The sequence below is a fragment of the Lissotriton vulgaris genome, chromosome 8 (genome assembly GCF_964263255.1).
Source record: "Lissotriton vulgaris chromosome 8, aLisVul1.2, whole genome shotgun sequence".
Classification (NCBI taxonomy): Eukaryota; Metazoa; Chordata; class Amphibia; order Caudata; family Salamandridae; genus Lissotriton; species Lissotriton vulgaris.
Window position 1 is genome coordinate 589,120,465 of NC_141696.1, and position 72,089 is coordinate 589,192,553.

Sequence of the window (72,089 nt, forward strand, 5' to 3'; positions counted from 1 at the left end):
AGTGAGCTAAAAAACGGTGATGGATAAAGCCCTGATCTTTGGACTGGGTAAGAGTGGTCTGCTTAATTCAGACACTCTGTTCATCACCACCCCCTTTTCTGAATCATTTTTGTCCCCCATAAGCGTGGAAGGGCATACTCAGATGTGAGTCCCTAGCTTATTCCACCATCAGGATTCAAGCAAGCCGGGCCGAAGACGGCTGAAATGCCAGAAACCGGTCCCCGGTAGCTTGTTTCCTTCCCAGTATAAGAATTGGCTTGGTAGTTTGGTCTGCCCTGTTCCCATGATGCATTGGGCCAGGGTCAGACTAATTTGCATATAGCCAAGTTCTGAGCTGGGATGGTGCAGTGAGCTAATAAACGGTGATGGATAAAGCCCTGATCTTTGGACTGGGTAAGAGTGGTCTGCTTAATTCAGACACTCTGTTCATCACCACCCCCTTTTCTGAATCATTTTTGTCCACCATAAGCGTGGAAGGGTATACTCAGATGTGAGTCCCTAGCTCATTGCACCGTCAGGATTCAAGCAAGCCGGGCCGAAGACGGCTGAAATGCCAGAAACCGGTCCCCGGTAGCTTGTTTCCTTCCCAGTATAAGAATTGGCTTGGTAGTTTGGTCTGCCCTGTTCCCATGATGCATTGGGCCAGGGTCAGACTAATTTGCATATAGCCAAGTTCTGAGCTGGGATGGTGCAGTGAGCTAAAAAACGGTGATGGATAAAGCCCTGATCTTTGGACTGGGTAAGAGTGGTCTGCTTAATTCAGACACTCTGTTCATCACCACCCCCTTTTCTGAATCATTTTTGTCCCCCATAAGCGTGGAAGGGCATACTCAGATGTGAGTCCCTAGCTTATTCCACCATCAGGATTCAAGCAAGCCGGGCCGAAGACGGCTGAAATGCCAGAAACCGGTCCCCGGTAGCTTGTTTCCTTCCCAGTATAAGAATTGGCTTGGTAGTTTGGTCTGCCCTGTTCCCATGATGCATTGGGCCAGGGTCAGACTAATTTGCATATAGCCAAGTTCTGAGCTGGGATGGTGCAGTGAGCTAAAAAACGGTGATGGATAAAGCCCTGATCTTTGGACTGGGTAAGAGTGGTCTGCTTAATTCAGACACTCTGTTCATCACCACCCCCTTTTCTGAATCATTTTTGTCCACCATAAGCGTGGAAGGGTATACTCAGATGTGAGTCCCTAGCTCATTGCACCATCAGGATTCAAGCAAGCCGGGCCGAAGACGGCTGAAATGCCAGAAACTGGTCCCCGGTAGCTTGTTTCCTTCCCAGTATAAGAATTGGCTTGGTAGTTTGGTCTGCCCTGTTCCCATGATGCATTGGGCCAGGGTCAGACTAATTTGCATATAGCCAAGTTCTGAGCTGGGATGGTGCAGTGAGCTAAAAAACGGTGATGGATAAAGCCCTGATCTTTGGACTGGGTAAGAGTGGTCTGCTTAATTCAGACACTCTGTTCATCACCACCCCCTTTTCTGAATCATTTTTGTCCACCATAAGCGTGGAAGGGTATACTCAGATGTGAGTCCCTAGCTCATTGCACCATCAGGATTCAAGCAAGCCGGGCCGAAGACGGCTGAAATGCCAGAAACCGGTCCCCGGTAGCTTGTTTCCTTCCCAGTATAAGAATTGGCTTGGTAGTTTGGTCTGCCCTGTTCCCATGTTGCATTGGGCCAGGGTCAGACTAATTTGCATATAGCCAAGTTCTGAGCTGGGATGGTGCAGTGAGCTAAAAAACGGTGATGGATAAAGCCCTGATCTTTGGACTGGGTAAGAGTGGTCTGCTTAATTCAGACACTCTGTTCATCACCACCCCCTTTTCTGAATCATTTTTGTCCACCATAAGCGTGGAAGGGTATACTCAGATGTGAGTCCCTAGCTCATTCCACCATCAGGATTCAAGCAAGCCGGGCCGAAGACGGCTGAAATGCCAGAAACCGGTCCCCGGTAGCTTGTTTCCTTCCCAGTATAAGAATTGGCTTGGTAGTTTGGTCTGCCCTGTTCCCATGATGCATTGGGCCAGGGTCAGACTAATTTGCATATAGCCAAGTTCTGAGCTGGGATGGTGCAGTGAGCTAAAAAACGGTGATGGATAAAGCCCTGATCTTTGGACTGGGTAAGAGTGGTCTGCTTAATTCAGACACTCTGTTCATCACCACCCCCTTTTCTGAATCATTTTTGTCCACCATAAGCGTGGAAGGGTATACTCAGATGTGAGTCCCTAGCTCATTCCACCATCAGGATTCAAGCAAGCCGGGCCGAAGACGGCTGAAATGCCAGAAACCGGTCCCCGGTAGCTTGTTTCCTTCCCAGTATAAGAATTGGCTTGGTAGTTTGGTTTGCCCTGTTCCCATGATGCATTGGGCCAGGGTCAGACTAATTTGCATATAGCCAAGTTCTGAGCTGGGATGGTGCAGTGAGCTAATAAACGGTGATGGATAAAGCCCTGATCTTTGGACTGGGTAAGAGTGGTCTGCTTAATTCAGACACTCTGTTCATCACCACCCCCTTTTCTGAATCATTTTTGTCCACCATAAGCGTGGAAGGGTATACTCAGATGTGAGTCCCTAGCTCATTGCACCATCAGGATTCAAGCAAGCCGGGCCGAAGACGGCTGAAATGCCAGAAACCGGTCCCCGGTAGCTTGTTTCCTTCCCAGTATAAGAATTGGCTTGGTAGTTTGGTCTGCCCTGTTCCCATGATGCATTGGGCCAGGGTCAGACTAATTTGCATATAGCCAAGTTCTGAGCTGGGATGGTGCAGTGAGCTAAAAAACGGTGATGGATAAAGCCCTGATCTTTGGACTGGGTAAGAGTGGTCTGCTTAATTCAGACACTCTGTTCATCACCACCCCCTTTTCTGAATCATTTTTGTCCACCATAAGCGTGGAAGGGTATACTCAGATGTGAGTCCCTAGCTCATTGCACCATCAGGATTCAAGCAAGCCGGGCCGAAGACGGCTGAAATGCCAGAAACCGGTCCCCGGTAGCTTGTTTCCTTCCCAGTATAAGAATTGGCTTGGTAGTTTGGTCTGCCCTGTTCCCATGATGCATTGGGCCAGGGTCAGACTAATTTGCATATAGCCAAGTTCTGAGCTGGGATGGTGCAGTGTACTAAAAAAGGTGATGGATAAAGCCCTGATCTTTGGACTGGGTAAGAGTGGTCTGCTTAATTCAGACACTCTGTTCATCACCACCCCCTTTTCTGAATCAAGATTAGATATGGCATTAATAAGTGACAATCTATTGAAGGTTAGCTCCATGGTTCTATGCCCCCGAATCTCTTCTGATCACAATGCAATAATGCTGATATTTACAACAGCACACACCAGGGCTTCTCCCAGACCATTCTCCTTTCCCAGACACTTAGTTTCAGATACACTTTATATGACGAAGCTAAAATCACATCTTACAGAATTTATAGATATTAATATAAACTCAGCTACACTTTGTATGGTATGGAATGCTTGCAAAGCAAGCATTTGGGGCTTCACTCAGGCTTACGTGATTAGACAAAACTCGGATCGCAAAAAACACAACGACCTGCTGATCTCAAAAATAACCACCCAAGAAGAGTTACTGTCCTCAGCACTCCGATTAAATTTATCAACGACCACAGAAATTGGCCTTAAACTTGGTTTATTAAAAAGCGAAGTCAAGACTAAGTTTACACAGAAAAGTATCACCAATATACATAAGTTTAAAATAACACAATATGAGGGGGGGACAAAATTGGAAAAATCTTGGCCTACAAAGTTGCTGAGGATAGAGCAAACTCCACAATTACAAATATTCGGGGGGCTGGCAACAAGATCTATAATCAGCCACAAGATATATTAGAACAATTTGCTGATTTTTATAGAACCCTATATACTCCAGAAACTGAGCCTAATTTAGACGATATACAGGAATATGTCGAAGAGCATTCAATAAACACTCAGAACATTCGAGAGATGGACTCACTATCTGACGATATAACTATGGCAGAATTACACCAAGCCATGGCTCTATTACCTGTAGGAAAAGCGGCAGGGGAAGACACAATACCTTTAGAGATATACAAATCATGCTCAGAGGAGTTAGAACATCTACTGCTGAAAGTTATTCAATCTGTAGGTCCAAATGGAAAAGCTCCCAAATCCTGGAATAGGGCGAAAATAATATTCTTCTTGAAGAAAGACAAGCCGAAGGAAGAGAGAGGGTCATATCGCCCTATCTCTTTGATAAATACGGACGCAAAAATATTTGCAAAAATTTTAGCATTAAGATTAGCCCCTATTATGCCTCAAATTATTAATCCACAGCAACATGGGTTCAAAACTGGGAGAGATACCACAATACACGTTAATATGGCCATCACGGCATTTGACGTAGCAGAGACTGAATCCACCCCACTCGGCATGATTCTATGAGATGCTGAGAAGGCTTTTGACCGACTTGGGTGGTACTTTCTCTGGTGCGTACTGTTCAAAATGGGGTTCGGGGGACAATTTTTGCGGAGCATACAGGCACTGTATGATAATCCAATGGCCGGCACTAGCTATGGGGGGGTTGACTTCTCCAGACTTTTCAATCCAACGTGGAACTCGCCAGGGATGTCCCCTATCACCTCTTTTATTTGCCCTCTCATTGGAACCTTTTTTGTTTGCTCTTCAGTCCCAAATCCAGATTGTACCCTTTAGATCAGGCTCACAGAAGCTAAAAATAACAGCATATGCCGATGACATCGCGGTCTATTCAGAAGATATTGTCGAGGCACTAAAGGGAATTGCCCTAGAGGCCGAAAAATTCGGGAAGGTGTCTGGTTACAAACTTAACTTACAAAAGACACAAGTTATAGCTAACTACACTCCAGCCGTGATAGTACCTGAGATCTGCAAAATCGCTACCTACCTAGGGGTCAAAATAACGGCTAAACTACAGGAAATTTTCAATATAAACTATAATGAACTAACCAAATCCACTATTCTATTATTAAAAAAATGGCACAAACTACCCCTGAATTTAATCGGCAGAATTAATCTAATCAAGATGAAGGTATTGCTAAATATGTGTATTTATTTCGATCCATCCCATTGGCGCTAAATAACCAATTCTTCAAGAAACTTGATGGAGCACTCAGTAGCTTTATCTGGGGCTATAAAAAAGCGAGAAGGTCGCTGAATCTTATGAAAAATAACACGAATGAGGGAGGGCTTAATTTTCCTGATCTCAAACTATATTTTTGGTCTGCTTTTGTTATCCGCCTTCGCTCTCTACTTAATGAAGGAGGGGCATTATTCTTCCACTCTTTTATGTTAAAATCCGATTCAAATATGTTTTTGTTTAGAACTAACGACCCCGATTACTACAAAAGGGTTAGATTCAAGACCGCAAGGGATATAACAAAGATTTGGGGCAATATACTAACCTTTTGTTAAACTAGCTTTTTCCAAGTCTTCCAAGTATCTTTAATGACAACATAGCACATGGCTGGTTCAGGTCAGGAATTACCGTTTTAGGGGATCTATATGGCACACAAGGATTCTTAGACTTCAACACTCTTAAATTGTTATATGACCTACCTGAAAACATGAGGTACAAACACTTACAGCTACATGATTACCTGATTAACAAAAAACAAGTTCTGGAGGTTTATGATTGTGATATCTGGACCTGCTTATACTCCTTAAAAAATAAGTCAGTAATAAGCGAAGCATATAGACTCCTAATCGATCTCAAACCAAATGATTGTATTAAATTGGTTGACAAATGGAGTAGACTGTTGGGCTCAAATATTACATCAAAACAGATAGAGTGCTCCTTGATAAATATCAATAAACGAGTACGGTCATCTAGTCTAAGACTCCAACAATTTAGAACAACCTGTATGTTATACTACACCCCTGAAAGAATATCCAAATGGTCTCCTAATAATTCCTACAGCGATCGCACAAAATGCCCCAAATGCCTCGCCGACGCAGCCGATTTGGCACACATGCTGTTTTCCTGTCCTAATCTTAAGGCCTTTTGGTGCGATATTCAGAAGGTTTTGAAAATGAAGCAGATCCAGCTGCCGACACTTAAGGCTGCTTCTGTTTTGTTAGAAACCTATCCCGTCTTTATCCCACATGCAGCCTTGGTTACAATACTTACGTCTTGTGCCAAGTTAACTTTGGCTAGAGCTTGGACCTGCTCCGAATCACCCACGGTCTGGGACTGGTGGGCACTTGTAACTGAGATTCAATCAATGGAACTAGCCTTAGCAAACATTAGGGGAACACGCACACTGAGTAAACATGAAAAAAATTGGGGAACTTTTGTGGAACGATGATGCTCTATTTCTTTATTGGGTATAGACAAATATTATGCTTTAATGAATTGATATTCAGTGCCTCTTGGACAACATACTTTGTACGATTATCGAAAGAAACTGTTATAATTCTTTTAAACTTGTATTAGTGAATTAATTTATTATTTTTTTCTCTTTTGTATTTTTTTCTTACTTATCTCATGTCCTATTTGCTTTACTGTATTATATATTCATGTCCGTTAACATATGTATTAATGATTTAATGTATTTCTTCCTTGTCAGCCTGTTAACAATATAAAGTTAAAAAAATATATATATAAAACAGTATATCGTTTTATTTTTATTTTAAATGACATAAACTTTTTGTTTTGTTTAGAAATTGACTTTTAAATATCATGTATATATTTAATAATGTACTTCCTAATTAGTTTTAATTAGTAATTTTTAAAACTAAACATATATTTTATTATTATTTCATAGTAATATTGGAGCACTATTTTTTATGTAAATATTTGTACACTTCTGTTATTGATCCTATATTTTTTGAGTTGATATTTTGGTCATTTAATTATATGTATAGAAACTCAATATTTTACTTATTGATATTTTGACCTTGATATTTATGTAGATCAATGTGTTTGTTTTCAAAGTTTGTGACTCCAATAATTTGGATGTATTTTCTGAGGAGTGCATCATTAAGCTGTAATAACTGGGGCTGTATTGTCCTTTTGACTTTTTCATGTTTATTGTGGTGACGTAATATCACGATTTTTCTATTTGCATTTAAAATGACATGCTTATGCTTAACACACATAACTATATTCATATCAACTTGACAGGAGTCTGTGTAGGCTTTGCATGTTTAACAGCATTTGTAATGAAATATTGTGTATGTCTGCTTGCTGGGCATAACTATTTCTGTTCCCACCACCAAGATCCATCTTAAACATTGATTTGGGATTGGCTCCCACCACTTTGGGAACTATGGGAGTTGTATCTTTCCTCTGAATTTCATGTTTTAATTGTGTAATGTAGACCTTAGTTAGTTAGGATTTGCGATTGTCCACACTTCCCGGCTGATGTCCCCTTTCCCCCTCTCAATCCTTACATTTCTTCTCATTGAATTCCTTTCTACAGCATGTACATTTCTTCTTTTCTAGATCGGAACCTTCATTTAGTTATATTTGAGACACTGAGGGCCTCATTACGATGTCTATCGGAAAGGCTTGAATGGCTTTCGGATTTTCCTAACCTGTGTCGAAACCCATATTTCCGACAGACTGGGAAACATTTCCGACCGATTACGATATAAGGAAACCGTTCGATCATTCCTAACTCGGTTCTGACTGGCATTAGGAAACTTCGAGTCAGCCGGAGCCGATTTGTACAGCTCAATGGACAGCGTTTCTGACTGACAGATTACGTTGTCAGATTCCCACAGCCTTTCAGACTCGGTCTGTCTGGCACGAAAAGGCTGTCGGAAATCGACTCTGGGGGCCCCAGCAGGCCCACCTTCATCCTGTGGCATCCGGTTGGGGCCGTAGTGGTACCCAAGGTACCCCCCTGTAGAACAATGTACAGTGTGACAGGCACCACGGGGTGTCCGCCACAGGGTGCAAGGTTTTCCGCAACCATCTCTTTCTTCAATGGGAGCCTGTGTTGTAGGTCGGAACACAGGGTCACATTGAAGTCAAAGGGTGACTTTCCAAACGATGTTCGGAAGAATCATAATCGGTTTATCAGAACCTCCGACTGGGAGTTGGTCAGAACAAGGAGTCACGAGGTTTAGTTTCTGATCGACATCGTAATCAGGCCCTATATTTCTTGACACCTGCTGCTTATGAAATCCCTGATTCAGAAAAGGGGGTGGTGATGAACAGAGTGTCTGAATTAAGCAGACCACTCTTACCCAGTCCAAAGATCAGGGCTTGATCCATCACCGTTTTTTAGCTCACTGCACCATCCCAGCTCAGAACTTGGCTATATGCAAATTAGTCTGACCCTGGCCCAGTGCATCATGGGAACAGGGCAGACCAAACTACCAAGCCAATTCTTATACTGGGAAGGAAACAAGCTACCGGGGACCGGTTTCTGGCATTTCAGCCGTCTTCGGCCCGGCTTGCTTGAATCCTGATGGTGCAATGAGCTAGGGACTCACATCTGAGTATACCCTTCCACGCTTATGGTGGACAAAAATGATTCAGAAAAGGGGGTGGTGATGAACAGAGTGTCTGAATTAAGCAGACCACTCTTACCCAGTCCAAAGATCAGGGCTTGATCCATCACCGTTTTTTAGCTCACTGCACCATCCCAGCTCAGAACTTGGCTATATGCAAATTAGTCTGACCCTGGCCCAGTGCATCATGGGAACAGGGCAGACCAAACTACCAAGCCAATTCTTATACTGGGAAGGAAACAAGCTACCGGGGACCGGTTTCTGGCATTTCAGCCGTCTTCGGCCCGGCTTGCTTGAATCCTGATGGTGCAATGAGCTAGGGACTCACATCTGAGTATACCCTTCCACGCTTATGGTGGACAAAAATGATTCAGAAAAGGGGGTGGTGATGAACAGAGTGTCTGAATTAAGCAGACCACTCTTACCCAGTCCAAAGATCAGGGCTTGATCCATCACCGTTTTTTAGCTCACTGCACCATCCCAGCTCAGAACTTGGCTATATGCAAATTAGTCTGACCCTGGCCCAGTGCATCATGGGAACAGGGCAAACCAAACTACCAAGCCAATTCTTATACTGGGAAGGAAACAAGCTACCGGGGACCGGTTTCTGGCATTTCAGCCGTCTTCGGCCCGGCTTGCTTGAATCCTGATGGTGCAATGAGCTAGGGACTCACATCTGAGTATACCCTTCCACGCTTATGGTGGACAAAAATGATTCAGAAAAGGGGGTGGTGATGAACAGAGTGTCTGAATTAAGCAGACCACTCTTACCCAGTCCAAAGATCAGGGCTTGATCCATCACCGTTTTTTAGCTCACTGCACCATCCCAGCTCAGAACTTGGCTATATGCAAATTAGTCTGACCCTGGCCCAGTGCATCATGGGAACAGGGCAGACCAAACTACCAAGCCAATTCTTATACTGGGAAGGAAACAAGCTACCGGGGACCGGTTTCTGGCATTTCAGCCGTCTTCGGCCCGGCTTGCTTGAATCCTGATGGTGCAATGAGCTAGGGACTCACATCTGAGTATACCCTTCCACGCTTATGGTGGACAAAAATGATTCAGAAAAGGGGGTGGTGATGAACAGAGTGTCTGAATTAAGCAGACCACTCTTACCCAGTCCAAAGATCAGGGCTTGATCCATCACCGTTTTTTAGCTCACTGCACCATCCCAGCTCAGAACTTGGCTATATGCAAATTAGTCTGACCCTGGCCCAGTGCATCATGGGAACAGGGCAGACCAAACTACCAAGCCAATTCTTATACTGGGAAGGAAACAAGCTACCGGGGACCGGTTTCTGGCATTTCAGCCGTCTTCGGCCCGGCTTGCTTGAATCCTGATGGTGCAATGAGCTAGGGACTCACATCTGAGTATACCCTTCCACGCTTATGGTGGACAAAAATGATTCAGAAAAGGGGGTGGTGATGAACAGAGTGTCTGAATTAAGCAGACCACTCTTACCCAGTCCAAAGATCAGGGCTTGATCCATCACCGTTTTTTAGCTCACTGCAACATCCCAGCTCAGAACTTGGCTATATGCAAATTAGTCTGACCCTGGCCCAGTGCATCATGGGAACAGGGCAGACCAAACTACCAAGCCAATTCTTATACTGGGAAGGAAACAAGCTACCGGGGACCGGTTTCTGGCATTTCAGCCGTCTTCGGCCCGGCTTGCTTGAATCCTGATGGTGCAATGAGCTAGGGACTCACATCTGAGTATACCCTTCCACGCTTATGGTGGACAAAAATGATTCAGAAAAGGGGGTGGTGATGAACAGAGTGTCTGAATTAAGCAGACCACTCTTACCCAGTCCAAAGATCAGGGCTTGATCCATCACCGTTTTTTAGCTCACTGCACCATCCCAGCTCAGAACTTGGCTATATGCAAATTAGTCTGACCCTGGCCCAGTGCATCATGGGAACAGGGCAGACCAAACTACCAAGCCAATTCTTATACTGGGAAGGAAACAAGCTACCGGGGACCGGTTTCTGGCATTTCAGCCGTCTTCGGCCCGGCTTGCTTGAATCCTGATGGTGCAATGAGCTAGGGACTCACATCTGAGTATACCCTTCCACGCTTATGGTGGACAAAAATGATTCAGAAAAGGGGGTGGTGATGAACAGAGTGTCTGAATTAAGCAGACCACTCTTACCCAGTCCAAAGATCAGGGCTTGATCCATCACCGTTTTTTAGCTCACTGCAACATCCCAGCTCAGAACTTGGCTATATGCAAATTAGTCTGACCCTGGCCCAGTGCATCATGGGAACAGGGCAGACCAAACTACCAAGGCAATTCTTATACTGGGAAGGAAACAAGCTACCGGGGACCGGTTTCTGGCATTTCAGCCGTCTTCGGCCCGGCTTGCTTGAATCCTGATGGTGCAATGAGCTAGGGACTCACATCTGAGTATACCCTTCCACGCTTATGGTGGACAAAAATGATTCAGAAAAGGGGGTGGTGATGAACAGAGTGTCTGAATTAAGCAGACCACTCTTACCCAGTCCAAAGATCAGGGCTTGATCCATCACCGTTTTTTAGCTCACTGCACCATCCCAGCTCAGAACTTGGCTATATGCAAATTAGTCTGACCCTGGCCCAGTGCATCATGGGAACAGGGCAGACCAAACTACCAAGCCAATTCTTATACTGGGAAGGAAACAAGCTACCGGGGACCGGTTTCTGGCATTTCAGCCGTCTTCGGCCCGGCTTGCTTGAATCCTGATGGTGCAATGAGCTAGGGACTCACATCTGAGTATACCCTTCCACGCTTATGGTGGACAAAAATGATTCAGAAAAGGGGGTGGTGATGAACAGAGTGTCTGAATTAAGCAGACCACTCTTACCCAGTCCAAAGATCAGGGCTTGATCCATCACCGTTTTTTAGCTCACTGCACCATCCCAGCTCAGAACTTGGCTATATGCAAATTAGTCTGACCCTGGCCCAGTGCATCATGGGAACAGGGCAGACCAAACTACCAAGCCAATTCTTATACTGGGAAGGAAACAAGCTACCGGGGACCGGTTTCTGGCATTTCAGCCGTCTTCGGCCCGGCTTGCTTGAATCCTGATGGTGCAATGAGCTAGGGACTCACATCTGAGTATACCCTTCCACGCTTATGGTGGACAAAAATGATTCAGAAAAGGGGGTGGTGATGAACAGAGTGTCTGAATTAAGCAGACCACTCTTACCCAGTCCAAAGATCAGGGCTTGATCCATCACCGTTTTTTAGCTCACTGCACCATCCCAGCTCAGAACTTGGCTATATGCAAATTAGTCTGACCCTGGCCCAGTGCATCATGGGAACAGGGCAGACCAAACTACCAAGCCAATTCTTATACTGGGAAGGAAATCCCGACTGTGCCCACAGCATTCAATAGTATTAGAGAGTTCCCCTCTATGGGAACAAAATATGGCTAAACATTTCCATTTCTCTATCTTCAAAAACTTGATTTACATTTGCTAGTTGATTTGCCTGGATGCTATTCACATATAATGTATTTAGATGATTATTGATTTATGACTAATCGATTTGATTAGGAATCATAACTTTATTAATGTGCTAATAAACCTTCATGGTTTGCAAATTGACTCCTTTCTGTGGGGCAAATTCTGCTTCACTGTCATAGATATGTTGTTAATGTTATGATTTGAAACTTCAGTTCGAGATCAAGTGTAGCAGAGTTTCAAATTTGCACAATGCAAAGTGCCATCCGTGTTGCCAGCTATCAACTGTGCATGTACTTTATTTTCTGGCTCCTTGAAGGATTATTTCATGCCAGGTTTTGAACTATGGGATTTGCAATTATCCGACATTTAATTAGTCACAGAGAATCAAAAAGGCATTTTGTTCAAATTTTGACATTCTGGAAGTCCCAAAAGTTTGGTACTTGAATATGCTTTGTGTAAAATCCTTTGTTTTCTTTTTGTTACCAGGGCAATTCTACTCTTATATGATTAATACATATTTAGCAGTAGTTTAGAGAGCCATAAAATACTTTTGAAGTGACTTGTTCTCACATTTTTTGTTAGTTTATATACCTAATTAGAACTAATAGCTTGTTTTATTTATTTTTTAACAGGCCTTCAACCAACAATCTCGATTAGTACTGCACAAAGAACAAACAATAGAATACTAAAATAAAGGTGCATGACTTGCTCGATTTAGGTTAAGACTTTCTTTGTGGCCTCTGTTATGTGTAATGACTTTGCAAAACACATTTTATATTTTTGAGACTAGAATGTAAGTAAAACCACAGCGTATGCCGTGATGAGCGAAAGCACAAGGCTCAACTCACTCGGTAACACAGACAAACAAGACACAGACAAACAAGACCTATCAACATCCATCTGTTGTTTCTTGACCTACGTAAAAGCCCACGCAATTGCTTAGCATTGCATTTTAATGACTGAGAGAGCTGACTAAAATCATGCTTGCCACAATATTATGCATGGGTGAAAACGGTCTTTCTCGATTTACACTTTCGCTTTCTATCTCATCCTGTAAATTACGGATGGCTCGAGATAAGTCTTAATTTACATTAACCCGTTGCAGACATTAATGCATTTTAGACACATTCCTGATTTACATGAGAGAGGAGCAGGCGATGCATTATATGTATATTTAACAAATTCAGCAACAGTGGTCTTAATGCTGTGATTGAATACACACAGAAGAGAAATATTCTGGCTTGCACCAGATATCTTTCTCAGGTTAATTACCTCAATAAATTATTAATGTTTTCCATCAATGTCAGGAGGGCACAAAGGGTGCTTGTTTGCTAAGCTGCGGTCCTGCAGCATAAGCGCATAGATGTCAATTGGAATAATGACCCTGCCAGAGGGTCATCTGTATGCTTATTGATAAGCTGCACCCTCCCCCGCCTCCTCCAAAGAATACCATTATCTTGCTGCTGATTATCATTGCCCCGGTCCTGCAGTAAATGTGGACAAGACAGCTATCCTAGCACAAAGGGACAGCACCAATGAAAGGTTCAGGGATGAATATATCACAATGATTTACAGACACAAACCATTGCATCTAAATTCTTTTAGAATAAAAGCAGTGTTTGTAATGCTTTTACTCGTACAGCTCATTCCTTTTGGATTATTATAAATTGCCCCTAAATAAAATAAAATCTAATATTTCTCTTATCAAGGATTGATTCTGGGCTTAAAAGATGAAACAGTGCAATTATTAGGAATATTGAAACTATTTTGGTATTTTAGGCTTCTGAACTTCGAGAAGAGATAAGATGAAGGGCCTCATAATGATGGCGGTCGGAAGAGTGTCCGACCGCCATTGTTTTTGGCACGGGACCGTCTGATAAGAAGTCGGCGGTCCAGACAGCCCATTTAGGATATGACCTCAATGGAGGCAGTCGTAAACATGCCTGTTTCTATTGCAGCCTGTGCTGTGGCCCTATTACAGGCTGCAGCACAAGCCACAATAGAAAAAGGGATGTTTTCAAACATCCATGCAACTTGTTCCAGGCATCATGGGGTGCCTGGCACACGATGCAAAGATGTTTGGGGGGCACCACATGTGACCCCAAGGTTCCATTGCTGAGTCCCAAGAGGGGCGGGGGGCCAGCTAGTGACCCCCCAAGACTCTTTCCTTCTACCTCTACAATGCGGTCTGACCGCCATGTAAAGCCAGAGGGAAATGGGACATTCTAATACCTATGGTGGTGTCTCCGCAGGCACCTCCCCATTGCAGGGATTAGGCTCCTACCACTACCCGACGGGCTCCTTGAGCCTGTTGGTGGAGGCGGTCTTTTCCTCTGGCCAATAGGTTCCAAATGCCAGTATCCTAATCTGGCGGTTGGACTGCAGCCTCATATGTCGGACACACCGCCACTGATGGCCTGTCGGTGGCAATCTGTTTGACATCATAATTAGGTCCAATATATGTTACTTTTCTTCAAAAGTCTCTGTGAATATTGAAAATGTCATTGACAGTCTAAAACAAATAAATACCGTCTTTCTATACATTTTTATATATTTTTAATGAAACACAGTATTGAGGCTGTGTCACTAATAAAATCAGCTTAGGTGTCACCTAAGTTTCAGCTTAATGCTTAGACTTAGGTCAGACTAACTTGGCGACATGTCATAAATTAGTCAATCATTTATGAAAAGAGGAAAAAGTGAATCAACAACTCAGTAATTGTCAAACTTTTCTAGGTGAGAGTGAAAAATTATCAAATAAAAGAAAGAAAATTCAATAAAAAAGCATGTCCCGATTAAAAACATATTGAACTGCATTATAAGTCTTAAACATAATGTACAATGATTAGACAAAATGTCAAAGATGCACATAGTTCAAGAATGCGGACGCTAGTAAATATGGTACACTGTCACGACAGACTGATGGAGTTTGGAAAAGTCTCTAACACCATCACCAACCACCTCATTGTGCGAATTTAGCTATTGCTTAAATTTGTGAGGATCTAGCAGAAAATGGCAAAATGAGTCCTGATTCAGGATAATATTTTCACCTACATCATTGCAAAACCAGCACAGAAGCATCCTACAATAAAACAGTCGCTAGTATTGAGCTACAAATCATTTTTAAAAATAGAGAGCAGTAATGGCTGATAAGGAACAGTAGTGGTGGGACAGGGGGCTTAAAAAAAAGGAAAGGGAAAAAAAAGAAAATGTCACTTACCTGCTGTCCGCTGCCTCTCCTCTGTCCTCTTCGGTCAACCCAGGAAGCACATAACCATTCCCTTAAATGAATCATTACACTGCTGTTGTCAGCATGACAGCAGCGTCGTGATTGGCCTGGTTTGGTGCTCAGTCCGATAGTGGGAGCCTGTGCATGTTCTCCACCCGACTATGCAATACAGCCGGGTGAAGAACATGCTAAGTGTGCATGTTTGTTTGGCAGGGCCAAAACCATCATGCGCCCCTAGAAAGTGCCCACCACTCAACCCGCTGCTCCGTGGGCAGCCCAGCCCCGCCCAACCCTGCCCCACACCTACAGAGCATGTCCAGAAAAATAAAATGATAATAAGATTATGTTATTATCATTTTATTTTTCCTGTGGGGTGATGCTCCTAGCCTTAGCGGAGGAGGTGCCACTGTTAGAGAGCACTCTAGAGGCAGTTCCATCAAAATCAAAACACTGACTTTGGGTAACCATTGGTCAAAGAAAGGAGCAGTAACGTCTTTCAACTGTTTAGTAATAATTAGTCTGGGCATACCATTGGTTAGACAAAAGAAGTGTTGTCTGAGCCCATTGACTGATCCCTGTAAGGTCTATGTTTGCTTCTATGGGCCTTATTACAACCTTGGCAGACCTAAAGTTAGTAGTGCAATGCTCCATCCGCTGCAGGACCGCCAAATCCATGGTGCGGCCACGTGCCAGATTAGGAGTGCAATTCTGGTATGGTGGGCGGTCCTGCGGCGGTCTGACAGCGGCAGTCTGTTAGGCACATAAAAGTGCCTAAGATGGCGAGTGCCACTGTCAGAGCGCCGACTGCACCTTCCTGCAAGGTGTGGTGTATTTATTTATTTATTTATTTATTGACATTTGTTAAGCGCGGCGAATACCCGTAGGCGTCTCGGCGCATACATGCCACACCATGCAGGAAGTGGGGATGCAGATCCAGGGGGGCACTACATGTGCACCCCATGCATGCACCCCAGGCCCAGAGGTGTAGGGCCCTCTTAGTTGCCTAACCACCACCCTTTTTATGGGGGGAGAACCGCCATGGAAAGGGTGGTGGTTTATCAACTAATAATATGCTTGGTTGTGCCGCAGCAGAACCGCCAGCATATTACTGTGCCTGACTGCCACCATCACGCTACAGGATCCTGGATCCCAGCAGAATCGGCGGTCCTGGGGAGGTCTGACTGCCACACCCCTAATGCGGTGCTTGGTGCTGCAGTGTGGTGGTGGTCAGACCGTCACCGCAAGTACAGTGATCCTATGGACCACTGTACCGGTAATATGGGCCTTAGTCTCATTCCCTATTCATATATTTAGCAATTTACTTTCAGAAAGTTTACAATGCACGATACAAAACAAGTGAATATGATCTATATCTTGTACCTGAGATAAAGGTGCCTATCATTAGGATTCTTTTTTAACAGCTTTTGTGGGCTGAAATTGATATGACGGATTGTCATTAGAAGCTGATGACTGTATCTTTCATTAGCGAAGGGAATGTGGACGAAAACTTGTGAGTAGGTTGCAGTGACTACTACTGTAAGCAACCTTGATTTATATTCCTTGCAGGGCTAGCATCCATTGGTCTGTGTCTGATCAAAATATATGGACTTGCTTAAACAAACCTAGAATATTAATCACACACAGAAAATAAAGCAAGACCCTAGACAATGATAGTTTTTCTGAAATATTATGTGTAGGAAATTCAATAATACTTGACAAGAAAATTATATTTTTTTAAGCTGTATATTGCCTCACCAGTCTCATGTTTTCCAAAACAAATCTAAATGAAATACATAGATATATACTTACATATACAGGGATTTTAGTCAGCTGTCTTCTGTTCAAGTGTAATTCACATTTTACTCCTGGTCCAGCACAAAAGAATAGCTTGTAGCAATGATGCACCCTGTTCCATCTTTTGACTTTCTTCACTGTGATTGGCAGCACTTTGTCTCATCACATGGGCAGAGCTGCTTGAAAAGAAGTATACTTTAGTGCCAGGGCTGATCTCCTGGACTTTCGGGTGACTCCTTTAATTTTTTACATTGTTCATATTTTAGACATTTTTGTATACTGCATAGGTCTGCATGAAACAAAAAATGACTGAACGAGTTCCAATTCAAGCCTAATTGGCTTTGCCAATGCTTTTTTTAAACATATACATATATTTGGCTGTCGTACCAAATAAGAGCAATGTATTGTTGAGTTTTCATGAAGTTTGTGAAAGATGTGTCAAACGACAGAATGATAGACTTTCTAAACAGTGGCTTCTTTAGAGGGGGCCAGATGTACCAGTGCCCCAGCTCTATTTGTACTGCACCCTATGGACCCTAGATGGTAGCAGTTGAATGTGCCACGGGACATGAGACAAAAATATACCCTGCACCTTGGCACACACAATTATCTGTTCATTTATCTTCCATTCCAAAGCAGTGCTCGTTTGAGGCAATACTCTAACCTACATGTTTGTTTAAAATCCACAAATCTGACTTTCTATCAAGATGTGTATATATGTGTACCTATATTTATATATATTCACTGTAAAAACAAAGGTTAAAGTGACATTGTAGTTGGGTGACAAAGTCATACACAAAGTACTGTTTAAAAAATGAAAAACACAGAAATTCGCCAGTGATAGTTCAGAGAACTATCTATAACCTGCGCGCCACCATGCACTGCTTATGACCTCACATATTACATTGCTCCTGATATGTTAAATGATATAATTCGTGACATCATTGATGACATCTCAAATGTAATCATTGATGACGTCACTTATGACATCAATGATGATATCATCCAAGCTATCGGTCTTTACATTCCTACAGAAATTGCTAGATCATTTTAGAAAAAAGGTAGATAGTAAAGATCCCAACATATTCAGCATAGATTGACTATGTGTACAAGTGTGTGTATGTGAACTCAGCCTGTCTGATCTTCAAAGGGCAGCCTCAGGGCCCTGTCCACCCCCTTCCTGATTTCTAAGGGCTGCTTGGCCAGCCACTGAAAAATAGGCTGGCACTAGGTATAAACATGGCACCTTCAGAACGTCTCATCAGAACACTCCCAGACCTGTGAAAGATTCAGAAGAAGGACTGAACTGCTGTCTGAAGAAGGAAAACTAGACCACTTGTCTTGATCTCAGGCTCCCTAGAAGTGATTCCAAGGGTCAGTTGTTTGCTCTCCTTTTTGAACTACAGGTACATAACAATCTTCCAGGGGCTTCTCCAGCAACTGCCCAGCTAGTCAGCACCAACTGGACCTGCCTCAGCCCTGCTGCTGACATCTGCTTGAGTGAGACCTCACCCCAATGAGGTGCCCCTCCAGGTCCAGGAACCGTGGATGTCATCAGATAGTACTCTTCCTGTCCCTAAACTACAAGTCCTGAGCTCCAGGTAAAAATCCAAAGGCTCTTGTGCTCTTCACCACCGCAAAAGGACTCTATATGTCATCTGATGACCATCTGTGAGCCCCACCGACACAAATCTTCATTGACAAAATGCTCTTCATGTCAGCTCCGAGAATCAGAACTAGTTGCAACAGTTCACATCATCAGTCAATGCAAGCTGCAGTGACGATCGACTCTTCGTGCAAAACAGTGACCGTCTGTGACATTCAAGCTGCTCTCTGCTACGACAATAGTTTACGTGCTCGACCACTAACAGAAAGCTGTGCTGAAGCTTATGGTGTGGACAGAAAGTGTAAAACCCTACACAGGGACACACCTGGTCCCTGTATCCAACCTGGTCCAGTGAGACCAGATAACTGTGCGCTTTGTGCTTTTTTTCACTATTTCCCCTAGGGACTTTATAAACTCATTACTCTAGTTCTTCTGATTTGATATTTGCTGTTTTGGTCTTCTATTTTAAACAAAAAATAATTCTTTTTTTCTAAATTGATGTTGGCCTGTACGTTAAGCCTGACTGCTTCATGCCAAGCTACTAGAGGGTTATGAACAGGTTTATTTTGTAACTTTTGTGGTTCACCCCTACAAGGATTGTGTCTAAAATTATGAGTGGGACTTTCACCGCCCCCACTGAATTAACAACTCAATTTCTTACACTATGGTAAAAGGTACCTGGTGCACATTTTAACTACAGTAACGTGGAAACAGTAATTTATTTAACAAGATAGAGACTGGGGAGCAACTAATGTGAGTTTCAGAAGTAAGTTGCAAATAAGTTGAGGCCTAAATCAAAGTCCTCTTGCTAGAATATATGAACAGAACTACAGCTTATCCTGAAAATACATTATTTTCCTGATGGAGTTCTGTACACATATTTATGCTAAAGAGCTGTAATGTAGTACTAGCAACAATTTCTGTGTAAACTGGAGATTTATAAAATGTAGATACAGATTTTCAAATATTCTGTGAATATCATGAAACATTATACATTCATGAAGTATATAAGATGTATGAATGACTCATAAATGGTTAAAATTACAATATGATTGTAAACATTGTTCAAATTGTGTACTGTATGCCATTCTTCTCAATTCAGGAATATGTAAAAGGTATTTTTACAAACTATGATGGATTGTGCCTAGACCTGGATGTTCATGCCTTATTATAAGCTAATGCATAGATGTACATCCTTTGACTTCAGATTCAATGTCAGATATATTTAACGTGTACATCTTATTAAGGAAGATAATGACCAAACTTTGTTTTGAATGGTACTCAAGATTTAATAAAATGCTGATCACATTAACATCTAAATAGACACTTCCAGGGTTAGTCACAAAGATAACTTACACTTGTGAGTAATTTGCATGTGTACATTTATTCTTCCATAAATAGCAGATCAAATTCATGTCTACAGAGACATTATGTTTCTTGCTAACCTGAATACCACTAAAAAGAGAATACTATCTACAAAATGATAGGATTCAGGTCCTGCATGTTGTGAAAGGTTCAACTCATTAGCACTTCAGAGGTGATACAAAATTGGGTCTAAGTGGAGCAAGCACTCCCCCGAACCATGGTTCGGCCCCAGAGTTCCCATTCCCCGGGACCAACCATACTTTATTTTGGGGAGAACTCTTCTCCCTGTGCTTTTAAATTACCCTGATAACCCATCACCCCATTATCAGTTCAAAGTTGGTGTCCCAGGGACCTCATGCCCCAGGAGACTGTTACCAGCCAGTGAGAGCTCAGACAAGGAAGACTTCAAGGCTCCCAGCCAGCAGGAGTAAAAACTGTTCCACCAGGTGGGGGCTGAAATGTTTCTCTGTGCTTGTGCTCTAACAGGCAAGCACCCTAGGATTTCTCCTGCCTGGCAGGAGAAAAGAGAAAAGCTGCTCTGAGCGAGGCAGGAGCAAAGCCATATCCCGCAGCACTCAGGATGGGTACTGGCAGGGGAGCTGGCAAGGCCAATATATATTTACCTATCAAACTGTTGCTACTCTAAAATTAGGTAACCCTCAAGCAACTGAGAAGATAGGTAAACAGATGTGGAAATGGGATGAAATAGTTATGCACACTTCTTTCTCTTTAACCTTTTTTAATCTTTAAGAATACACTGTGCTTCAAATTACTAAAAACCCAAAAGTCCTCCCTTCCCATTTTTAACCCTCTGTTTCATACATGCATTAATAACTCAATGTTCATTTATAACAGCCTGCTCTTCAGGAAAGGCTTTAAATTCAACAGCTCATGTGTTCAGGAGTGCCTCAAATTTGACTTGAATACAAAATGTTAGCACTCTAGTTGTTCATTTGACTACTATAGGAAAATGCAGTTGTTACTAGGGAGTTAACTGACTGACTATTGGTGGTACTGGAAGAAAAATGCTAAGAAAAACCTGTACTGGATTAGCTATTAAAACATGAAACAGGGAAATGTAAGGGTTCTTAGGGTGCAATTATCAGACAGAAGCAAAGAACTGACAACATGGTGTTGACAAGGAGTAAGGTGGAGGACCTAAGGGCTTTCTGAGTAATTCTGCACCACTGTGGTGGAACAGGAGGGTATAAGAGCTCAAACGTAATTGCAAGATGTAAATGCTGCCTCCTCTGTTAGGCTAGTAACTCCTGCATTTTTGCAGTCAGATACTAAATGGACCGAATAAAATAACATGACACTACAATAATGAGACCAAGAAGAAATCAATGGTTGCTAATGGATCTTGAAAAGGAAACTCTTCAGAGAGCAAGTGCGATTAACTTGGGAGATGATGAGAATAAAAAAGTCGAAGACACCATAAATAGCCAATATTGGCTTAGGGAAAGAATATGTAAACTAAAATACGCCCCAAGTATGCTCAGTCATGGAGAATTACACATTTATTAAGCCTTAATAGCTTCGAAGGTGACATAGGATCCAAAAACATAGCAGATGTATAATCTGGCCCATTAGCAGTGACGCTAAATTATGATAATGTTATTGTCCATGGTGGAGGAGGCTCCGAAGATGCATTCACTCAAAATCAACACTCAAATTAGATATTCTGCTGACAACAGCAGCACAACTTTGATAATTAGGCAGGGGCATAAAAAAGGCCCCCGCAGACCCCGCTTGCAGGGGGCCCCTGAGCTCCAGGGGCCCCCTAGCGCACTGTACACTTACACTCTAAGGCAGGGTCCGTCTGAACTCTGGGACCTAGTGTTAAAATAACTTGTCGCTCAATGCTCTGAAAAAGCATGTTTTTTCTAGAATAACAAAAACAACACCCCAGCCTCCGCCGCCCCCTTCTCTCCATTTACCAACCTGAAGAAAATAATATTTTTAAAATGAGTGCGGATAGACTAAGAGCAGATTTTGTGATGCAGCGGCGCAAGTGTGGGGACTTCCGCAACTGTAATCAAAAGTATGTTTCGGTTTATGTCTGCCGCTGTAGTGCCAAAAGAAGATATTCCATCACTCCATCTACTGACAAGGAAATACTGTGTATAATTGGACTCGCCGACAAACTGCACGTCCAGGAGATGGGGTGACCTTAGAGTTTGAAATATAATTGTGCCTTGTTGAATTCCATTACATTTTAACGTGATGATTCAAACCATCAACGTTTTATTTAATAAGAGCGAAGTCCTCATTTTGAGAGGAAAAAGCCTGACACATTAAGATACGGCACCCTCCCTATAAAAAAAGTATGGAAGGGTGGAAGGGCAGGAGGGTTCATGATCTAAAATGTCCAGGTTACCCGTGTCCGGTAGAATCCCTTGGCCATTTTCTGTTTGCTTGTAATACCTATAAAAATGTCAGGGCAAAATGGCTGAAACCTGTGTGTAGGGAGATGGGAGTTGCCTTGGTGTCATGGGCGTTGGAGACCACAGATCAGCTCTGCGTATTATTCTAATCAACACTACCTCAATGTACATAGTTTGCGGGATAGCTAAGTATTTGGCCAGTGCTTGGTTTATACGATCTAGGCTGCTTTTATTCAGTAAGAATTTATTAAGTTTTAAGACAAAATGAAAAAGAATAAATACAGTACAAAAAAGAGGAAGGAATTAACAAGTGTAAGTGATCAAATAATCAACATGAAATGCATTAAACTAAAATACACAATATTAACATATCATAATAAAAGAGAATCGCAATTAAAGAGGAAGGGTAAGGAGGAAGGGGCGGGAGAGGGGAAGGAAAAAACATGTCATAGGATCATAAATTCATAAACTACAGAGTTACAATTAAAATGTAATGTAAAAATAGAACATAAGAGAATATATAACAATATCATTGCAAAACATATGAATCAATAGGAGACCAAAACGACTGAAATGATTGTGGATTATGAGTAACACCTTTAAGAGATAGCTGCGCACCTCTTCTCGTAAAGGTAATCCATGACCACCAAGCATGGACTGAAAGAGAAGAGGCATCTTTCCAACAGAAAGTAATGGATTTTAAAGCAGCTGTGATTAGAAAATTAAACAATTTTGCCTCTGACTCAGAAAGGGGATAAGGTAGGGCAATCGATTTGCAAATCAATAAATTAAAGGAAATATCACCTTGTAAAGGTACAATTTTCAAAATTACATTCCATACTTCCAACCAAAATTTCATAATAACTGGACACTCAAATAACATATGGCGAAGTGAACCAGGGCTAGCATTGCAGTGCCAACAAACATCAGAAAGTAACAGTTTTGCACGAAATAAACGTGATGGAGTCCACAAAGTGTTAAATAAAATATAAGCATTGGTTTGATAAAGGGACACTGGGAGCCAGCCAGAGATACTGTCAAGCCATATAGAGGACAATGAGTCATCTGACAGGGAGATGGAAAGCTCATTGTTCCAGAACGATGAAATAATCTGAACATTGGAGCCGTGTGAGGTGGAAAGTTTTTTATAAAAAACAGAGACAGCTTTAGGGGACGATGTTACAGCTGTGAGGTAAATTAATAGGTCATTTGTGGTGGAAGAGGGAACACCATTGGGGAAGGAATCCAAAATAGAGTTACACAAAAATTGATATTTTAAAAGGTCAGTAGCTGGGATACCAAACTTTAACTGTAGTTGTTCAAAAGGAATAAAAGCAGTACCATTAAAGACATCTTTAAGATATAAAATTCCTTTTGAAATCCAAGAGGACCAGAAGGTAATGTTTCTATTCAATTTAGGTAGTGCACTGTGCCATAAAGACAAGTGGACTGTGGAGAGTAGGGGTAATTCAAAATTAGAATCTAAATCATTAATTATCAATCTGGAGGATTTAATAATAGAAGAAAGATGAACAACCTTCGCTGTGGATGACATTGACATCAATGAAGGTAAAGAAAAGGGCCGCACAATGGATGCTTCAATATCCAACCAAATTGGAGGTTTTACCATATGTGAAGTATTAAACCAAAGGGCACTCTGTTTTAAGATAAAAGCTTTATGGTAAAGGTGAAAGTCTGGCAGGGAAAAACCAGCTTGGGTCTTAGGAATTTTTAACTTTTTGTAAGCAATACGAGGGACTTTGTTAGACCAAAGGAATTTAGATAAGAGTGTGTCAACAGTTTTATAAAAACTGAGAGGAAATTGGGTGGGGATCATAGCTAAAGAGTAAAAAACTTTAGGCGCTATATTCATTTTTATAGACTCCATTCTCCCCCACCAAGTGAGATGAAGGGCAGACCACTTGGACGTTTTGTTTTTAATGTAGTCAATTATGAAATCAGAGTTAAGTTTTAATGTAGCTGGCAGCGATGAAGCAAATAGAATACCCAAATATTTAACTTTGGTTGGTTGGATCTAGGCTGCTTTTAACGCCTTAAGAATGTATCCTTTTTATATAAATCTCTGTAGACTTTTCCCCACATTTTTAACTGTCTGTAACAATGATTTTTTCTTTTAATGGATTTGTAGTAATACTTGGTAATTGTTTAATGTGATTTAACGTCTGTACTTTTATGATATATTTTATCGAATAAAGTATTACAACAGAATTTCATTACATTTTATCGTGATGATTCAAACCATCACCGTTTTATTTAATAAGAGCGAGGTCCTCATTTTGAGAGGAAAAAGCCTGACAACACCTCCCTGATTTCTACTACCGGCCCCTAAGCCCAAGACCAACTGATGTTTTGGAGAATGTGTGACTCTCACACCAGCGTGTGTGAAATGATGACAACCACCCTTCCGCCAGTGCCACCAAGAAATTAAGTGTACTTTAAGTGGGTGGGGCAGCGTGACAGCGGAAAAAGGAGTTTAACTAAACAATGTTTTGGATAATGTTGGGCAAGCGCAGCATTCCTGAAGGGACTGAAATACCTAGTTAATGTGTAGAGTGGAAAACGTTTAATGTGTTCATTATCTGCTGTTTTCCTCATTTTAGTTTATCTGCGTCCAGGGATGTGGTCTTTATAAACCAAACTGCTTACGTTTTTTAGGGATATAAGCAATGGACATTGAAACGGTTCACTTCTAGGCCCTATAGTCATTTCCTTAACTTTTCAAGCAAAAACACTCAGTGATTTCTAAAAAATTAGTGTAAAAGCATTAAGGTAACCACGTTGTTCCTGCTTACATTTCACATGCTTTACTTAATCTTGCATTTCCTATGAGTGTTTGCTTATTCCAGGATGCTGTTACTTTTTTTTTAGGCAGCATATTACACTTGCCTAGTGCATTATTTAAATTGAGTCACATCCAGGTGTTTATAGCATGGCATGATTTGGTTGTAAGCTGAAGGCAGTGCGAGTTTCTCTCAGTGGGGCAGTATGGTGCTCAGTGGGGGAGAGGATGTGGCACTATGGCCACAGCTGTCTATTTTGGCACTGGGGAACCAGGTTCAGCCTTCATGACCAGTCCACCAGATCACTCTCTTGAAGGAGCACATTCCCATGCTAGACCACGTCAAGACCGTAGATGCCTTGGTGTCATAGCACTAGCAGGTTGAACCTAGTCCAGACAAGTGTGCGTTAACTTTGAAGGCCTGTCCACCACAATCCATACTGAAGTTCACCTCCAGTCTTGCGGGCAGGCCTACGAAGCAGCACACCCTAGAGCAACAGTGACTCTGTCACTGAGGTCACAGGACCCCTGAAATCAGTCTGCCTTACCTATTGGTACCTCCAATGGCCTTGTTACGGCAGTGGAAGTGCAACTAATCAGGGATCGGCAATGCAGGATTTGCACACACACCAAACTATGTTTGCAAACTTTACTGCCTCTCTGCTTTATGCACAAGCACTTTTAACATGTACTGACTGCTTTGGGGCCACTGGAATTATACAGCTATGGGGGACGAAATTATGCCGCAGTGTTTACTGAATTATGCAGCAAAATGGCTGCAGCGTAATGCAGTATATTTTCTGATACTTTATTATTTTGACTTTTTACACATACTAACTGTCTTTGCAAAGATTTTGCCTAATAAGTACCAGTGTAGCATACAAATGAAGCAGTGAGAAAGGTGACCAGTCAACCTTTGCAAAGGGCCCCGCACTTCGCAGCAACACAAGTCACATTTTTTAGTAACCTTTCATCCATTTGAGCTACAAACAATTTATTAGTTATCATTGGCAAATTATGCAGCAGATGATGTATTATGTGACAAATATGGCAGAGCCATAATTATGTGGAATACATTTCAAACTAGGATAATTTCTCGTAAAGGTAATCCATGACCACCAAGCATGGACTGAAAGAGAAGAGGCATCTTTCCAACAAAAAGTAATGGATTTTAAAGCAGCTGTGATTAGAAAATTAAACAATTTTGCCTCTGACTCAGAAAGGGGATAAGGTAGGGCAATCGATTTGCAAATCAATAAATTAAAGGAAATATCACCTTGTAAAGGTAAAATTTTCAAAATTACATTCCATACTTCCAACCAAAATTTCATAATAACTGAACACTCAAATAACATATGGCAAAGTGAACCAGGGATAGCATTGCAGTGCCAACAAACATCAGAAAGTAACAGTTTTGCACGAAATAAACGTGATGGAGTCCACAAAGTGTTAAATAAAATATAAGCATTGGTTTGATAAAGGGACACTGGGAGCCAGCCAGAGATACTGTCAAGCCATATAGAGGACCATGAGTCATCTGACAGGGAGATGGAAAGCTCATTGTTCCAGAACGACGAAATAATCTGAACATTGGAGCCGTGTGAGGTGGAAAGTTTTTTATAAAAAACAGAGACAGCTTTAGGGGACGATGTTACAGCTGTGACGTAAATTAATAGGTCATTTGTGGTGGAAGAGGGAACACCATTGGGGAAGGAATCCAAAATAGAGTTACACAAAAATTGATATTTTAAAAGGTCAGTAGCTGGGATACCAAACTTTAACTGTAGTTGTTCAAAAGGAATAAAAGCAGTACCATTAAAGACATCTTTAAGATATAAAATTCCTTTTGAAATCCAAGAGGACCAGAAGGTAATGTTTCTATTCAATTTAAGTAGTGCACTGTGCCATAAACACAAGTGGACTGTGGAGAGTAGGGGTAATTCAAAATTAGAATCTAAATCATTAATTATCAATCTGGAGGATTTAATAATAGAAGAAAGATGAACAACCTTCGCTGTGGATGACATTGACATCAATGAAGGTAAAGAAAAGGGCCGCACAATGGATGCTTCAATATCCAACCAAATTGGAGGTTTTACCATATGTGAAGTATTAAACCAAAGGGCACTCTGCTTTAAGATAAAAGCTTTATGGTAAAGGTGAAAGTCTGGCAGGGAAAAACCAGCTTGGGTCTTAGGAATTTTTAACTTTTTGTAAGAAATACGAGGGACTTTGTTAGACCAAAGGAGTTTAGATAAGAAAGTGTCAACAATTTTATAAAAACTGAGAGGAAATTGGGTAGGGATCATAGCTAAAGAGTAAAAAACTTTAGGCGCTATATTCATTTTTATAGACTCCATTCTCCCCCACCAAGTGAGATGAAGGGCAGACCACTTGGACGTTTTGTTTTTAATGTAGTCAATTATGAAATCAGAGTTAAGTTTTAATGTAGCTGGCAGCGATGAAGCAAATAGAACACCCAAATATTTAACTTTGGTTGGTTGGATCTAGGCTGCTTTTAACGCCTTAAGAATGTATCCTTTTTATATAAATCTCTGTAGACTTTTCCCCACATTTTTAACTGTCTGTAACAATGATTTTTTCTTTTAATGGATTTGTAGTAATACTTGGTAATTGTTTAATGTGATTTAACGTCTGTACTTTTATGATATATTTTATCGAATAAAGTATTACAACAGAATTTCATTACATTTTAACGTGATGATTCAAACCATCAACGTTTTATTTAATAAGAGCGAGGTCCTCATTTTGAGAGGAAAAAACCTGACAACACCTCCCTGATTTTTACTACCGGCCCCCTAAGCCCAAGACCAACTGATGTTTTGGAGAATGTGTGACTCTCACACCAGCGTGTGTGAAATGATGACAACCACCCTTCCGCCAGTGCCACCTAGAAATTAAGTGTACTTTAAGTGGGTGGGGCAGCGTGACAGCGGAAAAAGGAGTTTAACTAAACAATGTTTTGGATAATGTTGGGCAAGCGTAGCATTCCTGAAGGGACTGAAATACCTAGTTAATGTGTAGAGTGGAAAACGTTTTATGTGTTCATTATCTGCTGTTTTCCTCATTTTAGTTTATCTGCGTCCAGGGATGTGGTCTTTATAAACCAAACTGCTTACGTTTTTTAGGGATATAAGCAATGGACATTGAAACGGTTCACTTCTAGGCCCTATAGTCATTTCCTTAACTTTTCAAGCAAAAACACTCATTGATTTCTGAAAAATTAGTGTAAAAGCATTAAGGTAACCACGTTGTTCCTGCTTACATTTCACATGCTTTACTTAATCTTGCATTTCCTATGAGTGTTTGCTTATTCCAGGATGCTGTTACTTTTTTTTAGGCAGCATATTACACTTGCCTAGTGCATTATTTAAATTGAGTCACATCCAGGTGTTTATAGCATGGCATGATTTGGTTGTAAGCTGAAGGCAGTGCGAGTTTCTCTCAGTGGGGCAGTATGGTGTTCAGTGGGGGAGAGGATGTGGCACTATAGCCACAGCTGTCTATTTTGGCACTGGGGAACCAGGTTCAGCCTTCATGACCAGTCCACCAGATCACTCTCCTGAAGGAGCACATTCCCATGCTAGACCACGTCAAGACCGTAGATGCCTTGGTGTCATAGCACTAGCAGGTTGAACCTAGTCCAGACAAGTGTGCGTTAACTTTGAAGGCCTGTCCACCACAATCCATACTGAAGTTCACCTCCAGTCTTGTGGGCAGGCCTACGAAGCAGCACACCCTAGAGCAACAGTGACTCTGTCACTGAGGTCACAGGACCCCTGAAATCAGTCTGCCTTACCCATTGGTACCTCCAATGGCCTTGTTACGGCAGTGGAAGTGCAACTAATCAGGGATCGGCAATGCAGGATTTGCACACACACCAAACTATGTTTGCAAACTTTACTGCCTCTCTGCTTTATGCACAAGCACTTTTAACATGTACTGACTGCTTTGGGGCCACTGGAATTATACAGCTATGGGGGACGAAATAATGCCGCAGTGTTTACTAAATTATGCAGCAAAATGGCTGCAGCATAATGCAGTATGTTTTCTGATACTTTATTATTTTGACTTTTTACACATACTAACTGTCTTTGCAAAGATTTTGCCTCATTAGTACCAGTGTAACATACAAATGAAGCAGTGAGAAAGGTGACCAGTCAACCTTTGCAAAGGGCCCCGCACTTCGCAGCAACACAAGTCACATTTTTTAGTAACCTTTCATCCATTTGAGCTACAAACAATTTATTAGTTATCATTGGCAAATTATGCAGCAGATGATGTATTAAGTGACAAATATGGCAGAGCCATAATTATGTGGAATACATTTCAAACTAGGATATTTTGTCATTCATGTTTGAACTGCTCTTGTGGAAAAGGGCAAGAGTAGTTCTGATGACAGAACCTGCATGGCTCGGAGACAGATAGTTTGTGTTTCTACTTTTGAGCATATATGGCACATTCTGTGATTGGAAATGTATCCCACTTTATGAATGTATTTTAATGTCAATAACTCAAATGAAACCTTTAATAAGCATGTGAATCCATTGGTTGAATTAAATAATGTAATAAGCTGTAACTGGTCATTGAAATGCTAAACAAATACTAGCAATAGGGATGTCCTTCTCCTTCTAACCACACCTCTGACTCCGCCCACTGACCCAATCCTCAGGTTATTCCCACCCTCTGATTCTCTGCTCACAGTTCCCCTACTTTTTTCCCCCCACTTCGATCACTGGTTGGGTTCAGTTATGTTCTCTCTTCAATTCTCTGCAGTGGGGGCTGCTTTTATTCAGGGACCTGGGCCCCGGATTTGCTTGCATGCCATTTGCGAGACTTTAGCCACCACAAACAGTACACCCATCATAAAATAAGCCTTACTTTTGTGGATGTCAGCCTGGGGCCCTGCAAGAGTATTTGATTTATTGATGCTTCTTTATTGGAGGGTCCGGTTTCTCCAGATGGGGTGAAACATTTGACAAATGTTTTTTTCAACAGCCATTCTCCGTTATAGCCTGCTGGGAACTATGAAAGTGAACGAACAGCATGACCCAAATGTCTTCAATCCCATGCTTCCTCTGGAGGAGCAGTGTTCTGTTAATATATATGGCTATGTTAACTTTTCATTGTGCTGAAAATACCCAATTGTGTTGCGCATTCACGCATTCAGAGTAAATCGCGCATGCCCTTAGTTCTTTTTTCTGCAACATTTGTATATATATTAGGCAATACTTCAGTGATTATTTTTCTTCAGCAGTGATGTAACATAAGTACCCGCAGTGTGGGGTTGCAGAACTCCAGGGGGCACACTCAGCAAAATTGGTAGGTGTTAGGGAGGGGGCCCCTTCCAAGTACTTTTCAGGGGGGCCCCCTTACGTTTTGTTACGCCAGAATAATTAGGCAATAAGCTACTGTGGAGACACCCATGGGATCAGAAATCAAAGAGAAAAATGAGTCAGAAAACCATTGTTTTTGTGGTGATATCGTGAAAAATTGTGGACATTACCCAGCATTTTATGCACCATGATCTCGGCTTGGATGAAGATTGAAAGGGGCATTAGGAAGCACATGATGGATAAAAAAAAACATCAAACATGAAGGAAGAAGCAATCAGTTACAATCTGTGAGAAGCCAATCTGGAAAAAAAGAGATATCTGGTTTCCAAATAATCAACCATTTGGCTCACCACAAGCGCACAAATATACTGTCCCATAAGCAAAGAAGAAAGCAACATGTACGAATTTTCCGACTAGACAGTCAGGAATAAATTACCAACCTGACAGTTTGCCTCTAGGGAAGTAGGAAAAAAGCTTACCTCCAGAGCAAAAGATAATGAAGAAACATGACGCTATATTGGAAGGGAACACTTTGGTTAGAGTCAATACAATACAGCCATTCCTTTCCAAGAAAAACAAAAAGAGACTTAAGAAATGCTGCAAAAAGAAAAAGAGTAATGTTAATAACAGCTTCAAAGAAAAAGTAAGAATGCATCAGAAACTAGGCCTTGATATACAAACAAGCAATCCTGAAAAAACAAGTGCACAGCTGTCAACGATAATAATTGTAATATCTGCTGCGGTGGACAGCTCAGGGACTGAGAGGAGTAATAGACATTCCCTGATACAACCTGAAAGTATTGAGACAGAGGCATGGCATGGAGTGTATAAACATGTCAGGCTAGATGAGGCAATGAGGGATTTTAAGCAGGCAGTTGGCCCAATTCATACCCGTTATACTGTGGAGGTGGCTTAAAATGAAGATCTTTAACCCATATTCAATAAGTCCCACTTATTCACGGAGCAAAGTGCTGGAATTCAGAGCGACCTCAAACAGGAAGCTTAGGCGGTGCAGTTCATTCTTAGCAGCAAGAAACCTAATGTTGGAGAATATATCAATAACACAACAAATTTATTGGAAGGTTCCCCTGGTAATTTACACATGGAGGGGAGTAAACAATGCCAAAAAAGAGACCCTGTGGTTTGTTTTTGCAAAAGGGGTCAGAAATACTGACTAAGAAAAGACGTGTGAGGGGGTATTGGTCTTAGGGGAGTCCTAACTCTCAATTAAATTTTAATGGCAAAGAAATATAGAACACTTTTCATACTGTATACCCAGACATTGTTCAATAAACAGGTCCACCAAAGATATAAGCACAATTAACATAATTTATTATGGTACCTCCCTTAAGGGTTACATTCTAAATTATTAAAAAACATTATTAAAATAATTTTCCACGTAATAAAAGATTTGTGATAAAAGACAGTCAAAAGAAAGAGTTGACGCGGCGTTTTGGTCTTTGTTTACAATAGTCACACCTTCATCAGGACATTTGACAATTGACTTGTAATCTTGATTTGAAGCTTTTTTTTTAATTAAAAGACTTCAAATCGACTGGAAACTTGTATCAATCTGTTTCTTCTGATAATGTGGTACCTGCGTTAAGGCAACTGTCCTTCTAGTTCAACACGGAGGAGCCACCGTAATTTACTATGTGGCCATTTTCAATAGGAGTATCGGATGCCTTCTTCAATTCGGAATCAAGAGTTATATGCTTGTTTTTACGCGAAAAGTGAGATTAGTTAATCACTCATCCTGCCTCCCCTCTAAGCCGATTACTTGGTCGGATCATTTCATTGTAGAGTTTCACATCAAGACAACGGTTGCACCTGGCCCCCTTGGCAGCCCACATTCCCTTGGAACAAGAAGGAACTGGCAAAAACTGAATCTGGAGCAACTTAATCATTCCTTAAAAGAAACCCTCCCCCCTTCTGCTAATATTACCACGGATGACGTGGGCAAGATCAGCACCTGGCTTACTTCTGCTATTGAGTCCTGCCTTCCGGCACGTAAATGTAAACAAAAGTTCCTGCACCCTCCTGCCCCTTGGTTCAATGAAGAACTCAAAATGGAAAAGTCACGCTGCAAAAGACTGGAGCGCATTTGGAGATCCAACTACCTGTCGGCAGATAAAGAGAACTACAAACTTGCATTACATAAATACCACACTCTATGTAACACCGCCAGGGCTAATCATGTTAACGACACGATACTGAAAGCCCAGAATCGTCCTAAAGCCCTCTTTAAGGCAGTTCAGGAACTATCGGGTATGTCATGCGCCCCCAAATCCCCCTGCCTGGATAGCAATCAATGTAATTCCTTGGCAGAGTTCTTTACATCAAAAATTGATAGCATCTACGCGGGCTTTGGCGCTTCACCTTCTGTCTTACCCAGGTCACCATTCCAGCAACACGACCAACTCTCCATACAGGATGATCCTGAACGACTCTCTCCTCCTCGATTAGATAAATGGGAATGTATCTCCATGCCCGTCTTCCAGAAATTGTTGGCAGAGATTAAATCCGGCTCTCCCTTGGATCCCATGCCTCCCCAGATTCTTTGTACTTTAGACACTGTCCCTCTGGACTGTATCTTGGCTCTTTTGAATGCATCTCTCACTGAGGCAGTGGTTCCTAACATCTGGAAGCATGCGATGGTGGTTCCACTGCTGAAGAAAGCTAATGCGGATGTCAGCAACCCAGCCAACTTCCGGCCCATTTCCCTGCTTCCCTGCCTCTCAAAGGTGTTGGAGAAACATGTTAATCGTCACCTCACCACCTACATTGAATCAGCGAACGTCCTCCACCCTTCTCAGTCTGGTTTCCGGGCGGGCTTCTCTACGGAGTCCACCCTTTTGGGAGTCTCAGAGACAGTCAGGCGCCAGGTAGACAAAGGGGAGACAGTGGCACTCATCCTTTTGGATTTGAGTGCCGCTTTTGACACCGTCTCCCATAGCATCCTTCTGTCTGCCTTGAAGTCTGTTGGTATCTGCGGCCCCGCCCTTGCCTGGATCTCTGATTTTCTTTCTTATCGCACTTTCCAGGTTTTCTCCCCCTCTTCTGTGTCCACTGTTCACAACTCTCTGTATGGCGTTCCCCAAGGTTCTATTCTTAGTCCTTTATTTTTTAACCTTTATGTCAGACCTCTTGCTTTTCTTGCTGAACAGACTGGACTTTCTGTTTTTTCTTATGCTGATGATACCCAAATTATTTTCTCCCTCTCCTCTAATCAACACTCCCCTTCCTCTTCTCTCTGTTCTGGACTCACTGACATCGCCAACTGGATGCTGACTAACAAGTTAAAGCTGAACGGCGATAAAACAGAGCTTCTCCTGTTTGGGCCGGATTCCGCTCTCTGGGGCCCGCAACATTGACCTCAGCAAATGGGACCTTTACCGATCCCAGCAACTTCAGCACATAATCTGGGGTCCTCTTTGATAATCAGTTATCCATGAGACAACATGTGGTCAAGGTCTCGGCCACCTGTACCACCATCATCAGGTGGCTGAGGAAGATCACATGGATGTTGCCTCCAGATACCCAGAAGTCAGTGGTCCAGGCCCTAGTGACATCACGGCTGGACTACGGTAACGTACTCCTTCTGGGTGCCTGTAAGGAGGTCACCCGGAAGCTCCAAGTAGTTCAGAAAATGGCTGCCCATCTACTTTGTAACCTACGGAGAACAACCTCAGTCTCTTCTTCCCTGCGTAGCCTTCACTGGCTGTGCATAGAATCTAGGACCAAATTTAAAGCACTTTGCTTTATGCACCGTATCAAAACTGGAAAAGCCCCCCACTATCTTTCCACCTTAGTCCAGCAATACTGTCCCTCCCGCACCCTCAGGTCTTCCACTCACTGCAGATTCTCTGTTCCCCGCTTCAAGCGTGCCAGAGTCGGCGGAAGCTCGTTCTCCCATCTGGCACCTACGCTCTGGAACTCGCTTCCCATCCCTCTGCGGTCTGAAACATCCTATATCAAATTCCGCAAAGGTGTGAAAACCTGGCTGTTTTCTCTGTAACCGATTCCTTAACTTCCGTTGCCCTCTTTTACTTCTGTTCTCTTAGCGCCGGGAAACCCACGGGTAGCTGAGCGCTCTACAAAATCAGATATAATAATAATAATAATAATGCTTGATTAGCTTCCTGTTTTTCATCAGCCTTAATAAGTGGATTTGGCCTCCTTGCTCCCCCGTGTTCGAGTCCTCCAGGGAAATGGATGAATGATTAGCTAATCTCACTTATTGCGTAAAAACGAGCATATAAGTCGTGATTCCGAATTGAAGAAGGGATCCAATACTCCCATTGAAAACGGCCACATAGTAAATTACGGTGGCTCCTCTGTGTTGAACTATAAGCACAGTTGCCTTAACGCAGGTACCACATTATCAGAAGAAACAGATTGATACAAGTTTCCAGTCTATTTGGAAGTCTTTTAATAAAAAAAAAGCTTCAAATCAAGATTACAAGTCAATTGTCAAATGTCCTGATGAAGGTGTGACTATTGTAAACAAACACCTAAACGCCGTGTCGACTCTTTCTTTTGACTGTCTTTTATCACAAATCTTTTATGACGTGGAAAATTATTTTAATAATGTTTTTTAATAATTTAGAATGTAACCCTTAAGGGAGGTACCATAATAAATTGTGTTAATTGTTCTTATATCTTTGGTGGATTTGTTTATTGAACAATGTCTGGGTATACAGTATGAAAAGTGTTCCATATTTCTTTGCCATTATAATTTATTTGAGAGTTAGGACTCCCCTAAGACCAATACCCCCTCACACGTTTTTTCTTAGTCAGTATTTCTGACCCCTTTTGCAAAAACAAACCACAGGGTCTCTTTTTTGGCAGAATATATCAATAATGCAGCAGCTAGGACAGGCACTTGCATTCATATGAATAGTGACAAGGAGCAAGCAGTTTTAAATGGTCTTCAATCTAACAAAAACAACAACTTCCTTGGGCGTGGCCTAGCAAGATGGCCATGTAGACTTATGTGCCGGTGCTTCCCTTATGGGCAAATTAATCCAGCATAATCCTTAATAATCCTGCCCGTTTATTCACTCAATACAATGCGTAACTATATCCACTCCCCGCTGGAAGCCGGCGAAACTGTAAAAGTTCTCTACCTGGAGGAAATTCAGAAGTGTAAGGAGGACCGAGTCAGCTGGTCTGATTGTGCAAATCAGTGAAGCAGCAGGGAGGAGCCCGAGGAAATACAGGGATCTCTGTGACACAGGAAGAAAGCGTTACAACAAGGTGAGCGGGCAAGTCCGAGGAATCGAAGGGACCTCGCTGCAGAATACCAGCTGAAGAACCCCTCGTGCCCCAGAAAAAGCAGGAGCAGGGAAGCCATAGGAGGCCTAAGTGGCCAAGATAGAGTGAAGCCCTGTCGAGTAGTGTAGCTGAGGCACCGAAATCCGTGCCCTGTTGTGACTGAAGGGATTTATTCCGCATTGGAGTAGACAGAGGGGGCTCCCAGCAACCCATAATAAGTATTCAGGTAGGGATCCCTTTTGTGTCCTGTGGGGGCAGAAGTGGAAGAGGCGGTGGACCAAATGGGCATACCCCGCTGAGCAGAGCATAGAAGATAGAATCAGCCCATGGGCAGCAAAGGAAAAGAAGCAGCGAGTGGGTAGTAAGGCCAAAGGGAATCAGACTGACTGCATAAACTGGGAGTTTCATGGTTATGAATAGTGTCCCTTGAAAGGGACTCAGGGGAGGCCCAAAATAACACAGTGGGAGGTTTGAGTTGTGAGAACCATACCAGACCGGTAAGGTACTCCAACAAGCAGTGGAAGAGCCACTCATGGCTGCAGTGCTACACAGAACAGGCAGCAGAATAGACTGTAGCCCATGCAGGATTTAAGTGGTGCACAGAAGTAGTGAGCTCCCTGGCAGGGGTTTGGGAGGAGGCCCCCGAAAGGGCCACACACTCAGGCTGCAGTCTGACAGCTTAAGGGAGACCACAGGGGAAGCAGCAAATGGGAGGGGCAGCCAGCAGATAACGTACGTTCTGCATTGATTGTAGGCAGTAAGCAAGGACGCTGATCTAAGTAACCAGGGAAGGGCTGGGGCGCAAGGAAAAAGGATCTGCAACAGGGTGGACAGTAAAAGCAGACATATTTGCCAGGAGATAAAGTAGACAAAACAGTCAGGGTTGTAGAAGACCCGTATGAGGCACTGATGATACTAGGTAAAGGCGACCACACCCCAAACTGCTGAATAGACCCGAACCAGAGGCACCCTGAGTTTGGGAGTCAGACCTAAAGTGAAATAAAGTTTGGGGTTTAGAGGTGGACCCAGGGACTGAAATAACTTAGGAGGCTAGTAGAGTGCGCTGACCTTGTAAGACTGAAGACATATAGTGAAACAAGACAGAGATATACTCCGGAAAAGCGGCGAACATGAAAACAGATCAGGTAATCCAGAGATGCATAACCACGACAAGTAACAGATAACACTGAATTCAACATGGAAAAGATAAGGGGGCAAAACCACAATCCAATAGGATAATAAACTATGTATTACCCCTTCTCAAGTGCCCTGAGGTCTGAGTGGAGAGCACGACAGGGGTGAAAATGATCTGCCACGAAAATGATTCACTGACATTAGAAGATGCACTACAGGCACTACAATCTACGCACGAAGATATGGTATACAGAATGAATGCAGTGGCCATAGATGTAAATCTGCTACAATGTTACCTAGTAGTTTAAAGTAACCAAAAGTAGAAAAAAAACAAAAAATATAGATGTAGAAAAAGTGAGGGATAGATAATCAGTAAATAAGATCAAAAAAAGTTCAAAGAAGGGGGCGTGGCTTCGAGGGCGAAGATGGCGGACGCGGATCTGTAGAGCTCCTGCCGGCCCGATCCTTATCCGCTATTTTATCCTTGCCCTGAACCCTCTTCCTTCATCTACTGCTGTGGAGGTGCTTGCTGGTGTCCGGCGGAGCACGGTGGTGTGGTTGTTGGAGCTCCGGACCTCCGCTGGCGCGTCCGTTGGAGAGTGTGCCTGCTGGGCCTACTTGCCGCGCGGCGAGCCGTGACCTCAATTTCTGTCCCGCCCGCCGGCTAGCCCTAGACGCCGGCCGGACGTCGTGCATCTGGGCCCGCGAGGTTGGGGCGGAGTCACCGGAGGTTGAGTGACGATGCGCCCTGCTGCTGCATCCTGCGGAGTGGTGTCCCGACGAGGCGGCGGTGCAGGTCCAACAATCGCCCGCTCAGGCTACCCTAACGGACTCGAGGGGCCTGCCGAGCCGACTGGAGCGGATAGACTAGCGGCGCCATTTCGGCGGCCCCGCTTTGGGCCTGTGACTGGTGACTACTGCGCCTTGGTGGAGTGACTTTGCCTGGGTCCCGGCCTGTGTTTTGGCGGACTGGTGGCGTGTGGATACCGAGTGGCTTGGTGTGCTCCGGACGCCCCGGCCAGGGCCTGATTGATAGCCGTTCGCACGGGGCGACCCTGCTGCGGGTGCGTGTTGCCTGGCCGTCTCTGCCGCCATGACTAGGGGCGGGGGCGGCACTGCCGCCGCTAAGACGGGACCTATTGATAAATTCACCGGCTCTGGAGGAGGTGCCGGGGCAGCCGGTGGGGGCCAGAATGCTGGACCGGACAATGCAGTGCTGCTGACGGCCATTACACAGTCCCGTGACATGCTGGACGCAAAGATCGGCGCGGTGGGTGCCGATGTGATGCTACTGCGCCAGGACCTTCGCAATGCGGTCGCCCGCATCACTGAAACAGAAACCAGGGTAACGACGGTAGAAGGCAACGTTGGCGCCCTGAAGAAGAGGGTTGCCGACCTGGAGCAGACGCAGCGGAGCCTAGCACTTCGTGTGGAGGACGCTGAAGGGCGGGCGCGGCGGAACAACCTGCGCTTTGTCGGCTTTCCGGAAGACTGCGAGAAGGGGCCTATGGCTGCTTTCCTATCCCGGTGGCAGGAGAGCTGGCTACCTCCGGACACCCTGTCGCGCTGCTTCGTGGTGGAGCGCGCCCATCGCGCCTTGACACAGAAGCCGCCGGCTGGGGAGCGGCCTCGCCCGATCATCGCCCGGATCCTCAACTTCCATGATAGGGACGTCATTCTCTGTGAGGCACGGCTCAAAGACACTCTGCTCTATGATAACTATAAGATCATGATTTTCCCGGACTATACCAGGCTGGTCCAGCAGCAGAGGCATTCCTTCCTGGCAGCCAAGGCCAAGCTGCGAGGCCTGAAGATTCAATACTCGCTGCTCTACCCGGCCCGCCTCCGGGTGATCTTCAACTCTAAGACCCACTTTTTCGATACTCCGGAGGCCGTCTTCAGATGGACCGACGAGGCGGTCAGGCTTCGACCACACGTCCAGCCGGGGTTGCACTCCGGATCCTCGCGCAGCTCCTCTCAGGAACGGAGCGATCAGCCGAACAAAGGGAAGCGGCATCGAAAGTCTCGCTCAAGACGGAGGTCCTTGTCCCGAGACCCCCTTCTGGGGGACACGCAGCCTGATACCGATCACTCTGGCAAGGGCCCCTGATCATTGTCCGCTGACTATCTACTCCTTGCCTTTCATCTATGGCCGTGCACTGTGGCGGCTGCATACTGGTCGGCGGTACTGACATGGGTTGGTGCAGTATTACCTTGTTCTTTGGCGAATGCTTGGTACTCTTGCGGACTGATGTTCTTTGTAATGCATTGCTTTTGATCGTGATATATGCTGGGGGGGGTTTGGGGCACGTTCCATGGGCTGCCTCCTCCTGTTGGGACTGGGGGTGGTTTTGGGAGTGTGTCTGGTTGGTGGTAGGGGGGCTGTTTGGGATCCTTTGGCATGACTGGCTTTCGGCGCTATGTTTTGGGCCTGAAGAACCGTATGCCGCGACAGATACTTCATTGTTTCTTGAGGTGTAGGGGTGGGGGAGGGGGGAATTGGGATGTTGGGTTGCTTGTGGGGTGGGTCTGGTTACCGGGGGTTGTGGGTTTCGGGGTTCTGTTTTGTGGGGTACACGTGGTCTTCGTGATCTTTGCAACTGGGGTGTTGGAGGCCTGGGTCGGGAGCTGGGGATTGTGGGGTTTGGCACATTGTGATAATGGCTGATGTTCCACGGATAGCGTCTTCTGGCGCTTCCATGCGTATTCTAAGCTGGAATGTTCAGGGGCTCCTGGACAAGATTAAGCGGGGGGCAGTGCTTCGCTGGGCGAAGAGGGACCTGGCGGATGTGCTCCTTCTCCAGGAAACACACATGCTGGGCACTAAGGCATTGAGTTTGCAGCGGTTTGGCTTTCATCAGGTGTTCCATGCCGGGTTTACTAGGGGCTCGAGGGGGGTGGCCATTCTTATCCACAGACGGTTGGCTTACACTCACGAGCGTCAGTGGCTCGATCCTCAGGGCCGCTTTGTGTTTGTACAGGGGAAGATTGGTGCGGAGCCTGTGGTGTTTGGTAGTGTGTATGCCCCTCCCCCGCTGCAGTGGACCCTTGCGGAGCGATTGTTTGCCCTATGGACTGAGCTCCCCCGCTCCCTGGCTGTAATTGGTGGCGACTGGAATGATGTGGTGGACGTGGCGTTGGACAGGCAGGGGGGCAGGGGGTGGCGACCGTAGCCTCCCCTACACGGTTGGGGGCCATGATTGATGGTCTTGGATGGGTGGATGTCTGGCGGCACCTGCATGCGGAGAGGCTGGAATACACGTACGTCTCGGCTGTTCATGGCTCCCTCTCGCGCCTTGATTGTGTGTTTGTACCGGGGGCCTTCCTTGATAGGGTGAAGGGGGCAGCGATCCGGCCTCGCAGGTTATCTGACCATTCCCCCGTGGCAGTCCAAATTGATCTTTGCAAGGCGCGCCAACCGTTCCGGTGGCGGATGTCTACGTGGCACCTGCAGCGTCCAGGTTACTCCCAGCACCTACGTGGTGCGATTGCTCGCTATTGGCAGGACAACCTTACGGGGGGGTGGACGCGGTGACGGTCTGGGAAGCTATGAAGCCCACCTTGAGGAGTATAGATATCGCTTGGTGCGCTTCTGCTCGCCGAACTCGGCAAGAAAGTATTGTTACCGCTGCGACGCGGGTGGAGGAGCTGGAGGCGCTACACAGGGAGGTAGCCGATAATATCACGCTGCGGCTGCTTCTACAGGCACAGCAGTCTTACTCCTCTGTCTTATTGGATGAGGCTCGCCAGGCGTGGTTGGCTACGCGTAGTAGAGTGTACCAGTGGGGCGACAAGTCTTGCACCATGCTCCACAGGCTTTGTCAACAGACTTTACAGCCACTTACTCTGCCGGGGCTTGTTGACGACGCCGGGGTGGCAATAATGGATCCTGCGATTCTTGCAGCAAGCTTTGCGCGCTATTATGGGCGTCAGTATGCCTCTCGGGAGAGTCTCTCCCCCGACAGCATCGAGGGTTACCTCGCGGCAGTCCCTCCGCTTGTTCTCTTCGATGAAGTGCGTGATGCTTTAGATCTTCCCCTAACGGCTGAGGAGTTGGGCGACGCACTGGGTCAACTCTATGTGGGTAAAGCACCGGGGCCGAGCGAGCGGGTTCCCCAGCGAATTCTATAGGAAATTTTATCTGCAGCTCGGGCCGCATTACAAGCGGGCCTTAGAGCAGGCGCAAGAGCGTGGCAGCCTCCCCCCGGACTGGCGCCATGCTGAAATCGTGGTATTCCAGAAGCCGGGTAGACCCCCTGATCGCCATGAGTCTTATCGTCCCATATCCCTCATTAATTTTGAAGCCAAGCTCCTGGCCAAGGCGTTCGCGAACCGCCTGCTTCCACACATTTCGGCCCTCGTCCACCCGGATCAGGCGGGCTTTATGCCGCGCCGGGCGACGAGGCACAACATTCGGCGGGGGCAGGCTGCGATCGACGCGATTGGGTCTTCAGGAGATCAGGCGGCGCTTCTGCTGGCAGATATTGACAGTGCCTTCGATTCGGTCAGCTGGACCTTTCTCTTTGCTCTTCTGCCGCTGCTGAACCTGGGCCCGGTCTTCGTCTCCTATGTAAAGTTGCTTTATACGGATGCCACTGCCTCGGTGCGTGTCTCTGGGGCAATTTCCGCTCAGTTTCCTGTGACCAGGGGCACTCGTCAAGGGTGTCCACTCTCCCCATACCTGTTTGCGCTAGCTATGGAGCCACTGGCCGCCCGGGTGCGCCGTGATGCGCTTTATCGAGGCTTCGTGTGGGGAGCGGATCACTCGGATCGCATAGCTCTGTATGCCGATGACGTGCTTTTCTTCATGACTGACTTACAGCGTACGGGCCCTCGTATCCTTGAATTAATGCAAGAGTTTGGTCAGGCGTCGGGGCTCTTCCTTAACCCGCGCAAGTCGACCCTATGGGTGTTGGGGGGTGACACAGTGAACTGTCCTTGGGCTGCGTCCCTTCAGGTGGCTGTAGATGGCGTGAAGTACTTGGGCGTTTTCCTCTCTGCCTCGGCCTCGGTGGCATGGGATCGGAACATCCAGCCGGTGTGGGATCGGGTCCAGATGGACGTCAAGATGTGGACGCGTATGCCTCTTAATATTTATGGCCGGTCGGCCATCTTCAAGATGGTGGCCCTGCCTCGGCTTCTCTACCAGCTGCAGAACCATCCATTTAAGATCGACCCGCAGTGGTTCCAAAGTGTTAACTCTGTGCTGGGCCGGTTTCTGTGGGCCGGGGGTGCCTCCAGGGTGGCGCTGCGCACGTGCTTTCTTTCTACATACTGCAGCGGCTTAGCGTCCGCGGATCTACTGTCTTATTATCAGGCCTCCCATCTCCTTGTGCTTAACGAGTGGTGGTATGGGGACCGTAGTGATCCGGCCTATGCTCTGGAGCACTCTCTAATGGGTGGTGCCTCCCTCCACACCTTGCTGTGCTCGGCCAGGCGGAGGCGACTGCTGCTGCAGGTCACCCAGGTGGTCTTCGTGGTCTGGCGACAGGCCTTGCACCGTATGGGTTGGTGGGGTAGACTGACGGCCGAGACTCCGTAATGGCGTAATGGCCTGCTTCCAGCGCTGGCGTCTCTGTCCGGGTTTGGCGGCTGGGACGCGATTGGGATCTCGTCCCTCGGCCATGACCTTACTGGCACTACGCTTAAGTCCTTTCAGGACCTTAGTTCTGAATTTAGCATGCCCAGGTCCCAATTCTTCCGGTACCTTCAGTTCCGCCACGCCCTCGCCCCTAGCCTAGTGGGTTTGGAGGAACTCCCCGACATTAGTCCCATTGAGGCGAAACTTTTTATGGGAGACCTGGGTGACAAGAAGGTCTCTCAGATTTACCGCTCCCTGGTTACACATTGTTACCCTTCCCTCTCGACATTGAAGGCCTCCTGGGAGAATGATGTTGGCCCCTTGGATGATGATGACTGGCGTGAGGCCCTTGAATCTCCCCGTGGTGCTGCTATAGCCATCTGTCTTCGCTTTATCCAATTTAAATATCTTCACAGGGCATACTATACTAGGGACCGTCTGTGGCGAGCGGGTCTTATTGCCGCTCCGGAGTGTCTGAGGTGCGGTGCTGAAAGGGGGACACTTTTCCATACCGTGTGGTCCTGTGAGAGACTGACTAGATTCTCGGCTGGGGTTTGGGACTGCCTGTCGGAGGTGTTGGGGTGGGACTTGCCCCGTACCCCTAGGCTGGGCCTTCTTCATGTCCTAGAAAACGTTGGGGGCAACATTTACAAACGTCACCTGTTGCTGCTGTGGCTGGTGGTGGCCAAGCGGGATCTGGCCCAGGCCTGGAAGAGTGAACGTGCCCCCCCGCTTGGTGCTTGGAAGGCAGGATTGGACTTTCTCATGGGCCTGGAGCAGCCTGTATTTGAAGCCCGGGGGTGTCCCCGCAAACATTACAAAATCTGGAAACGGTGGGCGGACTATAGGGGCCTGGCCTTTGACCCCCCGACGGACATTGACGATGTGCTGCCTCCAGATGTAGATCCTGTACCCTAGGCTGCTGGCCGACACCGCCTTCGTTTTTCATCTCATGTTGTTAAGCTGTGATCACTTGCACTGGGTTTGGGTGGGATAAGGGGTGGGTAGTTGGGACCGGGGTTGGAGGGTGTTCTTGGGGATGGGTGGGATGGGGGAGGTTTGGGGTATGTCATTCTAAAACTCTAGGTTCAATGCTGTGCCTTTGCATATGTGTCATTGACAGTCTCCTCCTGACTGTGGAGGGCTGTACCGAATCTTGCTTGAACTCTCAATAAAAACGGTTTTGAAAAAAAAAAAGTTCAAAGAAACAAAGGATTGCAAAGATTAGGGGAGGATTGAAAAAGCATGTCCAGAACCATTGCAATGAATGAAAAACAAGATGGCCGTGCCCATTGAGGACCGCGTGGGTAAGTTTGCGCGATATTATCCCAGCGAGCAAGCAAAAACGGACGCAACCACGTAATCGCGCCCCGTTCACAACGCGAGGATGCAACTAGCGCCCGGAAATGGAAATACGCAACGCAAAGAAGATGGCCGCGCCCATGGGTAATTTCGGGGTCGGTGTGCTGCAAGAGGCCTGCGAACATGCAAAATGCCCCGCGAACACGCAAAAACACCAAAATCCACAAATTCGCACAAATTTGCGGATTATGCGTACCATGAATTCGCTTTCGCACGAATTCACGTACCGTGAATTTGCGCATTTCGCCCATACTTATTCATCACGGAGATCCCCCATTCCGGGCTGACACAGGATGATCTGCAACCCCCCCGCCTGTTCCATGGTCCATAATCTATACTCTTGGTTCCAGGGGGACAGGATTTGACTGTATATTATCAATAGCAATTATATTTGCACTCCCCGGTATCTCTTGGGTGAGACCCAGTTGGACCTCTGTATTCTGTATTTCCTTATTCAGGGCCCCCACAGCTGAGGTCAGATATGATATAAAGGAGGGGGAATTCCAGGGCCTTTTTATTCTTTCATTCCCCTGCTCCTGACTACAGTTTTTTTTCCGCATACCTATGATATCTGTTGAAGATGGCGATGTCGGGGGTGGTCCAGCCTGGTCTCCTTCAGGCGCATACGGGTCCACCCTTGGCCTGGGATTTACCTGGGTGCAGCCCAGGCACCCCTGCGCACGTCCCTCACTGCAGCAGCTCCTAGATGTTTTTAAAGGTGCCTCCTGGTGCAGGGCAGACGTTGGCGGCTGCGCGGCTGCGCTGGACGCCGCAAGGGATGCTGGGGAGTGTAGTCCTGCACTCCCCCTGCTCCCGTTCCCGCATTCCAGCCCCCTTGGCACTCCTCCGGTCTGTGGCCCCTTCGTGGGGCAAACGAACAGCAGCAGACTCACCATGGGCATCTAAACCAAGGGATGTATCAAGGGAGGAAGCCTAGAGTTTATAGGGCATTGACTTTTCTCATGCGCAGCCATGGCTTGGCCGATACTTGGAACAATAAAAATCCCAATAACCGGGGTTAGATGTATTATTCTTGCCCCCACAGGAAGTATATTAGGCTTGACTATTTTCTAGTCATGAAGGACCTTGTTAATAAAGCTGATATTAGGAAACACCCAAAAGTGATCTCTGATCACAATCCGTTGATTCTGGAAGTTGAAGCTATAATGTTCAAAAGAGATCATAATAAGTGGACTTTTGATAGGAAGCTCCTTGCAAACAGTGCCTATAATGAACATATCAAGAAATGGTCTGTAACGACCGGATTCTCAGGACAGGCAGCTCACCAACCGTGGCTAACCTAGTCATCACGTAACAACACACTTCTCAGGCCACTATTTAAAAGATACCTAGATTACTCACCTGAGAAAGTGAAAAGAATCTATTTACAAGCCTGTATAATCAAAGATACCACTAACACCTATTGGATTCCATATCTTATCCTATTATTACTTCATCTTATATTCTTTAACGTCTCCCGTCGATATCTTTAACGCTATGTTTATAGTCCCGTAAGACTCTTATCTTTAACGTCACCCGCGACGATATCTTTAACGTCTCCCGACGATGTCTTTAACGTCACCTGACGATATCTTTAACGTCACCCGACGATTTCTTTAACGTCTCCCGACAATTCCTTTAACGTCACCCGACGATATCTTTAACGTCACCCGACGATGTCTTTAACGTCACCCGACGATATACACTAATGGGGATACTAATGGGGATTCATCTTTAAGAGTTATTTCCCAAATGAAGTTCACACTCTCCCCTCATCATCAGTTACCTTTGCAGAAGGGCATATCCCATCCTTCTGTATGTCAGCACCTGGTTAAAAGGAAAGGTTAGTCTCATTCATAAAAACAACATTCAAAGATATTTATTATTAAATCTTTATTCTACAATCAAGCATGACAGAATGAGCAAAAGACACATGAATTAAGTTAGTCACTACCTATAACCTAAAAGGGGATAAAATGAATAGTTATATGTATTCTATACTAAGCTCAGAACGCCTCACCTTAGATGTGTGTCTTTCCATTTCAACAGCGGAGCTGATCCCTCTCTCTCTCTCGCTTTGTCTTCAATATGCTCGGGACTCTGCTCTCCCTCTATGGTTCATGAATACGTCTGCACTGCTACGCCTCATCTACGCTTCCATGGTTCCAGGATACTCGAACCCTCTTCTGGACTTAGTCTCTGCCACTCCTGTACGATGTCACTACAGGATTCTCAATCTCTCTCTCTCTTCGTTTCAGGATTTTGATTAGCTGATGGTATCAACCGCTATGCACCAGCAACTGGACCAACTTCTTCTGTCTACTCCACACACAGCTCTCTCTCTCTCTCTCTACTTGCTCCTTGATAATATAGAGCTTACTTTCTCTATGGAAAATTCCGGTATTAGGCCAACTCCCACCGAATTTCTGTACCATTCCCCGGCTCCCTTCGCCTTCCACAGTGGCCACCTGTGTATTGCGTCTAGAGCCGGGGAGACAAACGCATTCCTTCGATAAGGGCCAGTCTTGACCTGTTCCTCTCTAGCGAACAACAGGATGAATTCTAAACACTACCTTTATCCTGCAAGCGTCTCGGATAGTCGAGGCAGAAATACAAAATGGCTTCTCTCTAGCTTTCGGGCCTGTAGGCCCAAGAAAACGGAAAAAGGCACTAAACCCTGTCAAAGCACATAGTTAAGCCCTACAAATGAATGCAAATGCAACTAGGACTAAAATGGTAGTGGATTATAGTCACCACCAGTCTGAAAATAGACTAAAATTATCCTGTCGCTACATTCCACTCCTGACTAAAAGCACTAACATTGAAAGTCAAAAATAAAACAAAAGGGGAACTCAAACAGGATGTATATCAGTTGAAGAATAATAAGAAACAATACTAAAGGATCTAGCCATAACTCATGGACGGAAGATACGGAAAAAGGATGGTATACACTGAATACAGCAACAAATAATAATTAAAAAACTAATTGCTAATAAAATGCCACCCAATGCCTGGCGTAAAGAATGGAAATCTGGCAACCAATTAAAAAGCCAATCAATCCACCCTACATCTAAGTGTTCCCTAACTTCTTGTGTCAGCTCATGTAACTTATTAAGATGAGATCTAATGGATTTAGAATGATCTAATAAATTAAAGCAACATATGCCCTCAAAATCTGAACAACCATGGTCATGTTTTAGTAGTAAATAATCTATTGCAGCTCTATTCTGTAAAATAGCACGGCGCTCGCCTTGAGTGTCTGATAATAAATCAGTTAAAATAGCAGAAGTATTATTTAAGGATTTCACTATCCAACAAGCAAGTTTGCCTAAAGTTGTTCTTGACATTCGGGAGCAATAGGAATAGAAAAGAAAGCATTAGCAATGTCAATGGTTGCATACCATGTACCTGAATGTTTCTGGATTCTTTCAATTAAAGTAATAACATCGGGGACTGCAACAGTCAGAGAAGGTGTATGTTTGTTCAATTCTCGATAATCAACAGTCATGCGCCAAGAATTATCACTTTTGCGTACCGGCCAAACAGGATTGTTCCAGGCTGAAGTAATGGGAATTACCACTCCAGCATACATAAGGTCTTGAATGGTAGCACTGATCTCATCGTGCCCACCGGGAATACGGTATTGTTTCATTAAAACCACTTTCGTGGCTTGGGGAATTTTAATGGGAGGCATTTTTTAGCGTCCGACTCTCACAGATTTTGTTGATATATAATGCTTATGTCCAAATTTGTAACATCCGTCATCTAAATACAATGTCATACCTTTCAAAATGTCAATTCCAATTATATATTCATCAAGAGGTACCACCAGTAAATGAAACTCTTTTCGGGGGTTCCTACCTATTCTCATTTCAAGTTTAGTCTGTACTGCAGGGGTTTCTTTACCACTTAATCCATTAATCGTATAGCCTTGTCCTTTAAACTTTTTGGGATTTCCAGAAATTAGAGTGACCTCCGCTCCAGTATCCACCAATGCTCGGGCCCTCTGTATATTTCGATGTCTCCAATAAATGTCAATGTCTACATAAGGCCTGTAATCTTTATGAGCCCAATTTTGGACTCAAGCTTGACCTACTTCCTAGTCTCGTTTACTATGTTCCATCGCCCAAGTCAAATCAGGATAAAGACTCTCATATCTTTTAGGTAATGTCACCTCTCGTTCATACCCTTTCTCTTCAAGAAACAGATTTTTGTCATTTTAAAAATATTTTGATCTCCGGTCAAGGGATCGTGATCTTTTGTCTCTCAGTCTCACCTCTGGGGATTGATCTCTCTCTCTCTCTCTCTACGTATGGACTGATCTCTTCTCTCCTCTCTGTCTCTCTCTCGCTCTCTTCTGGAATGGGACGATTCATCTCGTGTCCTACTCCACTCTCTCTCTCTCCCACTCTCTCTGCCTCTCTCGCGACGCAACAAAGCATCATCCCCACTGCCATCAGAACGATTAACATCAAAGTCCTGTTTGCGGACTTTTCTAGCTCCTTCCTTCCTGTCCAAGCCACGCTTGCGAAACATAGCCCTTAACACATTATTTGGTAAATCATGAATGTCATCAGCTTTCACACCATCCTTTACCAGAGCTTGATACATGTCACGTTTAGAGAATCTGAAATCATTAGTGCGACCTTCCGGTCGAGACTGTCGTTCAGGTTTAATCCACTCACCCAACTCACCATGTTCAAGCACAGCCTCAATCACTGCAGACAAAGAATTACCAGTCTGATTAATCATGAACGTCATCATCACTTGTTTGTAAGCAGGAGAAGTACGAATGATTCTGTTCCTCACAGAGGCATTAAGCAAACCATCCATTAACCTATCCGCTGTACCTAAAAATATAGCGGTCTTCATAACCTCCTCCTTCAATCGTTGAGAAGCATCTCTCAAAGTATACCACGGCTTCTCATTAATAGGCCAATCAGATTCAGTAGGGTACTTGTGATTACAACCTTGTACGGCTAACTGCAACAGATTACTCTGATCATCGCTATTGTAGTTACAAAAAGATTCCTGAACCGTAGGATCAGAACTCAAAGTACAAAATTTCACAGCATCACCTTATTCCAACGAGATACCCGAAGCACCCAAATCAAAAAAACGAACCATCCAATCAAGCAAGGATTCACCCGACTTCTGCCGGGAACCTGTCCAAAATGTCATTCAATTCTTGTTGAGTATAATCCTCCAAGCTGTCAAGAGGAATTCCCTGGGGAGCATTAGGATTGCCCTGAAATTTACGTCGATAAATCGGTTGAGCAGAAATCTCAGTAAGGTCTTTAGAATGACAATGACGTATAGTACTAGAAGGTGCACGCGCAGCATTCTCTTCAGCCGAAGAAAATGAATCAGACGAATTCCAACTATCACCATCCCATTCGCCAGGGTTCCAATCGAGCCTTGCTTTCGCAACAACCATACACACTTTTCTGGTGTTAACTCTACCACGTCTGTGTCGATATTTATATTTCATTTAAGAGTCCATCTCGCACTCAAGATTCAAAAATAAATTCACTTATATAAGCTTACTCCAATTCGTTGTTGTGCTACATTCACCAAGTGTTTAGTCTACAAACACTATATTACCATGGTAAAATTAGGAGACAGCGGAATCCCCCACTGGCTAGATGGTGATATTGTGCACAATTATGCTTGAACCTCCTCGGCTCTCCTCTTAAGCTGCATAACAATAATCCTTCTTTCAACGTTTTATCTCAATTTCAATCATTGATTTTTATTTTCATCATTGTTGATCATCAATATAAATCCATTATTCAAGAGACTTCAGATATTTACATTTTACATCTACCCAATGCATTTCGGGTCTACGAGGACCCTTCTTCGGGGGTCTGTATAGAAAAAATCAAGGAAATACAATCAGCCTAATACTCATCTTTGCGCCATGTTATCTAACAAAATCATACTATGTTCTACATGATTAACGGGACTGTAGCAAGAAAACTATCTAGCATTCATAACTATTCATACTGTCTGAGACCACCTTTAACTGAACGGCTTGTGACTAAATGACCTTTTTGTTTAACCATTATTATAGAGTCCAAGCTCAGTTAGTAACTAAAATGAATAACTAACATTTACAGTCTAAAAATACGGCGTTCGTTGTCAACTTACAGAAAATGTAAAGCGTCCCGCACTTCGAGCTGTCTCCCAATCAGTTGATCGGAACCATACTACGCTAGGCTATCTACGTTATAAACCATTTGATTGGCTTCTGTTGCGATCACATGACCGCGGTGTATTGCGGTGCCACATTTTCTTCTTTTAGACTTTATTAACAACGATTCAGATTAAGGAATCTGAAGAATTAAAAATTAAAAAAGTAAAAAGATAACATATTGGTATGATTACTGAATTATGCAAAAAACATACGAAAAATGACAGTGTACAATGCTGTAATATAGATTTAAAACTCTGCTAGAAATGCTCACTACAATGCAGACACTAGTCTGTATAGCGAAAATTAAAGTCCAACTAATAATCATGTACTGCAATTGAATATCAAAAAGTGTCGGCCATTTTAGGTTAGGGTGGTATCATCACTTATGTGTATGCAGGAAGTTTATTCCGGCTTTCCCAAATTATGTTCATAAAAAACAGGATAATTCTATCCTGTCATTCAGTCCATTCGGTTGAAGGCTGCCCATTTTTTTTATCCAAAAATATTAAGATCTTAATCTTTCTTTATGAATGTCTCTGTCTGGGTATTGTTTTATTACTTTCAATATAGTGAAACGTAGTTGTGCAATGTTGTGTCCTGATTCCAGCCAGTGTGTAGTTATGGTGGATTTCAAATTCTTTAGCCGAATGTTGCTCTTATGTTCTGTAATTCTTATTTTGATTTTTCGTTCAGTTTGGCCTATGTACAGATTTCCACAAGGGCACTTGATACCATAAATCACATTTTTGGTGTCACAAGTTCCAGAATGTAACAATGCAATTTTTTTTCCAGTCATGGGGTGTGTAAACGTTTGGCCCACCGTCACATTGTTGCAATGTATGTAGTTCTCGCATCTCTGCATTCCTTTATGGATTAGGTCTTTCTGCTTATTTTATTCTTTTTAACAATTCTTTCATGTTTTTTGACCTGTTGTATGCAAATGTTATTTGATTGGCAAACAGTGGTTCTAGATTTGGTTCTTGTGTGATGAGTGCCCAATGTTTTCTCATGATATTTGCAATCCGTGTTGACTGTGTTGAATGTTTCAGAACACATACTGTCAGTTTAGTTTCACTTTTCACCTTCATCTCAAGTAAAGACTCTCTTCTCATGTTCATGACTTTAGTTTTGGATTTCTCAAGTAAAGTTTTTGGGTAACCCCGTTGTAAGTATTTCTGGATCTGTTTGTCGATGGTGGTGAGTAAATTGTGAGGATCAGATGTAATCCGTTTTTGAAGGATAAATTGAGACAATGGAAGATGTTTCTTAAGAGAATAATGGTGAAAACTCTTATAGTGTAAGCCACTGTTCCTGTCTGTTTCTTTCATGTACACACTAGTCCTTATCTTACTTTGTTCAAGATGAATTTTGACGTCAAGAAATGCCAACTCTTTTTGATCCATTTGATATGTGAATTTAATTTGTTCATGTATTGAATTCAAACTTTGAATGTTCCTGATAAGCTGTTGTTTTTCTCCTTTCCATATCAAAAAGATATCATCGATGTATCTTTTAAATACCATAAAGCCAGTTGTCCAGTCCAAATAAGAACAAATGAAAAATAATATCAAGGAGAAAAAAAACTGTACAATCAAACAAATAAATACAAAATTATTCACGGCGAGAACCAACGGACCCCCATACGGAATCACGAAGGCATACCCGCACCCATCAATCGAAAATGGTTCATGATGCCAAATGTAACAACCGGATTCTCAGGACAGGCAGCTCACCAACCGTGGCTAACCCAGTCGCCACGTAACGGCACTCTTCTCAGGCCACTATTTACAAGATCCCTAGATTACTCACCTGAGAAAGTGAAAAGAAGCTATTTACAAGCCTGTATAATCAAAGATACCACTAACACCTAATGGATTCCATACCTTATCCTATAATTACCTCATCTTATATTTGTTTAACGTCTCCCGACGATATCTTTAACGCTATGTTTATAGTCCCGTAGGACTCTTATCTTTAACGTCACCCGACGATATCTTTAACGTCTCCCGACGATGTCTTTAACGTCACTCGACAATATCTTTAACGTCACCCGATGATGTCTTTAACGTCACCCGACGATGTCTTTAACATCACCCGACGATATCTTTAACGTCACCCGACGATGTCTTTAACGTCACCCGACGATATACACTAATGGGGATACTAATGGGGATTCATCTTTAAGAGTTATTTCCCAAATGAAGTTCACACTCTCCCCTCATCATCAGTTACCTTTGCAGAAGGGCATATCCCATCCTTCTGTATGTCAGCACCTGGTTAAAAGGAAAGGTTAATCTCATTCATAAAAACAACATTCAAAGATATTTATTATTAAATCTTTATTCTACAATCAAGCATGACAGAATGAGCAAAAGACACATGAATTAAGTTAGTCGCTACCTATAACCTAAAAGGGGATAAAAATGAATAGTTAGATGTATTCTACACTAAGCTCAGGACGCCTCACCTTAGACGTGTGTCTTTCCATTTCAACAGCAGAGCTGATCCCTCTCTCTCTCTCGCTTTGTCTTCAATATGCTCGGACTTTGCTCTCCCTCTATGGCTCACGAATACACGTCTGCACTGCTACGCCTCATCTACGCTTCCATGGTTCCAGGATACTCGAACCCTCTTCTGGACTTAGTCTCCGCCACTCCTGTAAGATGTCACTACAGGATTCTCAATCTCTCTCTCTCTTCGTTTCAGGATTTCGATTAGCTGATGGTATCAACCTCTATGCACCAGCATCTGGACCAACTTCTTCTGTCTACTCCACATGCTACTCTCTCTCTCTCTCTCTCTCTCTCTCTACTTGCTACTTGATAATATAGAGCTCACTTTCTCTATGGAAAATTCCGGTATTAGGCCAACTCCCACCGAATTCCTGTACCAGTCCCCGGCTCCCTTCGCCTTCCACAGTGGCCACCTGCGTATTGCGTCTAGAGCCGGGGAGACAAACACATTCCTTCGATAAGGGCCAGTCTTGATCGGTTCCTCTCTAGCGAACAACAGGATGAATTCTAAACACTACCTTTCCCCTGCAAGCTCCTCGGATAGTCGAGGCAGAAATACAAAATGGCTTCTCTCTAGCTTTCGGGCCTTTAGGCCCAAGAAAACGGAAAAAGGCACTAAACCCTGTCAAAGCACATAGTTAAGCCCTACAAATGAACGCAAATGCAACTAGGACTAAAATGGTAGTGGATTATAGTCACCACCAGTCTGAAAATAGACTAAAATTACCCTGTCGCTACATGGTCCCAAGAGTTCTTCGATATTAACAGATAGAGCGCTAGTACGGGTATAGTATGGGAAACTTTTAAGGGAGGCTTAGGGGTGAAACAGTTAGCTTTGTAGCTAGGGCAAGGAAACAGAGTCAGGCATCGAGGGGGGATGGGGTGAAAAGGGGAGCCCGATTTAATAGCAAGAATTGTTTGGCGAGATTGGTTCAGACTAATCTGCTTGAAGATTTGTAAAGTTGGTCTGTCTTTGCCTAAGATGACGTTGTTGTTGGCAGAAAGACAGAGGGGTAGGGTTAAGTCTTGTTATAGTATCTGGACCGCTATGTTATTGCAGATAGACAGTGAGGGGGAATCTCTTGTTGCAGAGACCCTGGGTAGGTAAAAGCATTGACTATACTAAAGATAGTATTTTTTGATTAGAGTTTGCCATTTTAAGCACTTCCATATAGTAAGATTTTTGGCTATTTTAATCTAGGTGTGGTAATTTTTTAGAGCCGTTTTGAATTTGGTTAATTCGGTCTGCTCATAGTTCAGTCCTCATCTGCATTCTAGGAGCCTGCAGTGAGTTTGTAATTCTTTCAAAGTCTTGGTGTACAATGGGACAGAAGGTTTCTTTTTATGCGGCTATATTGTGGACCTGGGGTTGCAAAACGGTCTCTTAGGGTATATATCCAATGCATAAAAAGTTGGTTATCGACTGTTGGATCTCCTGACAAACTAGGTCTGCTAGCTAGCACTGCTTGGTGTAAGTCAGGGTGAGTTGCCATCTCCTTCCACTAAGCTTAGCTTGTAGCGGGGCAAGGAGCGCCTCTTGGTATTTGTCATACTCTGGAATTTGATTTCTAAGGGAATCAGTTTATGATCAGTCCAGGTTAGGTTGACTGGGGCCCTGTCTGTGAGGGCGTTGAGGTTAGCGCAGATACTGTCTAACGTTTGGCCGGTATTGTGAGTAGTGGAGAAAATCCACTGCTCCAGGCCGAGTGTATTCATTATTTATCTTGTTGAGATGAATATTAATATCTCCTAAAAGGGTGAAATTGGAGAATCTGAGGGTGAGTGAGCTCACAATATCTCCAATACTGTCCAGAAAGGCTTTGTGATGGCTTGTTGGGGGGTAAAGTAGAGCTCCTGAAAAAGCGAAGGAGTCCTCTAATTGGAAGCAGAAGTTAATGCCCTCTGTCCAATGAGGTCAGGTAGTTGAGATATTGAACACTTTAATGAGCCGTGGTAGATAATTCCCAGGCCTCCCCCATGTTGTTCTGGTCTATCTAATCTGTGAACTTGATCTATTTAGGGGCGAGCAACACGGTGATTGCCCACCAGAGTCTTGGAAAGAGACTGATAATATTATCTTTCAAAAGAAGGGCAAACCATTATACAATCCTGTTTCATATAGGCCGATATCCCTAATAAACTATGATACCAAAATATGTTCCAAGATTCTGGCTAATCGGCTAGGGAGGGTCATAGGCCATCTGGTTTCCCCCTGGCAGCATGGCTTTATCCCTGGGAAAGGGAGAACTGACTGTGTGAGGAGGACAATATCACTGTTCGATATCACAGCTGTGACTGGGGGCAGATGCAGAGAAGGCTTTTGACTGGTTGGCATGGAGTTTTTTGTGGGGGATACTGGAGCTAAAAGGCTTTGGCCCTCAAATTATCTAGGCCATTAAAGCAATGTACTCTGGCTCAAAAGCACAGCTGCAATTGATGGGGAGGGACTCAGGGAACATATTAATATCAAGCGAACCAGAGAGGGATGCCCCCGCTCACCTATATTATTTGTTTTGTATATAAACCCCTTGGAGGAGAAGTTTTTACGAAGCCAGGAAATTAAGCTGGTTGTAAGCAAGGGTTATGAGACTAAGGTGTTAGCATATGCTGATGACATTGCTATTTTAACTAATAATCCGACAGAGGCAATCAGGGTAGCTGCAATTATAACTGAAGGGTTTTGACAAGCATAAGGTTGCTCCTTGAATGAAGGGAAAATATCAGTCATCTGCACAGAAAATATATCTTTTAATGATCCTCGATGTGTAGAATCTGCAGCTCATTAATTAACTTTTACCCCCTGGTAAAGTCTATATCTACTGATTTAATGTGGATAGATGGGTTGCACCTACCTATTATTGGAAGAGGGAATGACTATGATGTCTATAATGTTATATCTGTTTTGATCAATCCTGATGGTGATGGATGAACTAATTCTGAAGCCCCTGAAGTCCATTTTCTCTAACTTCATTTGATAATACAGGAAGGAATGAAGGGCACTTAAATACTTGTTTCTTCCACAAGGAAGAGGGGGGCTCTTGATCCCGAATATTACATTCTATTATTGAGAGGCTGTCCTACATCAGAAGCCTATCTTATTTTTAGTAGATGTGGACAAGGAGGTGGAAAACGATGTTAGAATACCAATGATATATGAGCTCGCTATAGGGAAGGAGGCCGCCAGGTTGCTGTTGCGTCACATGGAGTTATAAGAAGGTTTGCTTCAAGGTGGTATGTAGTGCTTGGAAGATCTGGATCAGACTGCAAAAAGCAATGGCAATACCAAGCTCTGCCGATATACCCCCATGTGGTGATCCTTGCTTTTTCTGCCCCCTTTTTATAACGCTATGTGACAGCAGTGGGAACAGCTAGGTTTGGTCACTGTTTGGGACTTTTACAAGGGGGATCAAGTTCCCCCCTTTTCCACACTGCAGCAGGGATTCGGAATTCCCAATCAGCATTATTTTAAATATATACAAATTCAGGACTTCCTAACCACATGCAGACCAGTTATGACTTTGGAAAAAATACCAATGCTAGAAGCAATAGCTAGGAAGTCCAGAAGAATAAAGAATATTTATAGTTTGCTGCTAGAGAATTGCCGGATGATTTGGAGAAATACGAAAGAAGCTGGGCTAGGACGCTGAATAACCCCGATGTTGATATTAATATGACATTGTCACTAACTGCTATGGTACTCTTATCAACAAGCTTAAAGGCACAACTTAACACAACTGTATTTCATTTATATTTTACTCCTGCTAAGTTATTCGAGTGGGGCAAAAGAACCGATAATAGCTGCCCTAAGTGTGGTGTCGGTCCGGCCACATTAACCCACATGTTTTATGATTGTGATGAATTACTTCCCTTGAAGAATGCGGTGGCCAGTTTCTGGGAAGGATTGTTTGGCTTTAGGAATAATCTGACCCCTACATTGATGCTTATGGGATATGATAGCTCCCTAGGTCTGGACACTGCAGAGAAGTATTGTGTATTTGTCGGCACAGCAGTATTCAGGATAATATTAGCTGTCAGATGGAAGGATCTGGATCCACCTAATTTCCAGATGTGGTTTGCACGTCTCCAAGGAATATACAACCAAGAGACTGCACTGTATGCATGCAGGGGCAGGCAGGCCAGGATTCTTGAGGGCAAACTTTGGTTGCCTATTTCAAAGTGGAGCAAAGAAGCCAGAGGCCCTAACAGCGGGAGTTGTGGAGAGTATTAGGTAAGATTTTAACAGTATGAAACCTAAAGGGGCGGTGCAATAAGGCCTTTCATTTCTCTCTTGTTCTTAGCCACGATTATATGTATAGGCATCGGCTATATGTAAAAAATTATGAATTGTAATCTTCTTTCGGATTGCCTCGTATTTATGATATTTATGGTATTTTTGATTATTTTTTTAACCACGTTTTTTAAGTGGCTTATATGTATTTGTGCTAGCTCATTTCGATTTTACTATTTGTACCACTCATTGATATTTGTTGTTGTATCAGATCCTCTCTGGGTATTACAAAGGTTTTTTTTAAAAAAAGTGCTTTTGTCCTGGCTTATGAGTGTGGAGTTAGATTTTTCGATGTGCAGTGCTTTGTTTTTTGCTGAAGTGCTTCTCTAGTATATAAGGATTATTACACTTAATACAAGAGTGGGTTTAGTAATTTATTCATAGATTTAGACTTCCTAATGAAGGTACCTTGTTATTTTCTTGAAGTATTCCTTATGGCTTTTCTTTGTGAAGTCCAGCAGCATGTCATTTTCTTCTAAATGTTAAGTTTTCCCTGTGAGAAGTAGTGAGGTTTTGAGCTCTTTTTATTGTGTTCACTTAATTTATTTAAATGTTATTAGTTCGTTTGTTTTATGGTAAATTGTATTGGCTACATTGTGTCTCACTTGAATTTTTTTCTGTTATTACTTTTTTTTCAGGTGAACCCTATGGAGTGTTTCTGTTTAAATTTTTTAGATTGTTGTGTTAACAAAATATTTTAAATGTTTAATTGTCTTTATTTATTTAACGTGTGTTGCAATATTTATATTATTAAAATGATGTTTATTTTTGATAGAAAATGTATGGTGAAGAGATATGATTATATATGGAAATAGTTTTATGTTTGTTGTTTTAGGGTATTTTTTATGTAGTTCTTAATTCATTGTAATGTTCTATATTTGTTTAAATTAAAAAAGGAGTTTAATGTTTAAAATATTATTTTTTCAGTTTTTTACAAATATTATTGTAGTTGATATTTTGAGCTTCGATATTTTTGATATTGTCTATACATAGTGAGGCAATTTTGTGTTTCGATATTTGTGTGTTTGTGTGTTCAATATTGTTAAATTGAGATATTTTTTATGCTAATAATTTTGTCATTGATGGTTGTGTTACTTTTTGTTTAAGCACAAAAGGGCAAAGGTTTTGTAATTGATAATATTTACCAATATTTTGTTGCCTTTTTATTGTTTTCCACGATAGTCATTGAAGGACTGTGGTGGTGGCTTCAGAAACACTTGTTGAGAATTCAGCCTGATATGCGAGCATGTTTTAAATCAAGCGGGAAAACACCACCCGCTAGGACCGCTGGTCCAATTAGTATGCTCCGCAGTCGAAAACCGACCGCGGCGGTCGGATAGTGCCATTTAATATTGCAGCGGTTGCTGCTGGCAGCAGCAACGCTGCGATGTCCAAAAAAGCATGTCCCTGCACTGCGTGGCAGGCCTTGCACAGTGCCTGCCACCTGGTACAGTTACATGTAGGGGGGTGCCCTGGGTACCCCAGTACACCCACACAAACACCCCACACACACACAACACACTGGGGGCCCGCAATGGCCCCCGAAGACACTCTCCGCATGCCTCTCCATGGCGGTCCCACCGCCGCAGAAAGGCTGGTTACCACCGGCATCATGATCATGCCGGCGGGGCCTGGCCCTGCATGGTACCATTGTGGCAGTCCAGTTCCAACCGCTAGACAGATGAGCGGAAAAGTGATGGGCAGAAAATCTCCGGGTTGCGATCGCGGGCGGATGTCTACCGCCGGTTTGGCAGTTGCTACCACCTGCCCGGCAGCGGCCATCCGTTTGCCATCCTAATAGGCCCCAATGTGTCTTCTCAGATGCCTAGAAAAGGCTAGATGTTCCATTTGTCGTTTATACCCTTGGATTTTAGAAATGGCCCATGCCATTTTGCAGTGTTGTGGTCTTTCACAACTGTGTATGTTGAAAACACCACCTTGTCTGCTGTCCTAAACTAGACGAGGGTAAGGACAGCCTGAGGATGTAACTCTCTGTTGCACTCGGATTAGTTGAAAGAGGGTGGTGCCAGCTTGAGGCTCTCCCTCCTTTGGGAAAAATATTTTGTGGACATAACATTTTGCTATTTCCAGATTGGTTGATTCTCAATAGTAGGCTGTCTTTGGATTCGGTCTTGGTAGCAATTCTGGTTGTTGAACGTCCTGTGAATGACATTGCCTGTTGCTTTTGGTTGACTTCTAGTTAGTGGTGCTGAATTGGTGATAGCTTCTCTTAGTTCTTCTTATTGATGGGACCTTCTATGAATGGAATAGCCTGTGGTTGGGACTTTTCTTTATGTACTAATTGGCACTCTCTAGCAAGTGGGTCTGAATTGCAGGCAACTCTTTATAGTTCTCCTGTGGATAACATTACATTGCCAACACCTTCTATAATGGAATTTCCTGTTGCTTCCTGATTGGCTGCTTCAAAGCTGTGGTAATGGCTGGTATCTCACTCTTTATAGTCCTTCCCATATCAGGACTCCCTAATAGCAGGACTTTAAATTAATGACTTCCTGTTGCTTCCTCGTTGATTTCTTCTAGATAGTTGGGCAAGCCTCAATGTGACTCATTGGTGGCCTTCCTGTGGCTGGGTACTTTCTATGGGCAAGACATCCCTTTGCTACCTGATTGGTTGCTTGTACTGAGTGCCTTTGGTTTGGGTCTTGCCTCTTTACAGTCCTTAATATGGTTGTAACTTCTTTTTGATAGGATTATCCGCTGTTGTTGATGAATTGTTTCTAGGAAGTGAGGGGGCATTGGGGTTTGAGCTTTATAAGTTTTAAAGAGAACTTTATTGAAAAGAAAGATTGCCATATTGAAACTTACAAAATCATCAATATAGAGATAAAGCAATCAATTCAAAGAGGGGGAATAGTACAATATAGGAAGAGAAAAAGGAAAAGGAAAAAAGAGAGAAGAAAGGAAAAAGATAGAGGAAGAGAGAAAAAAAGGGAAAGATGGGGAGGGAAAAGGCAGAAGAGCAGTTTATATATGGAAAGCATTATAAGCATAAAACAAGTAACGCTTCTCTACAAATCACCATATAATCAGAAGAAAATAGTCTGTTAATTAACAAGGAAAACAGTCATAATAAACATATCAAGGGGGTTTAGGGACTTCTTCACGGGAGGGGGTATGTAATGGGCGAGATTGGGCAGATATATCTAAAAAATTAGTAATTGGTAACCACAATAAATGACGTTTGATAGCAAGGTGAATGGGAGAAACATATGCTCTGTCCAATCTTTGATTATAGCAAACACCATACCACCAAGCTTGAAAAGAGACATTTGATGCGTTCTTCCAAGACCTAGCAATCTGTTGAAAGACCACCGCTAGAAGAAGATCAATAAAGTGTGGGAAGACCATATGTCAGAAAGGCTACCCAGAAAAATGTGGGCTAGTGAAAATGAAAATTGAGTGGAAAAAATAGAATTAATTTGATCCCATACCTTAGTCTAAAAAGTGTGAATTAGAGGGCAAGTGAAAAGCATGTGCTTAAGGTCGGCATGAGTATTGGGACAGGACCAACCTGTAGGAGGGATAGAAGGATCAATAGCATGAAGTTTAGATGGAGTGATTAAAAGTCTGTTATATACAAAAAATAGTGTCTGAGTAGTATTAGCTGCTCTAGAAGACTTCTGCAATTTATTCCATACGTTCTGCCATACTGGGATAGTGAAAGAGACGTCAAAATCAGATTCCCAATCCTGTTCTGTTTTGGATTTGTCACGGAGAAGAAGAACATCCTGTAATTGCTTATTAATTTGTGAAGCCGAGGAAGAAGACAAGAGAAAAGGAATAGTAAGAGAAGAGGGTGCAGGAAGAGCGGGAGAAGTAGAAAAAGAATCATAACAAGACTGAAAGGCATTGCGTAATAAATTATGCTTAGTAAGGAAAGAAGGAGGAAGAGAAAAACGAGATTGGAGAGATGAAAAAGGAAGGCAAAGGCCATCCTGAAAGAGTTGATGAATCCAATGAAGACCAAGAGAATGCAAGTCTTTCCAGAAGAACGTTCTGTTGTTGATTTTAATAGGAGAATTATACCAAATGGAAGATTGTAAGAAATGAGCTTGGTCATTAAGACCAAGAACAAAGAGACGGAGAAAAAGTTTCCTAGAATTCCTAAGAATAGGGAGAGACATCTTCGGAGGAAAATGTGATAAAGAAACACATTCTTTAAAGGAGAATGGACGAAAAAAGGAGGATTCAAGAGCAACCCACAGTGGAAGAGAAGAGAAATCATCGGTGGAATCTAATAAAAAAGATGTTGAGTGGGAAAGAAAGAAAGAAGTATGATAAGAAGAAAAATCTGGAAAATTAACACCACCTAAGGATTTAGGACATTTAAGTTTTGCAAAAGACATCCTCGCTTTTTTGTGTTGCCATAGGAATTTGGAAAGGATAGAGTAAAAGGACTTAAAACAAGACTTTGGAATATTGATAGGAAGATTAGAGAGGAAAAATAAAATTATCAGAACCAACATCATTTTGATGGTGTCTAACCTACCCCACCTGGATAAAAATAGAGGATGCCATCTGGTCGTGGATTCTGTTAATGTGGTGAGCAGAATTGTAATGTTTAAAGCAACCGTATCTTCAATAGATGAAGTGAACCAAAGGCCCAGGGATCCTTTGAACTAACCAGACTGTTGCTGTTGCCGCCGCTAGAGTTCTTACCTTCGCCTTTGCTCTCACCCGGCCTCCCTGTGTCCCAGGAGGGATTGACCGCCCTCCCGCAAAACTACAACTTGCAGCACCCGCTTCGCGGGCGCTGCTGCGCGGTGAGTGGCGTGGGGTCGAGGCTGGGGGAGTAGTTGCGCTGTTGGGCCTGTCCCAGGAGGAGGGAGCACCGAGAAAACATTGAGGGAGCGCGCCGCAGGGACTCGTAAGACCAGGAGTCCCTGCGCTGCACAGGTGTGCACGGGCGCGCCCCCAGGAAGACACGCCCCCTGCTTGTCCAGGTTACTAAAGCGGGAAACTATGCAGCCTCTAGCGGGATCCTTTGAACTAACCAGACTGTTGCTGTTGCCACTGCTAGATTTCTTACCTTCGCCTTTGCTCTCACCCGGCCCCCCTGTGTCCCAGGAGGGATTGACCGCCCTCCTGCAAAACTACAACTTGCAGCACCCGCTTCGCGGGCGCTGCTGTGCGGTGAGTGGCGTGGGGTCGAGGCTGGGGGAGTAGTTGCGCTGTTGGGCCTGTCCCAGGAGGAGGGAGCACCGAGAAAACATCGAGGGAGCGCGCCGCAGGGACTCGTAAGACCAGGAGTCCCTGCGCTGCACAGGTGTGCACGGGCGCGCCCCCAGGAAGACACGCCCCCTGCTTGTCCACGTTACTAAAGCGGGAAACTGTGCAGCCTCTAGCGGGATCCTTTGAACTAACCAGACTGTTGCTGTTGCCCCCGCTAGAGTTCTTACCTTTGCCTTTGCTCTCACCCGGCCTCCCTGTGTCCCAGGAGGGATTGACCGCCCTCCCGCAAAACTACAACTTGCAGCACCCGCTTCGCGGGCGCTGCTGCGCGGTGAGTGGCGTGGGGTCGAGGCTGGGGGAGTAGTTGCGCTGTTAGGCCTGTCCCAGGAGGAGGGAGCACCGAGAAAACATCAAGGGAGCGCGCCGCAGGGACTCCTAAGACCAGGAGTCCCTGCGCTGCACAGGTTGCACGGGCGCGCCCCCAGGAAGACACGCCCCCTGCTTGCAATACCTCCTTATCTCAAACAGTCTACCGCTCAGCGGGACGCGAGCGGGACGCTGAGCGAAGCCCGAGCAAAGGGCGGGCCCTCTGTGGCCCTCAGGGGCCAGAAGAGGCCGGGCCGGGCTAGCCCCCTAAAATCTCCTCCCATACCCAGCTAGCTCACTCGGCACCCAGCTTGACTCACTCATTGATAGTAGTTAAATTCTTCTGCTATTTCTGCACCCCGTTTCTCTGACTATGAGGAAAACTGCAAAGAAGACCAAGATGCACACCTTGAGATCAAGCACAAAAGCCAAAATGGATCCTCCTCCACCTTTACCAACTCTTACCGCCATTGACAAAATGCTCAAACAGACCATAGGGGCGGTATCTAACGCCATAGCTAATACAGAGAGAAGAATGTCCTTACCACTCGTGACAATCATCCAGGAAACCCAGGAATCTCTGATTAATCTATCTGAAGCCTCCCGTGAGCCGGCGGAGGAGATCGACACTAGCCCGCCTCTAACTCCCTCCTCTTTTGCCGACCTCCCTTGCGCCCAGGCGCCCGCTGAATTCAGCAGTGACAGAACTGGCGCACAAACTAACTTCCATGATAAAAATCCACACTTCACAGAGAAAATGCCGCACAAGGAAGGCCACAAACAAGGGAGAAAAAAAGGATCCTCAAAAACCAGCAACCACAACCTGATCACGCCTATAAATCCACCTACACCGGGAATACCCTGTTGGATAACCAACATGGTGGCTGACCTGAAACTTGATCTGGAGCACTCTATTACGGTGCTGTTAAAACCCCTTATAGCAAAAATAGATAGATTGACATCACTTGTAAACAATAAGGGGATTGGTCCGAAAAGCCATCCAGTGCAAGAATGCGATTTAACAAAACACAAAGATCCCACACCAAGAAGCTCATCTAAAGATAAGGACCCTTCAATTCCTGACGTGGCAGCAAAGGCCTCTAACAGTGTCATCCACAAAAGGAGGCAAGGATAAGCAAAAGGCTGCCACCACCTCAGCCATAGGCAAAAATAACAACCAAACAACGACTGGCACCAAAAAACTCCCCCCTGGATCCTCTCAAACATTGCAAACATTGGAAGGAAACAATGTCTTAACCCCTAAAGTGGACCCAAAGACATCCCGGACCCCCTCCGCGACAACAACTAAAGAAAACAAAACGGCAACCCGCTTCAGGACAATTAATCTCCCGCCTGAAGCACTGCCCTTCGTGGTTGTCTTAACAGGAGTTCCACCTCTAAGGGAGGGCCAACGGGAATCACAAATAGAACTGAAAAATAAATGTGCACAGTGGCTGCAAATACATAGACCTCTGCCCCCCAATATTTATGGGGAAATCCTCTCAGTAAGAAGGGGCGAGTGGATTGGCAAAGGCACCAAGACCATAGCAGGGGATATCATTACGGTGAATTTTAGAGACATGGCAGCAGTTAACTTTATCTGCAATGCCCCCCCCGAGTTACACCCGCTCACAAATCCACCCGGTACATCTATCCTACTTCTATCCCTTCGCACCTCAAAGGCCCAGGCAGAGTAATGGACCAAATAGAATACCTCACATGGGCTTCCAATATGGCCCACCCCAGTGGCAAAGGCCAAACCCTGTATTTCCCACCTATGACTCATCCTTAATGCAGTACGCACATTAGAACAGGTTCAGTACACTCGAGGAGGTTGACTGACAGAGATTGGGCAATCGATCACTCAAGTCCACAAGAAGGAAGGAGGCAAGCCCTTCATCAATAGGCATAATCAAGGGGGCAGACTATGGTCAAGGTAATGAATTAGTACTTGAGCCTAGCAAAGGAGGTAGTATTACACCGCTGAACACCATCCGGAGAAAAGGAGAGGGGATTAATCCCCTAAAAGACAACCCACTCGCCAAACAGAGTAGACTGGCAACCCCCAGCAGGACACAGCCTAGTCTCGCTACCTCACCCAAACCGGGAAAACAAGTAAAGTCTTTACAAGGCGAGCCAAAAAGGTCCCCAAAGGGCATGACCCAGGAAAATCTACTAATAGCATCATGGAACATTGCAGGACTAGCGGCCAAATTCGAATCTCAGGAATGGCTTAGCTATGTAAATAAATTCCACATTCTATGTCTGCAAGAAACCTGGGCTATCGACCCAAACGTCTACAGCCTGGAAGGCTATAAAAGCTTTTTTGTCCCTGCAAAAAAGGTAACATCTGGGAGAGCTAGTGGGGGGCTTGCGGTATACGTCAACCTAGACATTAAGGGTACCTGGTCCAACACCAAATGGGCCACACACAATCTCCAAGTATTAAGATTCACTTCTCCAAGTCTAACCTTTCTCTTAATCAACTGGTATAATGCACCAGCAACAACGGAGAAGGGAATAGCCATAAATGAACTAGAAAACTGTTTAAGAAATTTAAACCTTTTAACCAAGACACCTAATCCCACGAGCATACTACTAATGGGAGATTTTAACTGCCACCTTTGCGACAAACTAAAACCCTTCAACAAAGACAGGTCAAGATATACTATCACGAAAGGCCCACAATTTATCCATTCCAAAGAGGGATGGGACCTAGAGAGACTAATGAAAAGGCACAATTTAACCCAAACTCTAGACCTTGTTGTATTAGGTGATAAAGGAGAACTAACCCCAACATACAAAGGCAGAGGTTGCCACTCCTATATTGACTTTGTACTAGTCTCTCCTAATTTAAAAAGCAGCATCAACAAAACCATCATAGAGGCCAGTAGCTTTAGTGATCACAATCCGGTGATTATCATAATGGAAGGTTTTGTTTTTAATTCGCGCCCAAAGAGACCTGACATCATGGAAAGAGCAGTGGACCAGGGAAGAAGAATTAAATGGGCCAAAATCGATGGGGACAGTTTTTACAAAAAACTATTACACGAAGCCTCAGCAGCAATTGACAAATGTCTTGACCCTTGTGTGAGTGGGGTTGGGGTGGTGAAGGCATTTGAAGAAATTGCGAACTGTGTAAACAATTCCCTACAGACCACTGGGCCTAATAAATCGTCCTCAAATCCCCGATGGTTTGACTCGAACTGCTCCAAGGCGCTCAAAAAATTAAAGGATAGTCTCCATTCCAAACCGAGGGACAAAATCAAGGTCGCACAGAACAGAGCCGAATATAAAAAAGCTCTGAAGGAGCGTAAGCAAAGCCTACAAAACCAGGCCTGGGAAGACTTAAGGGATGCCGCAGAAAGAAAAGACTTTACAGGCTTTTGGAAAGTGATTAACTCTCCATGCTTCCAGGATCAAGGGGCACCAAAAATCACGAACATCATCTTGCCGGAGCAATGGCAGAATCATTTCCAGAGCCTATACAATCACTCAAGCCAGGCAATTTCGGAGGAGGCACCCAGGGCTCACCAGCCAGCTAAATTGACTTTCACACTGAAAGAAGTCGAATTGGGAATAGCCGGGCTCAGCAAAAACAAGGCGCCGGGCCCGGACGGAATTCCACCAGACTTATTCCTAAGCGGACCCGACCTATGGGCTCCATTGCTTACTAGGGTGCTAAATGAGGCAGTGGAGGCAGGACTCCCCCAGTCCTGGTCAACGGCGACCATAGTCCCCATCTATAAGAAAGGCAACCGTGATGACCCCCAATGTTATCGACCTATTTCTCTTATCGACGTGACAGCTAAGGTTCTGGGGCGAGTCATCCTACTTCGACTGCAAGATTGGGCCGAGGAGCATCAAGTTCTCTCAGAAATCCAATATGGCTTCAGGAAAGGCAGATCTACCCCCGACCAATGCCTAAATCTATACCTCCTGATAGCCAAATACACCATCGCCGGGAAGGGTCCATCCATATGGGGTTCATGGACCTTTCAGCGGCCTTTGATCGCGTAAATAGGAGAAAGCTTTGGTCCATGCTAACACCACCGCAAGTGTAAGGTATAGCCAAGAGGGCAAAAAGACCGATCCTCGTGCAGTGCCCGTACTACTCTACGCCGATGACGCGGTTTTGCTCGCGAGAACACCTTTGGGACTGCAAAAATTGATTGACGGGTTCGTCAAGTTCATGGATAAATTGGACCTGGCGACAAACCTGGAAAAGTCCTATATTATGTCATCTGGCAATCCACAAAAGGGACCTTTACCTATCACATTGGGTCACACAAAATAGGCCAGGTTAAGACTTTCACGTATTTGGGGGTACTATTTGATCATGACCTCACGTTTAAACCCTTGCTAGAAAAGCAGGACTATCTCAAAAGAGATAAAGGTCACACCATCCCCTGGCTGAAATATGTCAAGAAGTCGCTAACAGAGATTGACTGCACTAATTTCTTTACATCCCCTGACTCCCTAACTGTGGAGAGTAGGGGCCTGGTGAAAAAACTCTTCCTTACACAGCTGGAGACATCAAGGGCAGCAAAAGAGAATCACAAACCTACCAATCTCTCCTATAATGAACTCACTGTGAAGCAGGGCATGGAACCTTATTTGAGGGTTATGCATAATGCGCAGGATCGCTATTTCATGACCCGCTTTAGACTTAATATGCTACATCATCTCCTTGCGGTGCCATCTGGGTTCACTCACACAGTGAAGGAGAAGGGTACCTGCGGCTGCGATCTTAGATCTCCGCAGGATACCCTTCACTTTGTTTTATTGTGCCCATTTTATACTATGCCAAGACGCAAGTTCCTGGTGGGGATTCTGAAAGACCTAAAGTTTAAACATGCAAGACAGGCCCTGAGGTTCCTACAGGAAGCGGAGGACGCTTATACTTTGTTCTGTACAATAAACTTTATTCGAATAGCCATAAGACTGAGGAACACTAGAGAAACTGGCCCCTAACAAAGCTTGAACATTTAAAATTTTAATCCCCCAGTCTATTCCCCGATGTCAGATAATTTTAACATTCATACCTTTTTGTACAGAAAATTACTTTCTGTTCTTTAAATATTTTGTGTGTATTTTGTATTTGTGCTTTTATGGTGTCTTTTTAAGTACCGAATAAAGATTATAAATTTAATTGAAATTGAGTGGAAAAAATAGAATTAATTTGATCCCATACCTTTGTCTAAAAAATGTGAATTAGAGGGCAAGTGAAAAGCATGTGCTTAAGGTCGGCATGAGTATTGGGACAGGACCAACATGTAGGAGGGATAGAAGGATCAATAGCATGAAGTTTAGATGGAGTGATTAAAAGTCTGTTATATACAAAAAATAGTGTCTGAGTAGTATTAGCTGCTCTAGAAGACTTCTGCAATTTATTCCATACGTTCTGCCATACTGGGATAGTGAAAGAGACGTCAAAATCAGATTCCCAATCCTGTTCTGTTTTGGATTTGTCACGGAGAAGAGGAACATCCTGTAATTGCTTATTAATTTGTGAAGCCGAGGAAGAAGACAAGAGAAAAGGAATAGTAAGAGAAGAGGGTGCAGGAAGAGCGGGAGAAGTAGAAAAAGAATCATAACAAGACTGAAAGGCATTGCGTAATAAATTATGCTTAGTAAGGAAAGAAGGAGGAAGAGAAAAACGAGATTGGAGAGATGAAAAAGGAAGGCAAAGGCCATCCTGAAAGAGTTGATGAATCCAATGAAGACCAAGAGAATGCCAGTCTTTCCAGAAGAACGTTCTGTTGTTGATTTTAATAGGAGAATTATACCAAATGGAAGATTGTAAGAAATGAGCTTGGTCATTAAGACCAAGAACAAAGAGAGGGAGAAAAAGTTTCCTAGAATTCCTAAGAATAGGGAGAGACATCTTCGGAGGAAAATGTGATAAAGAAACACATTCTTTAAAGGAGAATGGATGAAAAAAGGAGGATTCAAGAGCAACCCACAGTGGAAGAGAAGAGAAATCATCGGTGGAATCTAATAAAAAAGAAGTTGAGTGGGAAAGAAAGAAAGAAGTATGATAAGAAGAAAAATCTGGAAAATTAACACCACCTAAGGATTTAGGACATTTAAGTTTTGCAAAAGACATCCTCGCTTTTTTGTGTTGCCATAGGAATTTGGAAAGGATAGAGTAAAAGGACTTAAAACAAGACTTTGGAATATTGATAGGAAGATTAGAGAGGAAAAATTAAATTATCAGAACCAACATCATTTTGATGGTGTCTAACCTACCCCACCTGGATAAAAATAGAGGATGCCATCTGGTCGTGGATTCTGTTAATGTGGTGAGCAGAATTGTAATGTTTAAAGCAACCGTATCTTCAATAGATGAAGTGAACCAAAGGCCCAGATATTTTATTTTAGAAGGACTCCAATGGAATGAGGAAAGTAAAAAATCTGCATGGAAACAATACTTATTAAGAGGAAGGATTTCACATTTATCAACGTTGAGTTTATAACCTGAAACTGTAGCATAGGAAGAAACCTCGGATAGAAAAGCTGGAATAGAAGTGAGAGGATGAGAAATAAATAAAAGAATATCATCCGCGTAAGCAGAGAGTTTTAAATGGGTGTCTCCATAGGGAAATACAGTAATCTCTTTGTTTAATCTAATTTTTGTTAAAAATGGTTCTAAGGCTAAAATAAATAAAAGAGGAGATAGAGGACAACGTTGACGGACACCCCGAAAAAGAGGGAAAGAAGAAGAAACAAGACCATTAGCAAAAATAAAAAAAAATAGGGAAAGAATATAACAGAGAAACATAGGAAATGAAATTAGAACCAAAACCAAACCAGGATAAAGTAGACAGCATAAATGACCAGTTGACCCTATCAAAAGTTTTAACTGCGTCCAAAGCGATAGCAGCCAGGGAATGAGAATAAGTAGGAGATTTACTAAGCACGATAAAGAAAATACGAGTATTATCCGAAAGATGACGACCTTTAATGAAACGACATTGTTCTCTACCAATTAGTTGGGGAGGAATTTTATCTAAACGGAGAGCTAAAATCTTTGCGAAAATTTTGTAGTTCAAATTAATTAAAGAAATGGGCCTATAATTTTTACATAAAGTGTGATCTTTATTATCTTTGGGTAGAAGACAGATGAGAGCTTCCTGAAAAGAGCCTTCAGATTTTTGAGATGAGATAAAAAACGAAAATAACTGATGAAGTTTAGGGACTAGAAAAGAAGAAAAATTTGAGTAAAATTCAATTGAGAATCCATCTGGACCTGGGGCTTTGCCATTTTTAGAACATGAATGGCCTCCAAAATGTCTTTGGGAAGAATGTCATTATCTAGAGTGGAGAAATCGACATCCGTTACTGGAGGGGGAGGAATGGAAGAAAGGTAAGTCTCAATGTCCAAAGGTAAAGGAGGAGATTCTGGGGTAAAGAGAGTTAGGTAAAAATTTGTGAATTCTTCCAAGATGTCTTCATCTTTGTGGAGAATGGCATTGGAAGAAGAAACAATCGATTCAAATTTCATGTGTTCTTTTTTAACTTTAAGGTAATTAGCCAGGACATTACCCGCTTTGTTTTGTGCGGAGTAGAATTTAGCACTAGATTTAAGTACGAACAGATTAGCAGAGTTAGTTGATAGTTTATTGAAAGAAAGTTTGGCATTAAGAAGTTGAGCGAGGACAGAAGTAGATATAGAGGAGTAATAAGAATGTTCAAGATGTTTGATTTGAGAAGTCAAGGTAGATAAAGATTGATGTGCAAGACAACATTTTTTGGCACATAGGAAATAATGAAGTCTCTAGAAGCAGCTTTAAAGGTGCCCCATATCAGTTGAGGAGATGTGTGTGGAGATTCATTTTCAGTAAAAAAGCGTGGAACAAAGTCAAGAAAAGCAGATGTAAACTGTGTGTCTAAAAGAAGGGAGTTGTTAAATTTCCATCTACGAGAACCCATAACGGGGGAAGTAAATCGAGACCTAAGAAAACAGGAGCGTGGTCAGAGATTAGAATAGAACCAATATCTGAGTGAGTAATGTGTTGAGTCAAAGCTTTGGAAATGAATAAGTAAGCAATTCGCGACTTGGAGAAGTGAACGGGAGAGAAAAAAGTATACTCTTGTGAGTTATGGTGGCAAAGCTTCCAAGAGTCAACAACAGAACGTTGTGATATAGTATTTTTAAATTGGGTATGGACTTGAGATGGAGAAAAACGGGCATTGGACTTTCTATCTAGAAAAGGATCCATGATCATGTTGCAATCCCCACCAAGAATAAAATAATCATCAGTATGTTGCATGAATGAGGAAAGGATTTGAGGCCAAAATAACTTATCTTGTACAGTGGGAGCATATACATTGAAAATAGTTAAATGTATTTTGTTAACCAATAATGAAACAATTACCCATCTTCCTTCAGTATCAGTCTCTTGAGCAATAAGTTGAACAGTAAGGCGTTTATAACACAAACTGCAACCCCATTACGCTTAACCGAACCAGGTGAAGCAAAAACATGGCCTACCCAGTTACGGCGTAATTTAGAAATCTCAATTTCTTTTATATGAATTTCTTGTAATAAAACTATATCTCCTTTCAAATGAGCTAAATGAGAAAGAACACGTTGTCTCTTAATAGGAGACCCCAAACCTTTAACATTCCATGAAACTACATTAATAGACATCTAGAAATTCATAAAGAAAGTCAAACGATATGAAAACAATGCAACAGTAATATGCATATTAGCAAAGAAATAACAAAAACAAGGAGAAGCAAGATAACCAAAGTAGAAATAAATATAGCGAAGAGAGAAGGAGAAAGCTGAACAGAAACGTAAGATAATATAGAAAATAACTGCAAAAAAGTAAAATGATAGATAAAAAATAAAAAAGTAGGAAAAAAGAAAGAAAAAAGAGAGGAAAAGAAGATAAAAAAGAGAAAGAGAGAAAAGAGAAATAGGAAGAAAATAGAGCAAAACAGAAGAGAACAAAAATGGAGCAATAATCGATGAACAAATAATACATCAAAAGACATACCACAAGAAAACGAAAAGAACAGGGGTGGTGGAGGGAAACAGACCGCCGAACAGGAAACTCCAAGACGGGATCACGAGGAGAACAACCCTCAGGAGGGAACATATGAGGTACAAGGTGATGAGGGACCACAAAACCGCTATCTAAAAAAGAAGGAAGGGAAAAGGAAGGAGTTAAGTAATAGGACACATCAAAAACGCATTAAACTTGGAATAACACAAATGCCACAAAATGGCGGAACGAATTACCACATAATACAAACATAGGAAAAGAAACAGAAACGAAGTACAACAGAATTATCAAAAAATAGGCAATGGTCCTTTAAGATTGAGGTATTTCCATGGAATTGCCACTGCAACTGTCCAAAAATTGTTGAAGTAAAGCAGGGTCTTCATACGTGGTTGTCTTATTATTATAAGTCACTCTGAAGAGGCAGGGGTGGAACAGGCCATAGCCGGCATTTAAACTACGCAGAGCCGGCCTCATCTCCAAAAATCGTTTTCGACGATCCGCAGTGACCTTGGCGTAGTCCTGAGCAAAAAAGAGATTAGACCTGTTCCAGGTGAGTTTACCGCATTGTTTCGCTGCATGAAGGACTTTGAGCGATTCTGTGTATTCCAGAAAATATATGATAGCACCTCTAGGTTTTGAAGAGGATGAAGCAGAATGAGAAGGAGGACCAAGACGATGGGCACGTTGAATATTCTATG